We start from the raw sequence: 72,089 nt of genomic DNA on the forward strand, positions 1-72,089 counted from the left end.
CAATAGCTACAAGACACTCTGGGTTCAGAAATCTGGATGCTGGACTTGAAAACAGTTTCCTTGGTTCTGTTATTTATTCAAAAGTTCCTCACCTGGGTAATAAACAAGGTGGTGTAGAGGTGAATTCTTACCACAGCTGGTGGCCTGTATGGGGACCCAGGTCACTCAAGGCCATCTGAATGGGACCTGGATATAGATTTCATCAGTGCACAACACAAAATTGAGTGTTTGTGGGTTAAAATCCAGATGGTTAAGTGGTCTTGGTGATAAAGAGGTTTTCCCAGGACAAGCCCAGCTAGAACCCAGCAGGATGTCCAGAAATCAACCGGTGGTGAGGAGGAAGGGAGGAATGTAAGTGGCATGCCATGTGAGTGAGTCTCTTCTCTGACCAAGCTTCACTGGGAGCTTGCAGATTGGATCTGAAGGCCCCCGTTTTCACTCTGTCTCTCTTCTTCTCTCGTTTATGGCTAGCTGCACTCTCCTCCACTGCTAGAAGAAATCAGTGGGTTGCTTCCTCTAGGTGTAATTGAACTGCAGGGGGCCATTTCCTTTCTGACAGCAAGGACTGGGTCTCTCAGAGATCAAGGACCACTCTTTCAGGGTGATTTGGAACAGCATGCTGCTGCGCAGTAAGGAAAGTGAATGTCCTTTGAATTTCTCTCTCCATCTTTAATCAGAGCTTGGGTTTTGTGACCGGATTGTTGCAAGATAAATGCATGGACTTGCATTGTTTGTATTGTGGTCAGGAAAACCTACCACTTGTAAGTGTCCCTAGTGGATTCTAGGACAAAAAGGCAGGTGGGCAGACTCAGGAAACATAAAAACCCCAGGAGGAATGGGGGGGAGCACAGGGAAAGGTGATCCCCACCCAGAGGTGTAGGAAGGTCAGGTGGTAGCCGGTGCAGAAAATTTCTTGTCACCCTTCCCCCCCCATATATATATATATATATATATATATATATTCTTTTGCCTGCAGAAATGGTTTTACATTATTTCATATTTTCTTACAAAGGAATGTGGATTCTGGGTCTCGGATAACAAGTAGGCGACTGTGGACAGATACTTAAATCTACAGGATGGATTGTGTTTTGGCTTGTGTTATTTTATTTATATTTATTGTTTATTTATTTAATAAATTTTTTTTTTAAAAAAACCTGCAAAGTGGTTTAGCAAAACAAAAAACATATCATTTAATATCTTGACCCTGCTCCACTAAATTGAAATTTCAGCCTTCACGACATAGGAAAACGGCCAAGTAAACAGCCATTTTCATGGAGGAGGGTCAAGATATTAAATTATATGCATGAAATTTCATATAATCCCTAGTGTAGTAAGATAAGACCTTTGGAGGAGGCATTTTCAAAAAAGTTTTTTATGAACTGTCCTAGTAGGGCAGTAATTGTTCCTTGATCATTTGTCACCCCCCTCCATGATGGCACCTGGGGCAAGCTGCCTCCCTTCCTACGCCCCTGTCCCCACCCATATGATTGTAAGCTAAAGTACTGAAATAACATTGGCAGAACTGTGGGGCTATTAAAGCCCATTCTGGTGGACTCTCCTTCCTCAGAGGATTTTAAGCAGAGTTCGGATGACCATCTGTCACGTATCATCTAGTTGAGATTCCTACATTTCGGGAGGTTGGACTAGATGACCCTCAGGATCCCTTCCAACTCTACTTTGATGCTTTTAGAAAAAAAAACTTTTAAAGGACTTTTGTATTTTCATGATTTAGTATTTCTTGCACTGCCATTTGGTGCCCCAGGACCTTCAGCAAAGTACGCATGTTCAATATTGACAAGAGAGGGAGAAAGACACAGCTCCTGCACATATCCATAGATCAAGTCTGGACAGTGTTCCTGTGGGAGTCTGTCCTACATCTGTTTCAAGATGGAGGGATGCTCCTTGCAGAGTAGGAGCAGTGCTTTCCTGGTGTGAATGTGTCTTAACAGGAGTAAAGCAGTTTAAGATCTTCCTCTGCTTAGCCTGTTCCAATCTCCTTTTTTGCCGTCTTGTAACCAGCATCATCCCTAACAAAAAATAAGAATAAGAATAAGAATAAGAATATATTATTTATACCCCGCCCATCTGGCTGGGTTTCCCCAGCCACTCTGGGTGGCTTCCAACAAAGTATTAAAATAGAATAGTCTCTTAAACATTAAAAGCTTCCCTAAAGAGGGCTGCCTTCAGATGTCTTCTAAAAGTCTGGTGGTAGTTGTTCTCTTTGACATCTGGCGGGAGGGCGTTCCACAGGGCGGGTGCCACTACCAAGAAGGCCCTCTGCCTGGTTCCCTGTAACTTGGCTTCTCGCAGTGAGGGAACCGCCAGAAGGCCATCGGTGCTAGACCTCAGTGTCTGGGCAGAACAATGGGGGTGGAGATGCTCCTTCAGGTACACTGGACTGAGGCCATTTAGGGCTTTAAAGGTCAGCACCAACACTTTGAATTGTGCTCGGAAACGTACTGGGAGCTAATGTACTGTATTTTTTCCTCTATAAGACTCACTTTTCCCCCTCCTAAAAAGCAAGGGGAAATGTGTGTGCATCTTATGGAGTGAATGCAGGCTGCGCAGCTATCCCAGAAGCCAGAACAGCAAGAGGGATTGCTGCTTTCACTGCGCAGTGATCCCTCTTGCTGTTCTGGCTTCTGAGATTCAGAATTATTTTTTTCTTGTTTTCCTCCTCCAAAAACTAGGTGCGTCTTGTGGTCTGGTGCGTCTTATAGAGCGAAAAATATGGTAGGTCTTTAAAGACCAGTGTTATGTGGTCTCAGCAGCCACTGCCAGTCACCAGTCTAGCTACCGCATTCTGGATTAGTTGTAGTTTCCGGGTCACCTTCAAAGGTAGACCCATGTAGAGCACATTGAAGTAGTCCAAGCAGGAGATAACTAGAGCATGCAGCACTCTGGCAAGACAGTCCGCAGGCAGGTAGGGAATTGTGTACACTTGAATATATGGGGGGGGGGGATTGTGTACGTTTGAAAACGTTGCCAGCATTAAGATAAATTCAACAGTGTAAATAAGTTGTGATGGATGTAATAATGGAATACTGAATGGTTTAATTTATGTAAAATATGCAGGGATTTATGTTGTGCAAAACAAACCATGGAAAGAGAAGAAGGAAAGTCATTGATATTTTAAGGTTGTTTAAATGAATATTCTAAATTGTAAAAAAGAAAATTTCATAAAAATTATATTAAAAATGAAATAGAGACATGTTTTAAAATTATCTTTATTGTACACGCAGTTTGCTATCGATGTCATAGTTGTCCTTAAAAACAACTACTGGTTATGACTCTTTCTTCTATCAAAGACAGGGGGAAAGTCCTCTTTCATCACTAAGATGGCTGGTAATTGGAAGCTTCTGAATGGTCCACCTAATCTTCATTTTTGAGCAGGGTTCACTACTTTCCCAAAGAAAAGCATGGGTCCATCATTTGGTGCCAATATGGTGAGAAAGAATGGCTTCTCAAATGTGAGTTCAATAGGAAAGGAGAGGCGTGCAGATCTAAAACCCATCTGTACAGTGGTCACTGCTGCTGCCTCACTACCTTCTTCATGTATATCCAGGACAGCCTCATGAGTAGCCTGCACAGGAAGGAAGGAAGATATATTTTTGGAAACCATCACAGCCTGCAACATATCACAGATGAAAAGTGAAACACATTTATAATCCTCCTATCCTCATTCCAAGAATCATTTCCCAGTGCTTCCCCCACCAACAAAACACAAGCAAGGAAATAAACACACAAACACACAGAATGGAAAAAAAAACCCCAAAACAAAAATGCACACAAGCACTAAGCCACTTTGAAGCCTCGATCTGTGGAAACACTCCAGTCTTTTCATTGGAGTGCCCACCTTCAGTCCCTGCATGGTATGGGGTTTCGTTAGTTGCCTATTTGGGGGCTGAGGAGGAATACTTTGCTTCAGGACTCCTTTTTCCCCCTCTACAGAACTTCATATGTTTGGAACTAATTGGTTAGGCTGCAGTTGCATTTTATTAATTGGCTGTTAGTCAGGGCAGGAAAGACAACTCAAGAGACAGTGGGGCAGATAACCGAGGCAGTACTGGGTGAAGGGAAATCTTGGTCCATCTTGAGGACTGGAGAAATACCAACTAAAGAACAATGGCAAGAGAAGTTGATGAACTATGCAGAACTGGCAAAAATGACAGATAGACTAAGAGAAAAAGACAACAGAGACTTCGAAAAAGATTGGGAACCTTTCATATTATTTTTGCAGAAACAAAGAAAGTCAGTAGACTTGATGGCAGGATTTAAATAAACATTCACATTATTAGCATTAGAAAATGTTTAGAAGATAGTGAAATATGATGGTGTATTTCCTGTTATTTTTATGTCTTTAGGCTTGAAGTTACGTAATTAATAATTTTTTCTGTTAAGAGATAGCAAAGGGGGTGAAAATAGAAACAAACCAGAAGCGGAAGTTGGGGGAAGCCTTGGAGGGGAGGGAGGGAGGAATATATAGTAAATGTTAAGAATTTGAGATGTATGTAATGAATGAAAAAGAAAAATGAATATATTTTATTTAAAAAAAAGAAAGAAAGAAGGGAAACCTTGGTCCACCTTATGCCGTCTTTCACTGAGTCACTGAATGTGCACTTGAGGCTTGGCATGCATTTGAGGTGAGCACCAAGCCCACTGGGCCACTGGGTGCTTCTCAAGTCACATGGCCAAGGTGCTCGGAACGAGGAGGAAGAATTCCTTCCGAACCTTTGTTCCAAGGCCACAAGCGCTGCCTGTAAATATGCACAGAAGAATGGAGTGACTGGGTTCTGCCTGTCTCAAAGAACTTCCAATCTGGACTGTCTTTTGATTGGCTGCTTTATTTTGATTTTCTCCACAACACTGGGTCCCGAGTTGTCTTTCAGATGTGTTGGAACTTAGTGCAGCATTTCCCTAACCCAAGCGAAATTCTCACATGCAATGCAATTAAGTCTGTGTGCATGCAGTTGCCACCAGTAAAGGTCCCAGAATAATTCATAGACTCATAGAATGGTCGAGTTAGAAGGGGCATAAAGGGGCATCTAGGCCAACCCCCTGCAATGCAGGAATCTCAACTAAAACATCCATGACAGGTGGCCATCCAACCTCTGCTTAAGATGCTCCAAGGAAGTCCATTCCAGTATAATATCCAGATCAAAGGAGGTGCTGGACTCTCATACCTTCGAGGCTTTTAAGGAGAGGTTGGATGGCCATCAATCATGGATGCTTTGGCTGAGATTCCTGCATTGCAGGGGGTTGGACTAGATGACCCTAGGGCTCCCTTACAACTCTACAGTTCTACAATTTTACAACCCTCCTTGTTTTTATGATTGCAGGTGGTTTTCAAACTATTTTTAATGTTGTGTTTCAATGTTGTAACTCACCCTGGAACCTTAGAGTGAAGAATGGGAATTAACTAACTAACTAAATAAAATTATTCTGAATGGGTCTTCTCTGAGCAGTACTAACACTGCCTACAACCCTATGTACTTGGTTACTATGGCAAGGAGGCAAAGAGTCGCCTGATAAGGCATGATCAGGCACAGTCTTCTTGCTACAGAGACTGCAAGAGAAGGTGGAAAGGTCCAGGGGCTGATTCTTAATGCTTCGAAGTAAATTTGTCAGTTACTTTTATAAGCCTGATCTCATACCATAAAATACCCAAAGCATGATATTTACACACGTACTTTGTTAATCTTCAGGTCGCTCCTTCCAGTAATTCCAGATAGATCAGCATTGTCGCTAAACACATCAGTAATGCCCAGCCTAGACAGCACATCATTGAGATTATAGGATGCAGACATCGAGAATTTTGGAAGGGACAGACGAATTTCTTTCCTAAATGAGAATCAGAACATTAAATCATCAGCGATGAAGATTTTTATAGCACTCAGCAATAAACTGCATTTGCAGTGTCAGATCTTCATACCCTTAAAGAGAGGCATTTTACAGTTTTAAAACAGATGCCTTCATTCCATACTAACTACTACAGAGACATTTAGAATCAGCAGAGAAAAGCCTTACCCCTTTTTTAAAGATGTTCTCCATTTGGACAAAGTTTCCTCCCCCATAGCATCCTCCACTTCCTTCAGTTTGTCTTCAGCAGGCAGAATGAACCAGGCAGCAGCACCTCCTTTGTGAGGAAGTTCAACTACCCAGCATGACAGAGCTTCATCGTGGAAATATCTGTAACGCTCCGTTTTTTTCATCATGTCAACTTTCACAGTTTGTATTTTGTCAATAAAAAAATCTTGTTTATGGGTTAATTTAGGGTTAAAGGGATATTTCCAGTCATCTAAGATGAAAAAGAAGTATAATAATAATAATAATAATAATAATAATAATAATAATAATAATTTATTAATACCCCGCCCATCTGGCTGAGTTTCCCCAGCTACTCTGGGCGGCTTCCAACCGCATATTAAAAACAATACAGAGTCAGACATTAAAAATGTCCCTAAACAGGGCCGCATTCGGTTTCTTTTAAAAGTAAAATAGTTGTTTATTGCCTTGACATCTGCTGGGAGCGCATTCCACAGGGCAGGTGCCACTACCGAGAAGGCCCTCTGTCTGGTTCCCTGTAACCTCACTTCTCGCAATGAGGGAACTGCCAGAAGCCCCTGGCGCTGGACCCAAGTGTCCAGGCTGAACGATGGGGGTGGAGACAATCTTTCAGGTATACAGGACCGAGGCTGTTTAGGGGGCTTTAAAGGTCAGCACCAACATTTGAATTGTGCTCGGACACATACTGGGAGCCAATGTAGGTCTTTCAAGACTGGTGTTATGTGGTCTCAGTGGCAACTCCCAGTCACCAGTCTAGCTACCGCATTCTGGATTAGTTGTAGTTTCCAAGTCACCTTCAAGCCCCATGTAGAGTGCAGTAGTCCAAGTGGGAGATAACTAGAGCATGCACCACTCTGGCAAGACAGTCTGTGGGCAGGTAGGTTCTCAGCCTGCGTACCAGATGGAGCTGGTAAACAGCTGTCCTGGACACAGACTTAACCTGCACCTCCATGGACAGATGTGAGTCCAAAATGACTCCCAGGCTGCGCACATGGTCCTTCAGGGGCACAGTTACCCCAAGCAGGATCAGGGTGTCCTCCGCACCAGCCCGCCCCCTGTCCCCCAAGAACAGTACTTCTGTCTTGTCAGGATTCAACCTCAATTCATTAGCTGCCATCCATCCTCCCACCCCCTGCAGATGCTCACACAGGACCTTCACTGCCTTCACTGGTTCTGATTTACAAGAGAGGTAGAGCTGGGTATCATCTGCATACTGATGAACACCCAACCCAACTCAGAGGACAGACCTCTGAGGCACCCCACAAGTGAGAGCCCAGGGGTCTGAACACTCATTCCCCCTCCCCCCACTTTCTGGACCCATGTCCAGAAGAACCCAGGAGAAAGGAGTGGAACCACTGTATAACAGTATCCCCAGCTCCTAGCCCCTCAAGACGGTCCAGAAGGATGTTAGGGTTGATGGTATCAAAAGCCGCTGAGAGATCCAGCAGAACTGGATCAGAACTGGATCAGCTGCCTGCTAGAGAATGAACCTTCAACTATGGGTATGAAAGCAGTATGTTGAATCAGGAGAGTGCAGACAAAGGAGAAGGATTGCCAAGGGTAAGTCAACCTGCTATTGATGTTTCAGAAGACAGCAAGAAATGGGAGGAGCGGGGTCCCGCAGGCCAAAACGTGGACTGAGTCAAGTGGAACTGCTTCCTGTGTGGTTTAAACAATACAAAGCATTAAATATTTGTAACTTATCTTTCTTTAACATACCTTTGAAGTAGATATAGTTCACAAGAACCATGATGGTTTCTGGATCTAAGTCTTCAACTACTTTAGTAATTTTCCCATGGGTTTTCTTTCCCACGTAATTATTTATCTGCTTTGCAGCCTTTGAGGATTGTTCAAAGTTAAAGCTCTCTGTTTTGTACAAACTTTTGACATCCTCTGAAAACTTAGGAAGAATTTGGTGTGACTGTTTTATCCACATGGCATTTCCTATGTCCATCTTAGCTCCAGGACTGCTCAGCATCTGAATGAGCTGTTCAAATCCTTTATGGACCTTGCTTGTGTCAATTGATGTCAATCCAAGTCCTTCGTAAATTTGATTTTGGGTGTTGGATTTAGCACCCATGCCAATCATTGAAAACGCCATGGAGATACTGAGAGGAGAGAAGAAGATATTTTTGCCACCCTGGAGTGAAGCTACTTGTCTGGAGAATTTAAAGGCAAAGTCAGCAATGCTGGAAGCTAGCTTTTCTTGAAGTGGATCGTTATCTCCATGACCATTGTGGGCTTGAAGGACAATCAGTAACAAGGAGAAATGGATGGCGAGTTTCATTGCAATCTGAGATTTCCTAAAGACACAGACACACACAAAACACCAGCATATATTAGAAGAAGAAGAAGAAGAAGAAGAAGAAGAAGAGGAAGAGTTTGGATTTGATATCCTGACTTTCACTCTCTTTAAGGAGTCTCAAAGCGGCTAACATTCTCCTTTCCCTTCCTCCCCCACAACAAACACTCTGTGAGGTGAGTGGGGCTGAGAGACTTCAAAGAAGTGTGACTAGCCCAAGGTCACCGAACAGCTGCATGTGGAGGAGCGGAGACGTGTACCCGGTTTCCCAGGTTACGACACTACTGCTCTTAACCACTACACCACACTGGCTCTCTTTAGCACACATTAGCATTCTTCTATGGAAACCTACTCAAAGGAATTCTTTTTGTTCTAAGGTAACATTTATTGGGAATGTGTCATTCTCATTTGTTGACTGTGGCCTAGTTTTCCACAACACTAGCTCTTTTCTATAGGCTTCCTACTCTAGTTGTGCGTTCTGAGTTGTACGTTCTGCCAGGATTTGGATCCCAGCAGATATTGGGAGCTTACTGTGCCCTTATTGGTCAGAATTACTTTGATCAAATGATTCAGTAAATGGGTATTACTTATTGTCCCTTCACACATCTGCATAACTTGCTTTGACTGCCTGGGGCTTCCTCTCGCTCATCATCCTTGCCAGTGATGCTGCCCAACATCCTCAGCAGCCTTGCCTTGCATTCTCCCTTCCCCAGCACTAATGAAAGGTGTCCTAGTTTGGGGAGTGTCCTGAGCTGCTTCAGCCACTCAGGCAGGGGGTATACAGCCTCACCAGGGCCTAGTGCTCCTAGAACAGCAGCCTTTTAGAGTCAGCCACTTCTGCAAAGGGGCAGGTGGCCTGATGTTAACCTGTACGTCTCTCCATTCACACTCATTCAGCTAGCTTTCACTGCCCCTTATGGATGGTGAATTATTAACAAACTTTTCTCAGATCCTTTTTATACATACCTGGGCTTTCCCCAAAACGTCCTGTAGTGATGCTTATCACTTTGACACTCGCTCCTTTGGGCTGAGAAGTTTGCTCTTCACTCTTGCTTGTAGAGTAAGCTCTCTTCTCCTTAGGTTACCTTCCATTTATAACCCTGGCTTGCTTCTACCTGCTGCTGCAGCAGCCAATTGGGTAAGGACACCTACCTGGTTTGTATCTGATGCTGTGCCAGCCGATAAGATCACGACTTCATGGTTTGAAAAACACAAATATGGGGTGGTTCCGTAATTCAACTGCATCCACTTCCAAGGAGCTGTAGTTAAACAGTGGGATTTAGGAAAACCTAGCCCCCAGAGTATGGGGAGTTTCGCCAGCAAATTTCAAAGTGAATTATCATTGAGTATGGATTAAAGGGAGATGTCCTTCATTTCATCACTCCGGAGATTGCAAAAACCTTGAACTAAAGTGTGATTTCACTCCAGTGTAAAACCAATTGTAAAGTAGTTTGATTTCTAAAGCTTTCACGGGGAAACACATGGTGACACAAGTGGGAAAATGTGATGTGGAGGTGCTATGATGATACTCCTTAACTTAAAGAAAACAAATGAGATTATTGTGGAGTTTAGAAAATGTAAATGGAATATTCAGCAACTTATTATCGAGGGGAAGTGTGTGGAACAGGTTTCGATGTTTCGATTTCTGGGAATGGAGTTGAGAGATGACCTAACCTGGGGAGAAAACAGCAAAGACCTGATGGAGAGAGCACAGCAGAGGTTATATTTTATGAGAATCCTCTGGAAAAATAATCTCTCAAAGGACCTGTTGATGGCATTTTACCATTGTACTGTTGAGAGTGTATTAACCTATGGTCTGTGTATCCTGGAGGCATTTAAATTGGATAGGAAAATTGATTTCCAGGTGGAAAAATCAAAATTAAAAACAGAACTGCTAGAACCCAAAACTAAGATTTTGTCAAGAATGTATAACTTTCTGTTGAAAAGGAACACACAGGATGAGACAGTGAAATCTGCAATGATTAAATGGGCACAAGAAGTTGGTCATAATATAATGCTGGCTGACTGGGAACGGTTATGGACCACTGGTATGAAATTCACGGCATGTAATGCCCTAAGAGAAAATATTATGAAAATGATATACAGATGGTACATAACACCAGTCAAACTAGCAAAAATTTACCATATGCCCGATAATAAATGTTGGAAATGTAAAGAAACTGAAGGTACATTCTTTCACCTTTGGTGGACGTGCCCAAGGATTAAGACCTTCTGGGAGATGATCTATAATGAAATGAAAAAAGTGTTTAAATACACCTTTCCGAAGAAACCAGAGGCCTTTCTCCTGGGCATGGTTGGCCAACAGGTGCAAAAGAAGGATAGGACCCTTTTTATGTATGCCACAACAGCAGCAAGAATACTCTTCGCACAGTATTGGAAGACGCAAGAGGTACCCACTCTGGGAAAATGGCAGATGAATGTAATGGACTATACGGAACTGGCTGAAATGACCGGCAGAATCAGAGACCAGGGAGAAGAGACGGTGAAAGAAGATTGGAAGAAATTTAAAGATTATTTACAGAAATATTATAAGATTAATGAATGTTAGAATGACATCAGATTGAATGTAAAAGGTTATTAGTAAAAAGTTTAAAAATTAAAAGACTTAATATTCTAAAATATAAGAAGATTAAGTTATATTAAGGTATTAAAATTATGACAAAAATTAATTAAGACACAGGGAAGGGATTTGCTGATTAAATATATGATTTGGAATACAGTGAAGGGAGGTTTGGGGAAGTCGGTGAAATAAGTTAATGCAAGAAATTTTGTGAAGATGAAATTGTTTTTATTGTTGTTGTTTTTTTCTTCTTGACGTTTTGTGTTTTTGTAACTTTGTATTCTTTTTGTTGCTTTTTTAGTGTCTGTTTTCTTTTTGTTCTGTTTTTTGTGTTAAAACTTAATAAAAATATTTTTTTAAAAAAGAGAAACAGTTTCTATCCAAATGTGATTTTGGTTTTAAACGTCGTGTAAGGTAGCCTTTATGTGAGTATATTGTATCCAATTATGGGGTATCAGCGTTTTAGGGGCTAACCAGGTTGGGTAGCTGGGATAGCAGGCTTGTGGGTTTTTGAATGTCTGATGCAGATTTTTTCATTGTTCTGTATGGGACAATGACAGTAAAGATTATCGTATCGTATCGTATTTGAGGGTTCCACAGCTTTTCTCTCTCTCATATGAGACTCCTGAGGAATGGAAGAGGGAAATGTTTAAGGAAGAAGAGTACAGACCACTCCTGCCATTAACAATGGCCACTCTGTCTAAAAGTGATGACGATAGACCTACATGAAAATATCACAAAGTGAATTCATTTGAGCAGAACATTCTACTATCAGGTTCTTTCAGTGACAGGCAGCAATAATGTGGTTGTTTTTTTTTAGATCTTTCCTGTTCTGTTTACTGGAGGGTAAAAGCACCACCCTGATCCAGCATTTGTCAAGATGTGGCTATAACCAAACTGAAATCAGTAAGCAGGAAATACATTAAGATTTCCATCATTTCCTCCTGAAACCCAGGAGAGCCTTATTCACAGATGAACAAGCTCTTCTAAGAAATTCATGAATTATGCCAAATGTTTTTAAACATCAAGCCGACATTTTCCCTGCTCACATTTAGAATTGTGCAGAAACTGAGGTTCATTTGAAGAGCTACATTGAGAGGAAAGCAGATTTAAACAGATGTATACTAAGGTCCCAATCTACATACATATATGATGGAAGTTCTTATATTAAATATATGTTTTAAGGTACCACGTAGAAAAGGACACTTGATGTTGATTGCAACACCTAGTACCATGAGTACACATAGTACCTGAGGAATGGAAAGGGGAGCTGTTTGGGTACAATAAAATGGGAGAAAAATGGACATATTAAATTTCCCAATGCCCTCTCTTGCCTCCTCCACAGCTCTGCCAAATTTTTGCTTAATAGAGAAACAGCACTATTGCACTAGAACAGGCATATCCAACTTCAAATTGGCTGCCATCTACGCAGTATAAAAAATTGGCAGTGATCTACCCATTGTCATTGGAGGGAGGAGGAGCACGCAAAAGGTGTGTGTGTGTGTGTGTTGGAAGAAGGTGGCTAACTGGACATGGGAGGGGGGAGTTTAAGGGGTGGGGAAGGAGGCAAAAGTTCTTGCTCTGAGGAGCCAGTCAGCTTCTCTCTCTCCCTCCCCAGAGCCTTGCGGAGCCAGGCAGAGGCCCAGGCCAGGTAGATAATGTGGCCCACCTTTTTTTTTTTTTTACCCTGGGGTAACTGAAGTCTTATAAGTATATAAATAATTTTCACATAAGTTATGCTGACAAATAATTTTATTCCAAGGCTTGAACCATATCTGCATATAAAGACAAAATGGAAAACATAGATAAATATGCTGACCGAGGCCCCCTTTGGAATTGGAGGCCCAGCCCAAGTGGCCCATATGCCCCCCCTGTCTGGGCCTGCCCCTCCCCAAGCCAGCCCTTTCTCTCTCTCCCACTAAAGCAGTTCTCTGTATCCCCCAAGCCATCCCCCCACTCCCCTTAAGCAGCTCTCTCCCCCGCCAGCCAGCCCCCCCCCCACAAAGCAACTCTCTCTCTCTCTCTCTCTCTCTCTCTCTCCCAAGCCACCCTTTCTCTCTCCCCACCTCCCTGTCAAAGGGAGCTGCACAGCTGATCCAGATCTGGATCCCTCGCCCCTCCATTCTCCCACCACCACCAAAGGGAGCCTGCACTCCCTGCCTCCCTCCCTCCCTCCTCTTCCTCCCCGTCAAAGGGAGCCACATAGACGATGTGGATCCAATAGTGCCTAACCTCCCTCCTTCCCTCCTTGTCAAAGGGGGTCGTGTAGCTGATCCTGATCCCTCCTTCCCTCCCTGTCGAAAGGAGCCTTCCCACGCTGCTTCTCCTCGCGCCTCCCTCTGTCTCTGGCAGCCCATTCCCCAATCGGGAAAGCCACACTAAGCCCACATCCCCTCTTCCAGCAGCACTGTGCAAAAATTTGGCAGTGCTGTGGAGGAGGCAAGTGAGCGCATTGGGAAATTTAATATGTCCATTTTCTCCCATTTTATTGTACTCAAACAGCTCCCCTTTCCATTCCTCAGGTACTACCGTCTTTCCCCGAAAGTAGAACATCCCCCGGAAATAAGACCTACTTCCAGTTTTGCCTTTCGCTGTAATATAAGGCATCCCCCTGAAAATAAGAACTCTCTGATATTAGGGCCTCCCCCGAACATAAGGCCTCCCCGAAATATAAGGCGCCTGAAGCTACCATAAGGCATCTGACTCCTCTGGACCGAAGCAGTGGGCGCCGCTGCACAGCTCACTGATTGGCCGCAGTGCAGCCAGAGCTGTTCAGGCAGTGCGAGGTCTCTTTAAATCAGAGAGCCCGCACTGCCACTAGGACAAGCTGCCGCCTGTTGCTCGCTCTGCCCTGACCGAGACTGGCTGACTCACAATTAGACAATAAATGTGTACCGTATTCTTCTTCATGGAAAAATAAGACATCCCCGGAAAATAAGACCTAGCGCATCTTTAGGAGCAAAAATTAGTATAAGACACTGTCTTATTGTCGGGGAAACAGGGTATGTGTACTCATGGTACTATGTGTTGCAAACAACATTAAGTGTCCTGTTCTACATAGTAAATTAAAACATATATTTCATATAAGAACACCCCTCACATATGTATGTAGATTGAGACCCTAGTATACATCTGTTTACATCTGTTTTCCTCTCAATGTAGCTCTTCATATGAACCTCAGCTTCTGCACAATTCTAGAGCCAGTGTTAGTGGTTAAGAGCGGTAGTCTCGTAATCTGGTGAACCGGGTTCACTTCCCTGCTCCTCCACATGCAGCTTCTGGGTGACCTTGGGTTAGTCACACTTCTTGAAGTCTCTCAGCCCCTCTCACCTCACAGAGTGTATGTTGTGGGGGAGGAAGGGAAAGGAGAATGTTAGCTACTTTGAGACTCCTTCAGGTAATGATAAAGCAGGATATCCAATCCAAACTCTTCTTCTAAATGTTAGCAGGGAAAATGTCGGCTTGATATTTAAAAACATTTGGCATAATTCATGAATTTCTTAGAAGAGCTTGACAAAGGAAAAACTGTGAAAGTTGACATGATGGAAAAAACTGAGCATTACAGATATTTCCACGATGAAGCTCTGTCATGCTGGGTAGTTGAACTTCCTCACAAAGGAGGTGCTGCTGCCTGGTTCATTCTGCCTGCTGAAGGCAAACTGAAGGAAGTGGAGGGTGCTATGGGGGAGGAAACTTTGTCCAAATGGAGAACATCTTTAAAAAGGGGGTAAGGCTTTTCTCTGCTGTTTCTAAATGCCTCTGTAGTAGTTAGTATGGAATGAAGGCATCTGTTTTAAAACTGTAAAATGCCTCCCTTTAAGGGTATGAAGATCTGACACTGCAAATGCAGTTTGTTGCTGAGTGTTATAAAACTCTTCATCGCTGATGGTTTAATGTTCTGATTCTCGTTTAGGGAAGAAATTCGTCTGTCCCTTCCAAAATTCTCGATGTCTGCATCCTATAATCTCAACGATGTGCTGTCTAGGCTGGGCATTACTGATGTGTTTAGCGACAATGCTGATCTATCTGGAATTACTGGAAGGAGCGACCTGAAGATTAACAAAGTACGTGTGTAAATATCATGCTTTGGGTATTTTATGGTATGAGATCAGGCTTTTAAAAGTAACTGACAAATTTACTTCGAAGCATTCAGAATCAGCCCCTGGACCTTTCCACCTTCTCTTGCAGTCTCTGTAGCAAGAAGACTGTGCCTGATCATTCCTTATCAGGAGACTCTTTGCCTCCTTGCCATAGTAACCAAGTACATAGGGTTGTAGGCCATGTTAGTACCACTCAGAGATGACCCATTCAGAATAATTTTATTTATTTAGTTAGTTAGTTAGTTCCCATTCTTCACTCTAAGGTGCCAGGGTGAGTTACAACATTGAAACACAACATTAAAAATAGTTTGAAAACTACCTGCAATCATAAAAACAAGGAGGGTCGTAGAATTGTAGAACTGTAGGGTTGTAAGGGAGCCCTAGGGTCATCTAGTCCAACCCCCTGCAATGCAGGAATCTCAGCCAAAGCATCCATGATTGATGGCCATCCAACCTCTGCTTAAAAGCCTCGAAGGTATGAGAGTCCAGCACCTCCTTTGATCTGGATATTATACTGGAATGGACTTCCTTGGAGCATCTTAAGCAGAGGTTGGATGGCCACCTGTCATGGATGTTTTAGTTGAGATTCCTGCATTGCAGGGGGTTGGCCTAGATGCCCCTTTATGCCCCTTCTAACTCTACCATTCTATGAGTCTATGAATTATTCTGGGACCTTTACTGGTGGCAACTGCATGCACACAGACTTAATTGCATTGCATGTGAGAATTTCGCTTGGGTTAGGGAAATGCTGCACTAAGTTCCAACACATCTGAAAGACAACTCGGGACCCAGTGTTGTGGAGAAAATAAAAATAAAGCAGCTAATCAAAAGACAGTCCAGACTGGAAGTTCTTTGAGACAGGCAGAACCCACTCACTCCATTCTTCTGTGCATATTTACAGGCAGTGCTTGTGGCCTTGGAACAAAGGTTCGGAAGGAATTCTTCCTCCTCGTTCCGAGCACCTTGGCCATGTGACTTGAGAAGCACCCAGTGGCCCAGTGGACTTGGTGCTCACCTCACATGCATGCCAAGCCTCAAGTACACATCCAGTGACTCAATGAAAGATGGCATAAGGTGGACCAAGGTTTCCCTTCTTTTTTTAAAAAAAAAAAAAATTAAATTATTTTTTCTTTTTCATTCATTACATACATCTCAAATTCTTAACATTTACTATATATTCCTCCCTCCCTCCCCTCCAAGGCTTCCCCCAACTTCCGCTTCTGGTTTGTTTCTATTTTCACCCCCTTTGCTATCTCTTAACAGAAAAAACTATTAATTACGTAACTTCAAGCCTAAAGACATAAAAATAACAGGAAATACACCATCATATTTCACTATCTTCTAAACATTTTCTAATGCTAATAATGTGAATGCTTATTTAAATCCTGCCATCAAGTCTACTGACTTTCTTTGTTTCTGCAAAAATAATATGAAAGGTTCCCAATCTTTTTCGAAGTCTCTGTTGTCTTTTTCTCTTAGTCTATCTGTCATTTTTGCCAGTTCTGCATAGTTCATCAACTTCTCTTGCCATTGTTCTTTAGTTGGTATTTCTCCAGTCCTCAAGATGGATCAAGATTTCCCTTCACCCAGTACTGCCTCGGTTATCTGCCCCACTGTCTCTTGAGTTTTCTTTCCTGCCCTGACTAACAGCCAATTAATAAAATGCAACTGCAGCCTAACCAATTAGTCCCAAACATATGAAGTTCTGTAGAGGGGGGAAAAGGAGTCCTGAAGCCAAATATTCCTCCTGAGCTCCCAAATAGGCAACTAACTAAACCCCATACCATGCAGGGACGGAAGGTGGGCACTCCAATGAAAAGACTGGAGTGTTTCCACAGATCGAGGCTTCAAATCGGCTTAGTGCTTGTGTGCATTTTTGTTTTGGGTGTTTTTTTCACTCTGTGTGTTTGTGTGTTTATTTCCTTGTTTGTGTTTTGATGGTGGGGGAAGCACTGGGAAATGATTCTTGGAATGAGGATAGGAGGATTATAAATGTGTTTCACTTTTCATCTGTGATATGTTGCAGGCTGTGATGGTTTCCAAAAATATATCTTCCTTCCTTCCTGTGCAGGCTACTCACGAGGCTGTCCTGGATATACATGAAGAAGGTAGTGAGGCAGCAGCAGTGACCACTATACAGATGGGTTTTAGATCTGCACGCCTCTCCTTTCCTATTGAACTCACATTTGAGAAGCCATTCTTTCTCACCATATTGGCACCAAATGATGGACCCATGCTTTTCTTTGGGAAAGTAGTGAACCCTGCTCAAAAATGAACATTAGGTGGACCATTCAGAAGCTTCCAATTACCAGCCATCTTAGTGATGAAAGAGGACTTTCCCCCTGTCTTTGATAGAAGAAAGCGTCATAACCAGTAGTTGTTTTTAAGGACAACTATGACACCGACAGCAAACTGTGTGTACAATAAAGATAATTTTAAAACATGTCTCTATTTCATTTTTAATATAATTTTTATGAAATTTTATTTTTTACAATTTAGAATATTCATTTAAACAACTGCAGAAACTGAGGTTCATTTGAAGAGCTACATTGAGAGGAAAACAGATGTAAACAGATGTATACTAAGGTCCCAATCTACATACATATATGATGGAAGTTCTTATATTAAATATATGTTTTAATGCACCACGTAGAAAAGGACACTTGATGTTGATTGCAACACCTAGTACCATGAGTACACCTAGTACCTGAGGAATGGAAAGGGGAGCTGTTTGAGTACAATAAAATGGGAGAAAAATGGACATATTAAATTTCCCAATGCCCTCTCTTGCCTCCTCCACAGCTCTGCCAAATTGTTGCTTAATAGAGAAACAGCACTATTGCACTAGAACAGGCATATCCAACTTCAAATTGGCTGCCATCTACGCAGTATAAAAAATTGGCAGTGATCTACCCATTGTCATTGGAGGGAAGAGGAGCACGCAAAAGGTGTGTGTGTGTGGAAGGAGGTGGCTAACTGGACATGGGAGGGGGGAGTTTAAGGGGTGGGGAAGGAGGCAAAAGTTCTTGCTCTGAGGAGCCAGTCAGCTTCTCTCTCTCCCTCCCCAGAGCCTTGCGGAGCCAGGCAGAGGCCCAGGCCAGGTAGATAATGTGGCCCACCTTTTTTACCCTGGGGTAATAAAGCAGCCAATCAAAAGACTGTCCAGATTGGAAGTTCTTTGAGACAGGCAGAACCCAGTCACTCCATTCTTCTGTGCATATTTACAGGCAGTGCTTGTGGCCTTGGAACAAAGGTTCGGAAGGAATTCTTCCTCCTCGTTCCGAGCACCTTGGCCATGTGACTTGAGAAGCACCCAGTGCCCCAGTGGGCTTGGTGCTCACCTCACACGCATGCCAAGCCTCAAGTACACATCCAGTGACTCAATGAAAGATGGCATAAGGTGGACCAAGGTTTCCCTTCTTTCTTTCTTTTTAAAAAAAATATATATTCATTTTTCTTTTTCATTCATTACATACATCTCAAATTCTTAACATTTACTATATATTCCTCCCTCCCTCCCCTCCAAGGCTTTCCCCAACTTCCGCTTCTGGTTTGTCTCTATTTTCACCCCCTTTGCTATCTCTTAACAGAAAAAATTATTAATTACGTAACTTCAAGCCTAAAGACATAAAAATAACAGGAAATACACCATCATATTTCCCTATCTTCTAAACATTTTCTAATGCTAATAATGTGAATGCTTATTTAAATCCTGCCATCAAGTCTACTGACTTTCTTTGTTTCTGCAAATATAATATGAATGGTTCCCAATCTTTTTCGAAGTCTCTGTTGTCTTTTTCTCTTAGTCTATCTGTCATTTTTGCCAGTTCTGCATAGTTCATCAACTTCTCTTGCCATTGTTCTTTAGTTGGTATTTCTCCAGTCCTCAAGATGAACCAAGATTTCCCTTCACCCAGTACAGTTACATACGCTTCAGGTTACAGACACTGCTAACCCAGAAATAGTGCTTCAGGTTAAGAACTTTGCTTCAGGATAAGAACAGAAATCATGCTCTGGCGGCGCAGCGGCAGCAGGAGGCCCCATTGGCTAAAGTGGTGCATCAGGTTAAGAACAGTTTCAAGTTAAGAACAGACTTCTGGAACAAATTAAGTACTTAACCTGAGGTACCACTGTACTGCCTCGGTTATCTACCCCACTGTCTCTTGAGTTGTCTTTCCTGCCCTGACTAACAGCCAATTAATAAAATGCAACTGCAGCCAATTAGTCCCAAACATATGAAGTTCTGTAGAGGGGGGAAAAGGAGTCCTGAAGCCAAATATTCCTCCTCAGCTCCCAAATAGGCAACTAACTAAACCTCATACCATGCAGGAACGGAAGGTGGGCACTCCAATGAAAAGACTGGATTCTGGGCATGGCAAATTCACCCCCACTCAAGTGAGGGAGCAGCATTCCTTTGGTTGTTCTGAGGAATCATCAACAAATATACTGAAGCTACTTGTTTAATTTTGCTTGTAAATGTATAAAAGCATAGACAACATGCCAAGGTAAACTGGATTTAGCACCGCAGCTTGAAACACCACTTTAGAATAATATGGAACAACAGGAAAGAAATAAAGAATAGGGTTATAAATTTGAACACACTTGGCACCTATCCATGCACTTCCTGGTCATTGTTTGTATCAATCCCATACTCTGAGTAAACCCATTGAAATTAATGTACCTAAGTTTGTTGTTGGCAAACCTTGCCAACAAAGGTCCGTATAGTTAAAGCCATGGTTTTCCCAGGAGTGATGTATAGAAGTGAGAGCTGGACCATACAGAAGGCTAATCGCCAAAGAATTGATGCTTTTGAACTATGGTGCTGGAGGAGACTCTTGAGAGTCCCATGGACTGCAAGAAGATCAAACCACTCCATTCTGAAGGAAATCAGCCCAGAGTGCTCACTGGAAGGACAGATCCTGAAGCTGAGGCTCCAATACTTTAGCCACCTCATGAGAAGAGAAGACTCCCTGGAAAAGACCCTGATGTTGGGAAAGATTGAGGGCACAAGAAGAAGGGCACGACAGAGGACAAGATGGTTGGACAGTGTTCTCGAAGCTACAAACATGAGTCTGACCAAACTGCGGGAGGCAGTGGAAGACAGAAGTGCCTGGCGTGCTCTGGTTCATGGGGTCACAAAGAGTCGGACACAACTAAACGACTAAACAACAACAATATGCCAATCACTTAGTTAACTGTCCAGCTTAATCTCTTTACTGCAAAATAAATCCAATCAGATAGCAGATTACTTTTAGTTTAACAGATGAATGGGCACACTTCTGCAGATGCATGCACACTAAAGCTCATACCAATAACAAACTTAGTTGGTCTCTAAGGTGCTACTGGAAGGAATTATTTTAGTTAATTCTACATTACATCTCCTCCCTCCAATTACTTGCAGGCTGTACTATATAAATTCTACTATAGAAATAAATCATATGGCTGGTTATTGATAGACCTCAGAAAGAATTAATGTGTAAAACATTTGGCTGTTGAATAGTTTGTTTATCTATCCCTCTGTGTTTCAACAGGTAGATCTCCTGATGCTGAGCCTAACACAGGGTTTCCCAAACTTGTGTCCCCAGCTGTTGTTGGACTACAACTTCCATGATCTCTGACCATTCGTCCTGCTAGCTAGGAATGATGGGAGTTGTAGTCCAACAACAGCTTGAGGCCCTGGTCTAAGGGTAACAGGGGATCTCTTCTTCTCTTTGTGTAGTCTTTGGCATTAACTGTAGATATCCATGATTTCTAATGAATTCTCCTCAATTGGTCTTGATGGCATAGGAACTGGGTGACAAGTACTTCTTCACATTGGTTTGAGTCTTCCATCTTTTTTCATTGTCCAATTTTGCCCGAACAGGGTCTCCTGGATTGAAGTCAGATAGTGCACTAGCAGAATAGTGATTATTATAAAAGTATATGTAGGATTCTTTAGTCCTTCTGTCCCACTCTTGCAACTTTCCTTATATTAAGCCATGTTGGTGCGAATTTAATTTCAAGGCAGAAACAGTTGTCCTAAGTTGTGTGCTCATCAAGAGTTCTGCTGGGCTATAGCCTGTAGTCCCTAGTTTAGGATAGTGTGGATATTGTGGGCTGGAAGTAATGTGTTCAAAGTCATACTCTGGAACTGCTCAAAATCTGCAGCTGTAAACTGAGAACCAATGTTTGTCACAAGCTGTGTAGGAATCCTAAAGCATGCATGGAATTTCCCTTTTCCACAGCAGTCACACAATAGGTAGAAATCTTGTTCTGTACTAATCTTGGATCCTAGAACAATAGGCAAGTAGGATCCTAGAATGCAACAACTGATTGACTTGCAGGAAAAGACCAATCAGGCTCCAGGAAGAAGTTAATCAGCCTGTTAGGCTGGTAGGATCATAGAATGCAACAACTGATTGGCCTGCAGGAAAAGACCAATCAGGCTCCAGGAGGGAAGCAGAATTGGCCAATCAAACGGTACTCATGGTGTAAATAATGTATATAAAAACCTGAGGTTTGGGGGGCAATTCATCACTGTTTTACAAGCTGCAATAAAGAGCATGAAATCACTACAGGACTCCGAGGATATTTTAAATCTGCATGGAACAATCCACCATGACCTCAAAGTTTTGTTCCTGGTATTTGAGCCCTCACGATGAACCTTTTAAGACCCAGCCCAGGCCCTTGATGGATCTCACGGGATCCTTATGAAAGGTAGCACCCCACAAGACCTCCTGCGAATCTACCGGGAGGAGTTTAACTCTGCCTCCACCCCTGTTATCCAGGCTCCACATCTCTGGGGAATGATGCCCCATGTGCAGGTAATGCCAGGATTGAGGTTTGTAATATGAGCTGTACAGTATTATGGGCTCAACTGCTTCAATGCCCAATTGACAAAAGCAGACAGGTTGGTTCTAAGAAAAGATTGTGAGTGTCTCCCTTCCAGTAAGGGAGATGGTGAAGTGTTAAAACAGGCACAGTGAAGTCTCTACAGTATGTGGAAATTTCAAGAGTATAAAGGGGAACAGCTGGAATAAAGTTTTTGCTACAATTTCCAGCTGCTGGCTAGGATGTTTTATGTCAGTACCACAGCCAGTACTTTGAGTGTCATTACAGTCAAACTTTGGTTGCCAAACGTAATTTGTTCTAGAAACCCGTTCAGCTTCCATAACATTTGACAACCGAAGCGTGGCTTCCGATTGGTTGGTTGGTCCTTCATTCAAGCGGAGGCCACATCAGACATTCGGCTTCCGAAAAACGTTCGAAAACCTGAGCATTTACGTCCAGATTTTCGGTGTTCAGGAGCCGAAACGTTCGAAAACAGAGCCATTCGGGCCATTCCCCTCTTTATCTAAAAACCTTCATTTTTAACATGTTGACATTTGCGTAGGATTTTGCACTCTGCTAAGTTCTTTTTCGGGGCAGGAAACATGTCACACATTTGAAATGAGGCACATGAATTTCACCTACTTCCAAGAAGCAGTGTTTTACAAGCAACTTTATTTTACATTTAGTTTGTAGTCAGTGGCATAATCATCCTATAAAATCAACTGCTGGTTTTGATATTGGGCTGATTCCACAGCGTCTGTAGAACAAGGGGGGGGGCTCTTTTGTCACTAAGAAAGCTGGCCATTGGAAGCCTCAGAATGGTCCCCTTATGTTCATGGATGAGCTGGGTTTACTGTTTTCCCCATGAAAAGCATGGGCCCATCAACTGATGCCATTAAGAAAAAAAAGTATGGCCTGTCAAAGACCAAACTAACGGGAGGGGGCCCAGGAGCAGCTCCAACCATAGAGCTCATAAAGGTGGCGGCGGCTGCCTCGGTGCCCCTTTCATTTATATCCAGAAGAGCCTTGTGAGAAGCCTGCACAGGAGGGAAAATAGGTATTTTACTGGAAACCATCACAGCCTCCAACACATCACAGATGAAACGGAAGACACATGTATACTCCCCCTATCCTCATTCAAAGGATGGTCTCCCAGTACTTCTCCAATCACTGTTCTTCCCCATGGGTACGGGATGTATGTGTGTTGGATATAGGAATACAATGCTGAGCTAAAGCAACCTGATGTAGGTTTGTGGTGGAGAGACATGAGTGACACATTGCGCTCAATGGAATAAAGGCAGGATATAACAAATTTTCCACTTTATTTGAAGTGGCCCAGATGTTCGTCTCAGTGGGTAAAGGGACCCCTGACCATTAGGTTCAGTCGCAGACGACTCTGGGGTTGCGGCGCTCATCTCGCTTTATTGGCCAAGGGAGCTGGCATACAGCATACATGGGGCCACATGACCAGAGCAGCGCACAGAAACGCCGTTTACCTTCCTGCCAGAGTGGTACCTATTTATCTACTTGCACTTCATGCTTTCAAACTGCTAGGTTGGCAGGAGCTGGGACCGAGCAACAGGAGCTCACCCAGTCGTGGGGATTCGAACCGCCGACCTGATCAGCAAGCTCTAGGCTCTGTGGTTTAACCCACAGCGCCACCCGCATCCCATCTGGGTGGGTACCAGGAATGATTAATGCTTCATTGGAAGGAGAAAAGGTACCATCTGCCTTGAAGGAAGGGATAGTACACTCTTTCCTTAAGACAATCTCCCTGCACCCAGAAGTGTTAAACCACTATTGTCCAGTGGCAAATATCTCCTTTCTACTCTATTCCGAACTTAAAAATGGAAAGCCTAAAGCTGATGGTCAACAAAATAGATTTAAAGACTCTCTCAAGGCAAATCTAAAAAAATGCAGTATAAACACCGACAATTGGGAAACACTGGCCTATGAACGCCCCAATTGGAGAACAGCCTTTACCAAAGGTGTCATGGGCTTTGAAGACACTCAAACTCAGGACGCAAGGGAGAAACATGCTAAGAGTTGATCTTGTGCTAAGTTGATCACCGTGATCAACTCCCACCCAGAAACCTATGTCCCCACCTGTATATGCCGATCCAGAACTGGCCTCCACAGTCACATATGGACTCACCATTAATACCATGTTCTTGGGAGACAATCTTACTCGGCTACGAGTGATCACCAAAGAAGAAGAAGATCCCCTTTCTGGACAAGTACTTTAGAGATGGTGGTGGTCAAGTTTCAGGCATCCTTGGAGGAAGCTAATTACTTGGAGCAATTCCTGTCTGGCTTCAGGCCATGTCATGGCACTGAAACTGATTTGGTTGCCCTTGTTGTTGATATTTATCAAGAGAGAGATGGGATGGGGAATGTGACACTGCTCAGTCTCCTTGATCTCTTGGCAGCTTTTGATACTGTTGACCACAGTATCCTTCTGAGGCATTTCAAGGAGTTTGGGGTTGGGGCACTGCAGTTCAATCCTTGTCTCCAGAGCCTAGTGGGTGGTCCCCTAGATTGGATGGATGGGAGGTTGCCTGCTCTTGATGGGGTAACACCCCCTTTGAAGGAGTGGGTATGCAGTTTGGGGGCATTTCTGGATCCATTGCTGTCCCTTGAGGCTCAGGTGGCCTCAGTGGTATGGAGTGCCTTCCATCACCTACTTAATCTTGTAAAAAGTCCAATCACATACCATGAAATACCCAAACTGACCACATTTACATACGTACTTTGTCAATCTTCAACTTGCCACCTCCAGTAATTCCAGTCAGGTCAGCGCTGGGAGTAAAGACTTCGGAAATGCCCAGCCCAGGCAACAAATCTTTGAGATCGTAGGATGTAGCCATTGATAATTTGGGGATGGACAGAAAAAATTGCGTTCTGAACAAGAATCAAAACATTAAAAGTTAGGCGATAAGAAACTTTGTTTAGAAATATGCAGCATTTATGGCTTCAGGTCTACATATACGGGTACTTAAAGGGAAGCATTTTGCAGTTTGTTTTCGGGTGTATCCAGAGGCGTCGTGTGGGGAGGGCCAGGGACTGAAGCCCCAGGCGCATGATTTGGCAGGGGCGTGAACCAGATGTCAGCTTGCAGGCACCTCTACCCTGCCTGACACTGGAGGGTCTTGCTGCCATGCTGCAAGTCTTCTCGCTGAATGGTAGCATGGGGGGGGGGCCTGGCCCTGTGTGGGCAAGTGGGCAGGTGGTGCAACGTGGCCCCATGAACCCTCCACACCCCATACCCACTCAGTGGTGGCAGCATCAAGGGTTGGGCTGGTGTGCTGGGTTTCACACCCAGCCCCTGGTCCCACATGCATGCAAACAAAACATGCAACACCACTGAGTATATCAGTTCTGATTGTGTTCTGTGTTTCTTTGCTGCTGTCAAGAGTGGGAGGAGAATAGCTTACTAAATCCCACAGGAATACGATGAGCATATACTGCTAACCAAATTAATCTTGTACTTGGAGAGCAGAGCACAAAGTTCTAAGCTTCATTGCAGGTAAGAGAATCTTACAAGCGTCTTTTCCTGCTGACCCAGTGAAGGAAAATAGGATGGCGATGAGTGTTCATGACTCCTACAGCATCTTGAAACATTAGGTAGGCAAATCCTAGCACTAGAGGGAGGGTCCTTATCATTCCCACAATAGCCCCTAACTGGCCCCAAGAAACCTCTCTCTCTTTTTTTGGCCTCTTTCATACTACTGGGAGTCATTTGTTTGTAGTGGCAATGCTTAATTGCTTTAATTGGCTGTTAGTCTGGGCTGGAAAGGAAAGGAGTAAATAACTGAGGCAGTATTGGGTTAAGGGCAACCTTTGGTCACCTTATTCAGACTTGTACTGGGTCACTGGAAATGAACTTTAGGCTTGGCATACACATTTGGGGGCAAGGGGGGCAGGTCCAGTAGGGCTACTCTGCACTTGTCAAGCTCACCAGGGAACTTAGAGAAAGAAGGAAGTATCCCTTCCAATTATTTTATCTACATCACTGAGTATCACCTGTAAAGATGCCCTGCTGTCAGGAGTGACACGATTTTAGGGAACTTGTCTTCATACACCACATTTTGCTTAGGCTAAGTATAATTTGTTTTGCAGGTCCTCTAAAGGGTCATATTAAATAAACATAATTGTTTTCACCACAGTTAGTTTCTTGGCTCTTCTGTTGATGTGTTGGCAGAGTCCTTTGCACACATGTCCTCCTTGATTTAAAAACATATGCCTTTATTCCATGCATTAATAAATACTAATTACTACAGGGACATATAGAAACAGCAGAGAAAAGGCTTACCCTGTTTCTAAAGATTTTCTCCATTTGGACAAAGTTTCCCCTTTCAAACCATGCTCAACTTTCTTCAGTTTGCCTTTGTCTGGCAGAATGAACCAGGCAACAGCACCTCCTTTGTAAGGAAGTTCAATGACCCAGCAGGAAAGATGTTCATCACGTACATGTCTGAAATAGTCAGTTTTCTTCATCATGTTGACTTTCACAGTTGTCTTGTCATCAACAAAAAAATCTCCTTTTTTGGTATATTGAGGAATGAATGGATTTTCCCACTCATCTTAGAAAAAAGGAAGAGTTAGTTGCCTATTTGAGAATTAACCTTCAGCTATGTGTATGAAAGCAGTGTGTTGAATCAGGAGAGTGCAGACAAAGGAGAAAGATTGCCACAGGTAAGTCAACATGCTATTGGTGTTTCAGAACATGCCCAATCACCTTCTAAATCCAGCCCGCAGATGGTCAGCGTAGTTTTTACATGAGTAGAATGTTTCTTTTTATTTAAAACGCATCTCTGGGTTATTTGTGTGGCCTGCCTGGTGTTTTTACATGAGTAGAATGTGTGCTTTTATTTAAAATGCATCTCTGGATTATTTGTGGGGCATAGGAATTTGTTCATTCCCCCCCCCTTCAAAATATAGTCCAGCCCCCCACAAGGTCTGAGGAACAGTGGACCGGCCTCCTGCTGAAAAAGTTTGCTGACCCCTGTTTCAGAAGATAGCAAGGGAGAGAAGAAATGGGAATAGTGGGGTCTCATGAGCCCAAATGTGGACTGAGTCAAGGGGAGCTGCTTCCTGTCTGGTAGATAAAAATCCAGGGGCAGGGACCTTGGTGCCCTCTGGATGTTGCTCGAGTTCACCACCATCAGTGTCAGCCAGTGTGCCCAATGGTTAGGGATGGTGGAAGATGTAGCCCAAAAACATTTGGAAGCCTGCAGGTTAGCCATCTCAGCCTCATCCCGTGTCCTTTTCTAATGCTGCATTGAATGCTACATATTTTGGGACGTTCAACAGTTTTCAAGCCACCCCTTAGCAACTGGTAACTTGGCAGGCAATGATGACAAAGTTATGTGCTTTAGTTAGCAAAGCTTCCTTTGTTTTGAAGGTATACTCCTTGCAACCCAGCCAGATGGGTGGGGAAAAATAATAATAATAATAACAACAACAACAACAACAACAACAACAACAACAACAACAACAACAACAACAATGGAACAATTCGTAGCCTTAAATATTGATTACTTATCTTTCTTCAACATACCTTTGAAGTAGATATAGTTCACAAGAACCATCATGGTGTTTGGATCTAAGCCTCTTACTACTTCGCGTATTTTTCCTTTAGTGTTGGCCTTCACAAAATCATTTATCTGCTTTTCAGCCACTACATTGTCTTTGAAGTTAACAGCAAAGATCTCAGATTTGTAGAAACTTTGGAGATCCTTATTGTACCTAGTGGCTATTTTGATGCCCTTAGCTAGGTACAAGCCGTTCCCCATGTTCACCACGCCTTGACGATTTGAACTGGTCAGCACCTTGAGGAACTCTTGAAATCCTTTATGTATCATGCTTGCGTCAATTTTCTCCAATCCAAGTCCTTTGTAGATTTGCTTTTGGGTGTTTGATTTAGCACCCATGCCAATCATTGAAAATGCCATGGAGATACTCATAGGAGAGAAGAAGATATTTTTGCCACCCTGGAGTGAAGCTACTTGTCTGGAGAATTTAAAAGCAAAGTCATCAATGCTGGAAACAAGCGTTTCTTGAACTGAACCTTTACCTCCATAACCATTGTGGACTTGAAGGACAATCAGTAACAAGGAGAGGAGGATGGTTGGTTTCATTGCAATTTGAGATTCACTAAAAAGAAAACATAAACACCACCATACAGAATGTATTAGCAGTCTCCTATGGAAATATACTCGAATAATTCATTTTGGTCAAAAGCAAAATTTACTGGGAATGAGTCATCCTCATGTGTTGCTTGTGGCATAGTTCTACAGAACTATGTAGCAGAAATACATACAGGTCCCACAATGCATTCCCTCGAAATCATTTGTTAGGTGAGTGTTTGCATATAACAAGTTGACAGTTTTCATTATTTCCTTTGGGAACTTTTCTAATCAGGGATTTGTCCAATCCCGCTCTCCATTCTCCCCAAGGTTTCTTCCTGAAATGATTGCTACCAGATAGCAAAGAACAAAGAAGTAAGGAACCGGGGAAAATTTACCTGTTTAGATATCTGAATCTGCATAGTGCATAGCAAGGTTTGGGCATAATTCCTTATGCTTGGATAAGTGAATTTTCACATATGGAGCAGGCAGATAGTGGTAACCACATGTAATTTACTTTGTATACAGAAGGATATATGAATCTCTATCATATATGCCTTTCAGAATTTATAATAATTTGGAGCCAAATTCAAATTTCTTAACTACTTCCACTAAATAATTTGGTTCTACACAATTAAGTGCTTTAAAAAATTCCAAGTGAGAGACTTGCTAAAGTGTTTTTGTTATGTACTAAGCTTGGATCCTAGAAAAATAGGCAAGTAGGATCCTAGAATGCAACAACTGATTGGCCTGCAGGAAAAGATCAACCAGGCTCCAGGAGGGAAGCAGAATCAGGACTCATTGTGTAAATGATGTATATTAAACCCTGAGATTTGGGGAGCAATTCAATCACTGTTTTACAAGCTGCAATAAAAAGCATGAAGTCACTACAGGACTCCGAGTATATTTCAGTTTTATTTTTGATTTGCTTTTAGTAAAAACTAAAATGAAGAATGTTTGATGATTTTCTTATTGGATCAGTCATTCTTTGCCCTGGAACAAAATCAGTTTGTTCTAGGTATATATAGCTGCCAATAAACGTTTTTAATCCATCGACCAGAATGGCCATAAAGATGTTATAGTCTAGATTTAACAAAGAAATCAGTTGGTATGAGTCAAAATTAGTGGGGCCCATGTAGGGTGTAGAAATAGCTACTATTCTTGAATGCTTCTGGGACGCGGGTGGCGCTGTGGGTAAAAGCCTCAGCGACTAGGGCCTGCCGATCAAAAGGTCGGTGGTTCGAATCCCCACGGCGGGGTGCGCTCCCGTTGCTCGGTCCCAGCACCTGCCAACCTAGCAGTTCGAAAGCACTCTCGGGTACAAGTAGATAAATAGGGACCGCTTACTAGCGGGAAGGTAAACGGCGTTTCCGTGTGCGGCTCTGGCTCGCCAGATGCAGCTTGTCACGCTGGCCACATGACCCGGAAGTGTCTCCGGACAGTGCTGGCCCCCGGCCTCTTGAGTGAGATGGGCGCACAACCCTAGAGTCTGTCAAGACTGGCCAGTACGGGTAGGGGTACCTTTACCTTTTACCTTTGAATGCTTCTAAGTTGTTTGTTAAAACTATGTTGAATTCTCCTACTAGCTACATATGTGGTGTGTGCAATTGTACATACAGTGGAGTTCGTTTTTACCTCTTTTCCAAAAATTCCAAGTTTATGGCTCCTCCAGCTACCCTGCTAGAATCACATGAAGCACTTCCCACCCCTAGGAATCAGCTGCTGGGTTTCCAATTCTCACAGTATTTGGATCTTAGCAGACAGCGGCCTTACTGTGCCCTGATTGGTCCATTTGCATTGCTAAAATAAATAAATTGTGATGAATTAACACTTCATCAGCTGGGGTTCCCACAAGTTCATCATCCTTGCCAGTGATGTAGCCCATCATCCACAACCGGCTTGCCTTATATTCTGTCTTCCTCAAAACCAATGCAAGGAGTCCTAGTTTGGGGAGTTCCTGAGCTGCTTCAGCCACTCAGGCAGCTTCACCAGGCCCTGATGTTAAATGCCACCTTTTAGAGACAGCCACTTCTGCAAGGGGGCTGGTGGCCTGATGTTAACTTGTACCTCTCCCCACTCACACACATTCAGCTAGTTGTCTCTGCACCACGTACCTCCTCCTGCTTTTCCCTGCACTTTCATTGTCTAGTTCTACTTTCATTGTCTGGTTCTACTGATGATTTAGAAAATCATCAACATTTTCACCCAGTCCTTTTTGGATGGTGTATTATGAACAATTACTTTTCAGATCCTTTTTATACATACCTAGGTCCCCCCCTCAAACGTCCAGTAGTGACGCTTATTACTTTGACACTTGCTCCTTTGGGCTGAGATGTTTGCTCTTCCCTCTTGCTTGTAGAGTAAGCTCTCTTCTCCTTAGGTTACCTTCCATTTATAACCCTGGCTTGCTTCTACCTGCTGCTGCAGCAGCCAATTGGGTAAGGACACCTACCTGGTTTGTATCTGATGCTGCGCCAGCCGATAAGATCACGACTTCATGGTTTGAAGAACACTAATATGTGGTGGCCAAGCTACTGAACTGCATCCAGTTCTAGTGAGCTGTAGTTTAATAGTGGGACTTATGACAGCTCTGCCCCCAGAGTATGGGGAGTTTTGTCAGTGGAGTGTAGAGTGGATTGTTGTTGTTGGTATCCATATGTCTCGTGAGACAATGGAGTGTGCCTCAGGGGGCAAAGTCAAACCGCTGTGTTAGCAGCACTGAAGTGACTTCCCTGGGGTGCAAGCATGATTAAAGGGAGGATGTGCTTAGTTACATACATACATATATGGGCGCGAGTGGCACTGTGGTTTAAACCACTGAGCCTCTTGGGCTTGCTGATTGGACGGTTGGCAGTTCAAATCCACACAACGGGGTGAGATTCCATTGCTCTGTTTTAGCTCCTGCCAAGCTAGCAGCTCCTGCCAACCTAGCTAGGTTCCACTACGTGGGGGTGGAGGAAGGTGGTGTGGTGTGTGGCGGCCACCCCGGGTATCACCACTGAAGGGGTGACAGAATGGCAGGCGGCCCTCACCTCTGGGCCTGCAACGCGCCCGAGCCACACGTCTCTCCTTGGAGTGATGTGGTGGCTTGGGCGCCAGCAGGCTCCATGCTGCCCCAAACAGTCAGCCCACCTGTAGGGTGGCTGTAGGGTGGCTGAGTGGGAGGAGGCAGGCAGACTCCTTGGAGGCCCTCCGGAGCATCGTGCCCTGGCTGGCCCCACCCCCACTGGTGACTGGCCCCGCCCCTGGGCACAGGGCGCACACGCCACCCCAGGCACCCAATCGGCTTGCTCCACTACTGCAGCTGCAGCAGGAAGGTAAATAGAATTTATGTGTGCTCTGGCACTCATCCCAGTGTTCCATTACTCCAGAAGTGGTTTAGTCAGGATGGCCACATGACCACAGCTTGTCTGTGGACAAGCAGCAGCTCCCTCAGCCTGAAAGCGGGATAAGTGCCGCACCCCATAGTCACCTTTGACTGGACTTAATCGTGCAGGGGTCCTTTACCTTTACCTACCTACCTACCTACCTACATGCATAGTTGTATTTGTATCCCACCTTTGCACAGTTCAAACCATGCTTAAAGCGGCTTACCATAGCCCTTCTGTTAATGCAATGCTTTCAACTTTCAGTTCAGTATAAAACCAATTGTAAACTAGCTTGAGTTCTAAAGCTTCCATAGGAAATTCTTTAAATTGGACCTTATATGGTACTTTATGTTCAAATATCAAAGAACCTGCCAGCCTAAGATCAGAACTTTCTTGAAAAGAAAAAAAACTGTTGATTTCTATGTGGCCAAAGTCATTCCTGTATATAATATGACCGATTATCAAGTGTAATATCTCAGGGGGGGAAACCAGGATCTTGTATGTTTGTCTTCCCCAATTGTAGAAGATAAGGCGAGCGTTGATTTCAGGGATGTTGTTTCACAGTTGCCATCTCTCCAGTGCTGTACATGTACACCGATGGGCTTCACTGTTAAAATTACTTTTATGTTTTCTAACAAATTCCATCTTTTTCCTCTGTGTGGATATACCGTTTGTAGGAATCAGATGGACACATGCTAATTTTGACTCCAACTAAAGATCATTTTGTAGGGAGCACGTCTGTGGGTGTCTGTTTCACCCAGGGTCAGCAAATACTCATGTATGTTACACCATTGTTCCATTAATAATGGATAAAAGTGATGACAACTATCTGAAAATATCTCAAAGTAAAATTGACTTGGGCAGAACATTCTCCTATCAGGTTGTTTCAGCAGCTGGCAGCAATAATGTTTTATTTTCCATCTTTGCTGTGCTGCTTACTGAAGGATAAGATTGCCACATTGTGCCAGCTTTTGTCAAGACGTGGCTTTAACCAAAGGAAGGTCAACGGGCAGGAAACAGAGATTTCCATCATTTCCTCCTCAAGCCCAGCAGAGCATTAGTTAAAGAGGAACAAGTTCTTCTAAAGATTTCTTTAAAAAATACTTCCAGGTTTGCTGCGTTCTGGAGGCGATTTGTTCTTCAACTAAGCTGTTCAGGAACCAAGGTACCACTGTATATGAAATAGGTATACCATAGAGTTGATTGGAGGTTACATACACACACACACACACACACACACAGAGAGAGAGAGAGAGAGAGAGAGAGAGAGAGAGAGAGAGAGAATGCACTTAATTATAAATCTTACAGGCACATCTTAATCTTCTTTAGAAACTGTATTCATTTTTTCGAATGAGCTATGGCTGCTAAAAGAAACAACCACCTGGAGCTCAGCATTGCAAATGAAAGGCAAGAAAAAGTAAGGAACAAGCAAAGCAAGAAGGGTTCTTCCTGAAATACCTATGTACCCAGAAAGCAACTGAAGAATAAGAATTTGAGTATACTCTTGTTGAAACCAGCACTGAGGGATAGGACAGGATTTGGAGATATTTATGGAAAACATACAGAGGGAAAAGAGGATGTCAAGGAAAGTGAGATTACTGCAATTGATGATATAAACTAGCAGAAAATTAGGCAGGAAGAACAATATTGGTGATAAATCATGGAATACTTTATTGCCTTGGTCAGAGTTCTTGCCACCAAAACTTGGCATTCCATGATAGGGCGTGTTGAATTTTTAATTTTCAAATTCCGAAAATGGGTGAGGGGTGCAAGATGATTTGGGAATTCAAAAGACTGGTTAAAGTAATATAGTTTTGCTTGGTAAATAACTGCTTTTTAACGTTTTTGTGGAATTAAAAAAATGTCTCCTTTAATTTTTGTGAAAAAAATGTGTGTCAAATTCCATAAAAATCATGAAAAATGATTCCCAAGTACTTGCAGTTATATTATATATTAATAATTATATTATTGTTATTCTTATATACGCTACATGCTTTATATTGAATTGCATATTACAATTACACAACTACACACACAACTAATGTTGTGCTATATCTGCATTTGCTTCTTTTACACTTTTCATCGGTGTGTTAAAAATTACTTGTCGGGCAATGCTACTACTACCACCATCCTAACCAGTAGGATTTACCAAGCTAAATGTTGTCCAGTCACAACAATAATAGCAGATTTGAATTCCTTATGCCCAAAACGTATTTTTAAGACCCCTCACTGAAGAAATTTGCAAAAAATTCCACTAGGGCATACCCTAGTGGCGCAACTGAGAACTTGTAAAGTGCTAGCAATGGATTTTTATTTTTATTTTTTTAAGATTATCTAGCCCTTTTTGATCCTATAATGAATGAGACCACAAGCTAAACATGAGTCAACAGTGTGATGCAGTGGCAAAAAAAAGCTAATGCTATTCTAGGCTGCATCAACAGAACTATAGTGTCCAGGACAAGAGAAGTCACAGTACTGCTTTATTCTGACCACACCGGGAATACTATGGCTAGTTCTGGGCACCACAATTTAGGAAGGGTATTGATAAGCTGGAATGGGTGCAGAGGAGGTAAACCAAGCCTCATGAGGAACGATTGAAGTAACTATGTTTAGCCTGGGAAAGAGGAGATATCATAGTCATATTCAAATCTCTAAAGCAGGGGTCAGCCAACTTTTTCAGCAGGGGGCCGGTCCACTGTCCCTCAGACCTTGTGGAGGGCTGCTCTATATTTTGAGGGGGGAAATGCACCACAAATAACCCAGTGATGCATTTCCCGGGAAAATCAGAGGCTCACTATGTCGGGTTCCTATTGGAAGACCGGACAAACGCTAGAACATTAGCAGTGGCAAAGTTTTTATCGGTGCTTGCAAGAACCAATGATCCCTATCTTTAAGTCTGAACAAAATGCTTGTTTAACCTGGAGGTAGGCTGTCTGAATTGTGCATTGCTTTGTAATGATTTGTTGGGTCTCTGGACCGTAATAAAGATTGATGATGATGATTTTAAATAAAAGCATACATTCTACTCATGTAAAAACACCAGGCAGGCCCCACAAATAACCCAGAGATGCATCTTAAATAAAAGGACACATTCTACTCATGTAAAAACATGCTGATTCCCGGACTGTCTGGGGGCCAGATTTAAAAGGTGATTGGGCCAGATTTAGCCCCCAGGCCTTAGTTTGCCTACCCATGCTCTAAAGGGCTGTTATATGGAAGATGGTGCAAGTGTGGTGTAGTGGTTAAGAGTGGTAGACTCGTAATCTGGTGAGCTGGGTTCGCATCTCCGCTCCTCCACATGCAGCTGCTGGGTGACCTTGGGCCAGTCACACTTCTCTGAGTGTTTCTTGTGGGGGAGGAAGGGAAGGGAGAATGTTAGCTGCTTTCAGACTCCTTCGGGTACTGATAAAGCGGGATATCAAATCCAAACTCTTCAAGCATGTTTTCTCCTGCCCGGGAGGGTTGGACTCGATTCAATGGATTCGACTTACAAGAGAGGAGATTCTGACTAAACATCAGGAAGAACTTTCTGACAGTAAGAGCTGTGGTGGTGGGGTTTATGACAGCTGAGCCACCTGGGAATGGTTGACACTGTAGTGCACTGTAAGTCACAGAGCATTAGAAGGAGGATGTGGGTAGTTGCAGGCCATCTGGGAATGTAAGAACTCTATATGGAAGCCTTAGATCTAAAGCTATATTTCTTTTGGTTGCATGGAGAAAGTCTACTAGCATTTGCTTGAACATGAGTAGAACTCTCAGGGATCCCGGTTAATCAGGGTCCCCAATCACACCTCTGGAGTTTACCTGCATTCAAGTGAATGGGAGTAGAAGCCTCCCACACATCTGCAACATTTTCAAGTGACCTTTAAAACTGATAGGTGTTCCTGATCTTAACATGTGTGTTACCAAAAGCACCCAATTGCTACGTGGTTCCTGAAGATTTTGGGAGATTGGAAGTGTTGGGAGATGCTTCTGAGAAGCTGGACCTGGTATAGCCATAGTCTAACCCCCGTTTTCCCTCTCTCTAACTTTTATGAGCTTGCATTAGTTTTGACAGTAATTTCTTTGCAGTAGGGCTCTAGCTCAGTGATAGAGCATCTGCTTTGCATAAAAAAGGTCCCTGGAGGCTTTCTTATCTATAGGACAGATATGGCAGGTGCTTCTGAGAAGCAGGAAGTGGCATGACTAACTTGTCTAACTCCATTTCCCCATCTTTATCACCTTTAAGAGAGTGCATCAATAGTTCAGTGGGAGAGCACCATGACTGAGCACTTGCAGAAAAACTATGTACTCATCTCTTGATGACTTTTACTGACAATTGAAGGTGGCGGCCAGAACATAAAAGGGAAACTGGTCTGTATCCCATGACATCAATGAGCCCTACAGTCTTCCCACCACAGAGCCAGAACAACGTTGTAAACAGAGCTGTGGGCATTGTTTTATGTTTGGTATTGCCTGGAGAACCTTGACCAAGAAGGAGGTTATTTAGCAATTGCAGAAGTGTCTGTAAAGCTGCAATTGTTTCTTTGAACCTTCAGACAGGGTTATACCTCTGGACTGAGAAGCTCCATTAGTAACAATGCAGGGTCTTTGGTTCAGTTCTTACAATATGATGGGTTGGCCTGATAGCCTACCTGACCCTTCCCCAACTTCTCGCCAGGACAAAATCATTCTGAGTCGTCTTCTCAGAGGAGTTGGGGTGTGGCAAATTCATCCCCACTTGAGGTTGGGAACAACATTGTACTAGGAGATTTTTGCCTTCATTGTAAGTATCCCTCATGAAGAATAAATGAGAAAGCTATAATTCTTAATCAGTTATTAGGAAAAAGAATAATTGGGAAAGAATTCGGCCAAACCAATAACACATCCACTTGGGCCCCGCTCTAGCAACCCTAATCCATGTTTACTTTAAAGCCCTTCCTGCAAATCATTGGGATTGGAATGCACTGCTAACATAATTCACTGTGATTAAAAGCTAGACCTGTCCTGTCAAAATGAAGTGTTTCACCTGCTTCACCTGTTCCCCTCTATAGCCCTGGGCATTTCCTTAGTCAGTGGTTTTGTTTCTTAGAAAAGAAAAAGGGCAGCAATGAATTGTTGGGGGGAAATAGTCAGCTCAGTAGACTGGACACTCCCTGATCTTCCTCTACACTCCTTGTTAATTGTGCAATCTGACTCAGTAACATGAAATCACACAATTTTTCCATGCTACGCAAGGAGCCAGGGCACATTTATGTATTTGCAAGGCAGTTTATATAAATTGCTCCCAAAACAATCCTTTTTGTTTGGCTTGTTGATCAGAAAATCAAACAATAGAAGCCATTATTTAGATAATAAATAACTTGAGACAACCAGCTTCAACTTCTAAAGAACACCTCACATGTCCTTTCTCTTGATAAGGAGAGCTTCAGAAATGTTCTGTGTTCAAAGCAGATATGCTACCACTGAAATGGAGCCTTTACCCAGAGGAAAAATCAACTGTGTCCAGAGCCACTGAGCGAGTCTTAGATCACCACCTGTCGAGTTGGATGGCCCAGAGAGATTCAGGGCTGCCAAGGTGTGGATCGTCAAGCAGGAAGAAAAGCTAGTCACTTTCAGGAAAACCCAGAAAAAGGCCAAGGCATAACAAACCACCACTTTTATCTTCTGGGAGAATGTAGGCATGGGGTGTGTGTGGCAGAATGGGGTATGGGGTTCTCCTTTTCTGCCTGACCATCCTCGCTTCCAATCCACCCACCTACAACAAACACCTATGTATTTTAATCATTCATCCTTCATTCCATTTGTTTTCTCTCATTTTGTTTGTCCTAATGTCTCTTGGAGTCCCATTGTTCCCACCCCACCCCACTGCATGTGTGCGTTAGTTTCTTGCTTCTCTGTTTTAGTTTGCATGCTCAAAGTTTCATATCAGCTGTGGCACAATTTTTTATAATTTCTCTAGAGGGGAAACTAGATTGTTGGGGTCCTGTAGGGGAGCAAGGAGGGAACCAGCCAGTGGACTGATGACCTAAGCTTGGAGGGTTGTTTGTTTGCTTCTGCCCCCACCCCAATGGCTTAGCTTGAAAGAAGAAGCTATAGCTCATGGTGTGCAAGTGGAGATTAAATATATTAGACCAATTACCAGATGGCATACTTCGAGAGCCATAAAACAAAGGTGGGGAAACTTTATCTCCCAAGGGTTGAATCCCCTTTGGGGTTCTCTCAGTGGTGGAGGGCACAGGGCCAGAGACGAAAGTGGGTAGAGAAATGAATGCAAGGTTTGTCTTTGTACAGTAGGCTAGTTTGTACCCCACTTTTAACCGTGGTGTGTCTGGGGCATGGGTGAATCTCCTGCCCATCACCAGTGCTGATTGCCCAACAGGACCAGCTGGGCATGGCCCCACCCAACTCTGACAATGTGGCCAGGGATACGCATGAAGGGGGTGCCGAACTCTGCCCCCACGCTGGAGCACTATTGGGTCCTGGATGCCCAGCCGCAATGCCACCCACTGGAAAAGGTGAGCGGTCCTCTCTTTATCCTCCAACAAAGGAAGAAAAATACCTTATAAGACATATAAGGGCACATTCCAGCCAGTCCAAACCATTAAAGGTAGGTACAAAGGAGATCTGGTAGGGGGTGTGGCTTCAGAGAGAGTGTGACCTTGGGAGAGTCCCAAGAACCAAATAGAAAGGATCTCAGAGGCTTACATTCAGCCCCATGGCCTAAGGTTCATCTTCCCTGGCATAGAGGAACAGGGAATATTTGATGGCACTGCTGTCCTTCCTCTGATCTACAAACTTGTCATACAGTGACTGAGATGCTGCTGTCAAGATCATACTCCTTTCATCCAATTAATAACATGTTTTTCAAGACTGCGATCTTAGGGATGATATGCACCGCACACTGGTTAGCATGCATCTTTTGGGTTATGCGTTTTCTGCTGCAGAAAGAAACACAAAATGCTTTAATAGATTTCCATGTATCACATCAGCATTTGATTTGTTTTAGAAGGTGTGATAGTGTCAGGGAGCTGCAGGCAGCAAGGGAGGAGAGAATCAGAGGGTACAGAGAGAGGTCTCCACTGATCAGCAGTGAGTCCTCAGAGGACAGAGAAGAGAGCAGTGAGTCTGGGGAGGAAGGGGTGCTTCAGAGAGAGGGGGATCCACGTCACAGGGAAAGACGGAAGGGGCTGGGCCGTTGGCTCTGTTGGTCTCGCGGGAGAGGGAAAAGAGAAAGTAGTTAGAGCAACGCCTCGTGAGAGATGGGTCGCTTTGTTTATTCTGCATGTAATCTTGTCGGAAAGCAATAAAGAAAGGAATTTATGGCGGCTGGCCTCGAGAGTGTCTCTGCTAAGTGCAGCAACGGAGGGAGGAGGCACGCATCACAGATAGTGACAGCCCAAGCATAGTAAATTAAATCTAAGTATCTTTTCATGCATGCTATATATTTAAGTGGCACCCAACTGCCAGCGCTGCAGGAAGAGCACTAGGTGACTTCTTAGTTCTTTGTGGGATCTGCAACTTTCCCCAAGAATAAGATGGCCTCAGTAGGCTGGTCCATAATTAAGAACATGAACGGGTAATTTAGTTTCATTTCAGGTGGGAGGGACGTAGGTCCAATATCAATAAAAGTGACAGCTGCAGCTTCAGTACCATTCTCATGGACATTTAAATAAGCTTGGTGAATAGCCTGTAAAGAAAGCAAACAAACATTAGTACAGACATTGACCCAGAGTTAAGTATATGAGAGACTCCTGCTCCTTCAGAGGAATCCATTGAAAGTCTTTGTCGACTTTGTCACTTCTTACTCTCGTGATCTCTTGATCTCACCCTCCCAACCAATCATGTGTGTGTGTGTAAAGTGTCATATTCCACCTGTTATCCTGGAGGAAGAAACTGGGAAGGATTCCTTATGATCTCTCCTCTCCAAAATGATCCTTAATGATGTGTGATTCCAATGGTCTGTGTCCCATGACACCAATGAGCCCTATGCTGCTCCCAACACAGAGTCAGCGCAGCATTTTAAAGAGTTGTGGGTATTGTATAGAAGCCTGAGGAGCAGGGTGCCTGGACAGCCTTGCCTTATTAGAGATCATATCTTAGACTTGCTTCACACATGATTTTTTCATCTATTGAGATGAATTCTGGATGGAAGGAAATGTGAGCACTCTTCCACACGTGAAAAATTGCACAAGTGTATCTTAAGTTGTATTTGTTTTCATGTAGAAGACACTGTGCACATGAATTTTGCTTACAAGGGAACGATCTCCATGTGTGGTGCCACATTCAAGTACTCTAAACCTCAACTTTATCTGAACCCTCAAATATATATCTGACCCAGAAAGCAACATATCAATGTGGAGTCTTACGTTCAATTCTTACACTATGTTGAATTTTGATAAACCTACCTTAGTAACCTTCACCTCAGGCTTCCCAGTAATTCCAGAGAGGTCTGCTTGGTCTGTGAATAATTCAGTTATACCCATTCTACTTAGTATCTCTGTAAGATCATAGCGTCCACGAATCATTAACTTTGGAAGGTGAAGTTCTATTCTCCTATTGAAAGTAGAATCAGAGGCTATTAAGATTTCACTCTTAGAAAATGTTTAGATGACACAATTTGTAGACACTTTACAGTTTGGCTAGATAAAAAATGTCAAGACTAAAGTTGTAAAAATAAGCACAACAGTGTAAAAATGCTACCTAATATTCATACAGCTTTAAATTAAAAATGTGTGTTTCCTTTTGGATTAAACATTTCCCCCAACTTTTATTATGTTTCAGTCAGAGGAATGGAGTCAATATGGTGGATTTAAGCACACATAGGCCTCTGCTGGATATAACATTTTGTGTGTGACTACTGTTCCTTCTCTCAGATGCTAAGTGCATCAGTGGTGGTAGTGGGAGCAATTCTCCCTATGTGGTGCCAAAGGAGACAAACAGCCCATCTACAGCCTCAATACACAGTTGCTGTTTGCTTGAACCAGCCCACCGATCCAGAATGCAGTACAGGCTTAGATTATCACAAACAGGCTGCATAGAAATGTAGACCACTCCCCTGAGTTTTATTTCAGGGCAGGTTTTCTTTTGGTTTCACTGCCAATCCATGGGTGAATTTATTTACTTTGCAGTGTTTACTAAGGGACGAATCAGGGATAAAAATATAGGACTCTTCTTTTGATTTAGACCATTGACCCTCCTAGCCTAGTATTGTTGACGACAGGGCCAGCCTGCCCATGCAATGGGCTGAAGCATCTGCATTGGGCAGTGGCACCCAAGAGGTGGTCCCCTTGTGGGCGCTGTACCCACCCTGCCACCGACGGAGAAGAGATGGAAGCAGTGTCAGCAGCTTTCGCCAAGATCTTTTGAGAGCTAACTAGAACCCAGATAAGGAAGGTTTCGCAGAGGGTGGGGGTGGGTTTTGGTGTCAAGACAGCTGTGGGAAAGCACCTTCCCATTTTGCCTCAGGCATTGAAACAGGATGGGCCATTCCTGGTCTACCATGACTGGTTGCTGTTCTCATAGATTTCAGACAATGGCCATGAAATCCAGCCCTGCCTTGAGATGAGGCCTGAGGCTTTCTGCATGCAAGGCATGTGTTCTGTGACTCAGCTATGGTCCTTCCCATGAATAACTGATTGCAGCTAACGGGGCAGTCTGGGTAATGAAGAGGTGCCAAGAAGGTGAAAAGGACTATCATAGACAATTCAGGGGAGATGAGACTTTGGGATTAGAGAACTTTAAGGTTGGTAGTGAAGATTAATAATTGGCCAAGTAGCTACTTTTCAGTCTCTGAACTGAAGCTTAAGATGATCCACCACAAGAGGGAGGGAGGAGGTCACTAGGTGGCCTCATTAGCCCCCCCCCCCATTGTAATTCAATGTTCATGGCAGGTGTCCTCTCTTAAATGTTAATAAAGTTGTGGTCCTAGTGTGTCTTCCTACTTATACCAGGCGTGTGCACTATTTGCGTCCGCTGTACATGACATCTTTGGGTTTGTTTTCAAGCAGTACTAGCAGATGGTAACACCTGTACTCAATGAGAACTTTGAATATTAAACTCCATTAGAACCTCATTTGTGCCTATTGAATATATATTTATATAACCAGCCTAAGGTTAGTACACACACACACACACACACACACACACACACACACGGTTTTAATGCTTGCTAAATCTAATATTTTAAATGTTAAATACATTGTAATTTGTTATGATGTGCTTATTAAATACAGTTGTACCTCTGGTTACATACTTAATTTGTTCTGCAGGTCCGTTCTTAACCTAAAACTGTTCTTAACCTGAAGCACCACATTAGCTAATGGGGCCTCCAGCTGCTGCCGTGCCGCCGGAGCATGGAAGTCTTGATGATAAGTTCTAGTTATTTAGGTTGTGGTGGGTGAGCTCTTCCTCCCTGGGACTGTTCACCCAGTGAGCAGGAATGGCTATCAAAGTCCTGCTTGTTCCAGGTGTAATGCCCCCTTTAAAGGTGTGGTGATTTGTCTGCTAGAGCGCACAGACTTACTGTTGCCTCACTGATTTCATCCATTTTAGCAAGATGTCTCTGTTCAGACCATCTTCCACTTGCTTCAGTTTCCCTTGATCAGGCAGAATGAAGAATGCTATGGCACCGCTTTTGTAAGGGAGCTGCACCACCTCACAGGACAGACTTTCATCATAGTACGTCTTAAAAGTGCTGTCTTTGATCATCATGGGAACTTTCACTGTTGTTTGCTCATCCACGAAGAAGTCTTCTTCTCGAGTTTTCTGACTATTAAAAGGACTTTCCCAATAATCTAATGAGGACAAAAACAAGAGGGTACAGGCCATTCCCATAAGATCTGGTTTGGATGGGTGGGGTATAAATAAATTATTATTATTATTATTATTATTATTATTATTATTATTATTATCATCATCATCATCTCGCTAGGCTTCCAGAGACAGTGAGTCTGCAGAGTTCTGCTAGGAGATCTTGCTTCCACTCCAGCTGCCCTAAAAGTCTGGGAACTGATGGTTCCTGGTTGTTTTTCCTCATTTAATTGGCTTACAGTGTGAAATATTTCTTCTTGATGCTCCATCAAGAAACATGCACTACCTTCAAGATGATATTTGGACCTCAGTTCAATGCTTCACCTCAGTCTGAGGCTCATTGTAACCTGCTTGATTCAGCTGTCAGTCTATCTGCTTAGTCCACCTCCCCTTCATTATCTGAAGAGCAACAGTGATTGTAACTCCCCCCCCCCTTTTGCTAGAACTTGATGGAATTTGTAGGCATAACAGCCTCTCTAACGTTGATAAAGTCTACAAAGTTGCAACTAATTCCCATTAACTTTCTTATGATGGTAGTGGTAGGGAATTGAAGGGAATTTGCAGGCAAGATCACATGCAAAATTTCAAAAGGACAGATGCTGTGTTATTTCAAATTTCAAAAGGACAGATGCTGTGTTATTTCAAATTTCAAAAGGACAGATGTGTTATTTCAAGCAAAGGCTGATGTTACAATTCTGAGGTGGGCAAAAAAAATGAGTCACTTAAATATCCCCATGTGCTTTTTGGGTCTGACCTTTGCAAGTATGAGAGCGCTGCCATTTGATCAGAAACCTGCCAAATTGTGAACAAACAGGGCCAGGGTCCTTTGTGCTGCACACTTTAAATAAGACATGGAGGGACAACTAAAAGGGATCTGCTTTCCAGTTAAAACTACAGTGGTACCTCGGATTAAGTACTTAATTCGTTCCGGAGGTCCATTCTTAACCTGAAACTGTTCTTAACCTGAAGCACCACTTTAGCTAATGGGGCCTCCTGCTGCTGCTGTGCCGCCGGAGCACAATTTCTGTTCTCATCCTGAAGCAAAGTTCTTAACCTGAGGTACTATTTCGGGTTAGCGGAGTCTGTAACCTGAAGCGTATGTAACCTGAAGCGTATGTAACCCGAGGTACCATTTTTTTGCCCCAATCACAATAGAGCTCTTTCTTCCCTCACCTTTTGCTTTCCCTTCCCCCATCATTTAACCCAGGAATAATTATGTACGCAGGAAGTTAAGAGAATACACTTTTGTTATGTACTGAGTTGAATAGGATCCAACATGCAGCAGTCTGACTGGTCCTAGAACAATAGGATCCAAAATGCAGCAGTCTGATTGGTCCTAGAACAATAGGATTCAGAATGCAGCAGTCTGATTGGTCCTAGAACAATAGGATTCAGAATGCAGCAGTCTGATTGGTCCTAGAACAATGCAGCAGTATGATTGGTCCGCAGGAGCCACCCAATCCAGCTCCAGGTGGAAGTGAATCTGCAACCTTGGCCTAAAGGAGAATCCTGGAATTAGCCAATCACGTGCGACCCATTGTTTAAATAATGTATATAAAGCAGATATTGTGGGGGAACTTTCATTCCTTGCTACTATGAGCTGAATAAAGAGCATGAAATCCACACTCGACTCTGAGTATATTTCAACTTTTTAGCTGATGCTCGCAAGAAGCTTTTTTTTAAAAAAAAGAAAAGAGCCGAATCTGCAAAGCACTACAGAGTGCTTCAGGGGCCCTGCTTTGAATTATCCCACCTTGTATGCATCCTGCTTCTAGTCTGACAAGGCCCAAATCTGTCTGCCCTCATGGTTTGGTTCAGTATTCATCTGAATACAGAGGAAACCCATGGTATTTGCCTTATTCTGACCCAATAGGGAAAGCTCCGGGGTGGCGGGAGACTATTTGCTATGCTGAACGCAGTTTCTGTAGCTCTTCTTCCCAAATGAACCCATCTCATTACAAGGAGAAAGAGTGATAATGTTGAATGTTAGTTATTACCAGCAGAGCAATACCATTGGAGAAGGTCATTTTTCCTTCCCTTCCCCCCCCCCCTCAAGTTGATAGATACTGCCATTCAAATGGTGTGCATGTGCTCTGTCATGTGATCAATTTGGTGGGGCAAGACTTACCTGGGGCCCCCAGTATTTTATTCAAGTTGGCTCTCCTGCAACAGATACAACAGATTGAGCAGTATCTAGCACTAGTGCTTAAGCAGTGGACATTTTAAGTTAGTTACAACACCCTGCAATAATAATAAAATAAACTCCATCTGACTTACCTCTCATGTAAAGAAAACTTATAATAACCAATATAGCTCTTGTATCAAGATCCTTGACAATATCAGTTATTTTTCCATGAGTTTTCTCCTTTATGTAGTTATTGATTTGGTTCTCGGCTTCTGTAGCATTCTCGAAGTCAGTAGGAAGAACATCAGCCTGATAAAAATATTTGGCATCATTCAAGAACTTTTCCCGCAGCTTAAATTTCTTATTTGGGAAAAGGGTATTCCCAATGCTCCGTTGGATTTCGGCCTCAGTACTGTTTAGCTTCTGGATAAGATGACGGAAACCTCTATGAATTTCCTGCTCGCTGATATCTGTCTGGTTAAAGCAAAGTCCTGACAAAAGCTGACTCCGAGTGGTAGATTTGGCTGCCAGCACCAGCAAAGCAAAGGGCATGGAAATGAGTGCAGGAGAAACTAAAATGTTTTTCTTATGAGCCTCTGGAGCAACCTGGCGGTAGAATTTAAAGGCAAACTCAGAATTCCCTGGGGCTATCTTCTCGTAGGGTAAATTGCCTGGTTGACTGGTCTGACAGTTAGCAACAGCTAAAAGTCCAGCAAAAATCAAATACAGATTGAAATGAGGCATTGTGTTCCTCTGAAAGTAACCTGTAAAGAATGACATTTCCGTTACTAGATCCAGTGACAAAGCGTGTTCTCCAATAAATGAGAGCACGTGTTGCGGTGTGGGCCACCGGGCCAGGCCTCTTGTTGCCAGGCTGGTTAATAGTTATTGCCTGGCATTTGTGATTGGATAACCGGGTTGCTGGGGCAAATTATATGTTGCAAATTGGGTGGGTGGGATCATAGAAGGGAATTCCGTTAAAGGAATCCTGGGGCTTGCCATGATTTCGTCCAATCCCTGTCATGGGACCAGGGCCGCCCAATCCCTGTCATGGGAATCCTTGTCATAGGACCGGGCCGGCAAGCTTTCGGGGAGCTGCTGGGGAGAGTGGCGTGGGTCCAACGCTTAGCTCAGGTGACCCCCCAGTTTGACTTTCTCTTCTACTGGCTACCGATCAGACCTCGGGATGCCAGTTCTGTCCCAGGCGGGGGGACAGATAGTCATAACCAATGTCTAAACAACCACTCACTGATTTTGTATTTTAATAAAGTTGTAGCCAAAATAGTGCCCAAAAACCAAAACTAAATTACGTGTTATGTGTGAAGTTATTTGAGGGGTGGCCTGGGGACCTACACGCGCAATAATATAGTCATTGCCTGGTTTGCATATAAAGCCAATCTGTGGTTTGTTGAGCCAGAATGTGGTTTGTTTGAATGTCTGAACCTAGTGAAGACTAACCATGGTTTGTTTTGGGCAGCAAACCACAGACTGATTGCCTTACAGACCAGGACTTGCTTTAACTGTTGTTTGGCATCGTGCCTGAACTCCCCAGCCATGTTTAACCATGCTTTGTTTGCCACTACCCCAAGCTCCATACAATTGCCGACCTACAGACACATGAGACAAGAAAATAGAAAAGCAAAGAAAGTTCTGAAGAAAGAAGCCGTGGTGTCTGGATACATCGGTACGAGGCGCATCAAACATAACATCCACCCAAACAAGCCATGGATTAGTATTATGTCTGAACATAGCAAACTCTCTTGAGGTGTTTGCTTTCCAGATGGCATTCTTTATGATGATTGACCTATGGGAGTCCGTTCAATGGTGGATCCTATCTCATTGCTGGGACTAGCCTAGAATAGCATTTGGCTTTTTTGCTGCTGCATCACACCGTTGACTCATGCTAGGCTTGTGGTTTACTAAGACCCTTAGATCCTTTTCACCTGGACTACTAGTAATCCAGGCGTCCACCATCTCATATTTGTGCAGCTGGTTCTTCCTACCTAAGTGTAGAACCTCCCCGTGGTTGAGCCCAGTTCTCTAATCTGTTCATTTTGAATCCCGATTCTGTATTCTGCAGCATTAGCTCCCCCTCCCAGTTTGGTGTCATTTGCAAATTTAATTAGCATCCCCTCAACAACAAGCTGGGGACAGAACCCTGCAGACCCCACTTGTCCCTTTTTTTCCTGGATGGTAAGGAGCTGTTAGTGAGCATTCTTTGTGTTTGGTCAGTCAACCAGCTACAAATCCACCTAACAGTTATCTCATGCAGCCCACAGGTTAGGTTACCAGCTTCTCTGCACATATATATGGAGAATATAATGCAGAATATCATGGGGGACATTGTCAAAAGCCTTACTGAAATCAAGATACACTACATCCACATCATTCCCCTGATCCACCAAACTTGTAAGTTTATATTTAAAAAAAAAATGAAATGAGATTCATCTGTCATGACTTGTTTTTGAGAAACCCATGTTGGGTTTTAGTAATCACAGCATTCTTTTCTAAGTCTGTTTCATTACCTGTTCTGGGACCTTTCATGGTATCAATGCCAAGCTCACCAGTCAGTAGTTATTTGTTCAATTTGCATGATTCAAATCTCTGACTGACAAGCCAGAGCCTGGAATTTCATGCTAATAATTCAACGTTTATCTTCATTTTACCCTAAGAAAGTGATGTAGTTTGCTGGCACTGCAAATAGTGCATATTTTTCCAATTTAAAATAATATTTCTGTGATAAATTGGAGTTGTGGTCTGGCCGTCTATGGAACATTGTTTTAATCAAGAGTGAATTGGTTTAAATTCGGGCAAGTTTAATCTCAAACTGGGGTTCCATTAAAAGGCTAATTTGAAACATTGATTTGAATCACCTTGTACATATGAGAAACAGGTTAATAACTGAAAGGAATGACCTCAGTTGCAACGGGTATAATGGCACTGTGGTCTAAACCACTGAGCCTCTTGGGCTTGCCAGTCAGAAGGTCAGCGGTTCGAATCCCCAGGACAAGGTGAGCTCACGTTGCTCTGTCCCAGCTCCTGCCAACCTAGCAGTTCAAAGGCATGCAAGTACAAGTAGATAAATAGGTACCATTGCAGTGGGAAGGTACATGGTATTTCTGTGCGCTCTGGCTTCCATCACGATGTTCTGTTGCACCAGAAGCGGTTTAGTCCAGCTGGCCACATGACCCAGAAAGCTGTCTGTGCACAAACACCTGCTCACTTGGCCTGAAAGCGAGATGAGCGCCACAACCCCATAGTCACCTTTGACTGGACTTATCCATCCAGGGGTCCTTTACCTTTTTTACCTTTTTTTACCTCGTCCTTTGCATAGGATCACCTCAAACGTTTGCTCACACCCCACAAGTACACTCCTTAACATTCATCCTTGTAGCACTGGGCTAATGAAAGTATTGCTTTTGCATCCCCCTGGCCCAGAAGCACACATACCAAGTTAAGATTTAAGAAATTCGATAGGTGTTTGCCAGGACAGCAGGAAAACATTCTGGCAACAAGCACCTCACAGATTTTTTAAAAAACCATTTTAAAACATAGTATTGTATGTTACCTTCATAGATCATATGATGATCTGTTTCCCACTGTGAGAGTTCCAGCAAAGTACCCAATGTTGTACCTGAAGTTTGACAGTGATTGAGAGTGCAAGGTGGTCTTTCTCACTCAGACTTCCTGCTTCTATGTGCTCTGAATCTTGACTACTTGATACTTATATGGAAAAATCCTCAAGGAAGTCCAATGCAACCTCAGTGGTCAACAAGCCACTCCCTCAATTAAGTGTCCCAAATAACCAATCATATTCTGCAGCATCATGCTACAGCATCAGCAGCATTGCCATACATTCTCCGAATAGTTTCTTAAACAAAGGAAGGACGTCAGAGATGCCTATCAGAAGTTAGAGCTGGTCTAGCCCACTTGCCTAACTCAGTTTCCCCATCTCTCTGACCTTTATGAGATTGCAACAGTTTGGACTGTTTTCCTTTGCGGAAGGACTCCAGCTCAATGGTAGAGCATCTGCTTTGAGCACAGAAGGTTATTGAAGACCTTCTTTTTAATCAGCAGAAAAGACACGGGAGACAATCCTGAGAAGTCAGAGCCAGCACGATGAACTTGCCTGTTTCCCCACCTCTCCAGCTTTTACATGGTTGCCTCAAGTTATTTATTATCTAAATAATGGCTTCTATTGTTTGATTTTCTGATTAACAAACCAAACCAAAGGGGTTGTTTTGGGAGTGTTTCACATCATCTGCCTTGCAAATATGTTAGAATCATAGAATCATAGAGTTGGAAGAGACCACAAGGGCCATCAAGTCCAACCCCCTGCCAAGCAGGAAACACCATCAGAGCACTCCTGACATATGGTTGTCAAGCCTCTGCTTAAAGACCTCCAAAGAAGGAGACTCCACCACACTCCTTGGCAGCAAATTCCACTGTCGAACAGCTCTTACTGTCAGGAAGTTCTTCCTAATGTTTAGGTGGAATCTCTTTCTTGTAGTTTGGATCCATTGCTCCGTGTCTGCTTCTCTGGAGCAGCAGAAAACAACCTTTCTCCCTCCTCTATGTGACATCCTTTTATATATTTGAACATGGCTATCATATCACCCCTTAACCTCCTCTTCTCCAGGCTAAACATGCCCAGCTCCCTTAGCCGTTCCTCATAAGGCATCGTTTCCAGGCCTTTGACCATTTTGGTTGCCCTCCTCTGGACATGTTCCAGTTTGTCAGTGTCCTTCTTGAACTGTGGTGCCCAGAACTGGACACAGTACTCCAGGTGAGGTCTGACCAGAGCAGAATACAGTGGCACTATTACTTCCCTTGATTTAGATGCTATACTCCTATTGATGCAGCCCAGAATTGCATTGGCTTTTTTAGCTGCCGCGTCACACTGTTGGCTCATGTCAAGTTTGTGGTCAACCAAGACTCCTAGATCCTTTTCACATGTACTGCTCTCAAGCCAGGTGTCACCCATCTTGTATTTGTGCCTCTCATTTTTTTTGCCCAAGTGCAATACTTTACATTTCTCCCTGTTAAAGTTCATCTTGTTTGTTTTGGCCCAGTTCTCTAATCTGTCAAGGTCGTTTTGAAGTGTGATCCTGTCCTCTGGGGTGTTAGCAACCCCTTCCAGTTTGGTGTCATCTGCAAATTTGATCAGGATGCCCTTGAGTCCATCATCCAAGTCTTTGATAAAGACCGGGCCCAAGACAGAACCCTGTGGCACCCCACTGGTCACTCTTCTCCAGGATGAAGAGGAACCATTGATGACCACCCTTTGGGTCCGGTTAGTCAGCCAGTTACAAATCCACTGAGTGGTAGCATAGTCAAGACCGCATTAGTTATTCTGGGCTGTGTTTCCTCTGCTGAATCATTTGCTCCAAATTCTTCAGGTCGGGCATTGTTTTCTTTATCGGAGAAAACTGAGGCAAAGAAGGCATTGAGGAGTTCAGCCCTTTCTGTGTCCCCTGTTTGCATTTCACCATCTTCTCCTCTGAGTGACCCCACTGTTTCTTTGTTCTTCCTTTTGCTGCGGACATACCCATAAAAGCCCTTTTTGTTGCTTTTAACCTCTCTAGCAAGCCTGAGTTCATTCTGTGTTTTAGCTTTTCTGACTTTGTGTCTACACGTGCTGGCTATTTGTTTGAATTCCTCTTTGGTGGTTTCCCCTCTTTTCCATTTTTTGTACACGTCCTTTTTTAATCTTAACTCAGTTAAAAGTTCTTTAGATAGCCACCTTGGCTTCTTTAGGCACCTTCTATGTTTCCGTCTCATTGGTATTGCCTGAAGTTGTGCTTTTACTATCTCCCTCTTAACAAACTCCCAGCCATCATGAACTCCCTTTCCTTTTAGTATTACTGTCCATGGGATCTCACCCAGCACTTCCCTAAGTTTTATGAAGTCGGCTTTCTTAAAGTCAAGAAATTGAGTCCTAGCATGCTTGGCTGCGGGATGCGGGTGGCGCTGTGGGTAAAAGCCTCAGCGCCTAGGGCTTGCTGATCAAAAGGTCGGCGGTTCGAATCCCCACGGCGGGGTGTGCTCCCGTTGTTCGGTCCCAGCACCTGCCAACCTAGCAGTTCGAAAGCACTCCTGGGTGCAAGTAGATAAATAGGGACCGCTTACTAGCGGGAAGGTAAACGGCGTTTCCGTGTGCGGCTCTGGCTTGCCAGAGCAGCGATGTCATGCTGGCCACGTGACCCGGAAGTGTCTTCGGACGGCGCTGGCCCCCGGCCTCTTGAGTGAGGTGGGCGCACAACCCTAGAGTCTGTCAAGACTGGCCCGAAAGGGCAGGGGTACCTTTACCTTTTTATGCTTGGCTGCTCCTTTCTGCTGTATAGTAAACTTCAGAAGAGCATGATCACTTGCGGCTAATGATCCTTCCACTTCTACCCCACTAACCAGGTCATCAACATTGGTTAGGACCTGATCTAAAATGGCTGTTCCTCTTGTTGCTTCTCCCACTTTCTGGACAATCAAGTTGTCTGCAAGGCCAGTGAGGAATCTGTTTGACCTTATGCTCTTGGCTGAGTTTGACATCCAACAAATATCCGGGTAATTGGAGTCCCCCATTACTGCTATCTCCCTTCCTTTTGCATGCTTGGCCATCTGTTCCAGGAAGGCATCATCTATGTCCTCCGTTTGGCTTGGGGATCTATAGTAAACTCCCACAATGAGGTCTCTGTTATTCTTCTCTCCCTTAATTTTGACCCAAATGCTCTCACTTTGGCTTTGAGGTTCTAAATCTTGGATCTCTTCACAGGTATACACATCCCTGACATATAATGCCACTCCTCCTCCTTTCTTGTCTGGTCTGTTTCTCTGAAATAGATTGTATCCCTCCATTATTACATTCCAATCGTGGGACTTATCCCACCAGGTTTCAGTGATGCCTATTATGTCATATTTAGTTTGCTGTACCAAGAGCTCAAGCTCATCTTGTTTATTTCCCATGCTTTGTGCATTAGTGTACAGACACTGAAGTCCATTAATCATTCCCCCGTGTCTCTTATTTAAGGATTTTTTCCTCCCACCACTAGGTCTGCATGCTGTTTGCTCCATTTGGTCTATGACATTTGGATGATCATCTTCATCAATTGATAGACTCCTACCTTCAGGAGCACTGTCTCCCTCCCCCACATTAGTCAGTTTAAAGCCCTCCTGATGAGGTTTCTGAGATTTTTGGCAAAAACATTCCTCCCAACCGTTGTGAGGTGCAGCCCATCGCTTGCCAGAAGTCCATCTTCAAGAAACTGCAGTCCGTGATCTAAGAATCCAAACCATTCCTGTTTACACCATTTGCGAAGCCAGCTGTTCACTTCCACTATTTTTCCCTCTCTCCCTGGGCCACGTCGTTCAACTGGGAGGACAGATGAGATGACAATTTGTGCATTTAATTGCTTCAATTTCCTGCCCAGAGCCTCGTAGTCTCTTTTGATCTTCTGGAGGATATTGCTTGCAGTGTCATTGGTTCCCACATGAACCAAGAGGAAGGGGTATTTGTCAGGGAGTTTTATGATTCCTTGCAGTCGTTCAGTTACATCTTGGATCTTAGCCCCAGGGAGACAGCACACCTCCCGAGACATCTTGTCAGGCCCACAGATCACTGCTTCTGTTCCCCTCATTAGGGAATCCCCTATCACCACTACACGCCTCCTCTTAGGTTTGGTCGGGGTTCTTCCGTGAGCTGTCCGTACCAAGGTCACCTGCACATTCCCTGAGGACTGACTTTGCTGCTCGTCTTCATATACCTGATCGACTGTAATGAGGGAGAGATCCTTAAATGGAGTGTGTTCTTGTCTTCCATGCTAGGGGAGAGGTGCACAATGTACAATAGCTCCTTGCGTAACAAAGCAAATTGAGGAGGTTCAAGGTCGTCATTCATGTTAATAAGTCAGCTCACATGGTATATATTGGCTCTTCAGCTACCAGCTGATCCAAATGCTCATGCTAAATTAACCTTGTGAGATAATCCAGATCGGAAGACCAGGAGGTTGAAATGGGTGGAATGTGGCATATATGCATTAGATCAGTTGATAAGCTCAGATGGATAATTTTAATCACTTCCTGTTCTGCAGCTAAGATATCAATTAACCATGAATGAAAAATGACAATATTTTCAATTACAACATCTGTCAGTGTATTTTTATGGCCTATCTTCTTTGAGTGCTTCAGCATTTCCTATACTGCTGGAGAGAATTACTGGATTTTTACAGAAAATTCAACCTATAACCACTGTTTATAAATACTGAATGCATAGTTAAAGAAATTTGGAACAGGGAATCAGAGAATAGTATACAGCATAAACAATAGAAAAGTGCTTTTGAAGCTGTACAGAATATTTCCCTGAACATGAAGTTGATTATGCGAAAATTAATATTTAGAATATATGGGACTCCACAAACTTTGTACAGGAACGCACTGTCTAATATAGATAGATATATGAGGTCTGTCAGACCACTCTTCTTCCCAGACTGAGAGGGGAAATGGTGAAAAACAGGTTATTTATTGGGACAGAGTGACTTTTGCAGCTGTTGTTAAAGCTGCAAAACAACAAAGCAAGGGACACAGCAATGAAGAAAATTCTGGAACAACAATAGGAAATCAGCTCTGCCCAAGGCCTGCTGGATAACAGCAACAATTAGGGGAAACAAAGACATAACATCTTATAAGGACAGGAAGAAACACCACGGATAGAACAATTGCCACACACAGGAATTACAAGGATATAGTTTGAGTTCCTTACTTGTAGCTTTATAAATCACTGAATATGCTAATACGAATAGAAGTTATTAATACTGCAGTTGTTGTATAAGGGATTGTTATTATGACTGGAATGTAATAGAAATTAATAAGATTTTGGAATGCAGAAATAAAGCAAATAATCAGTTCATCCAATCTAGCATGCAGGGGGCCACTTTATCTAAATTATAAAATTCGGTATTTGAATTATTGGTATTAATAATTATTGTAACTTAACCTTTAAGGTCACAAATAAAAGTATTTCAAGGGCAGGTCTGTCCAAGGTGCTTTCAACAGGCCATCCTATGCAGTATTGATGACCTGAGATATGGGACTGCTTGCACTTTCCCATCCTAAATGGTTGTGTGTAGGATGAGGAAGAGGTCACAGACACTTAATCAAGTGGAAGAAAACTTGTTTCTAAACAGAGAAGATTAAAATAAGCAACATCACCACCTAATGATAATATGCTATAACAGTTTAGCTGGGAGCATTTTTGTTTGTTTGCAAAGTAAGATTTTTATTTTAACGTACCAAATTATGTACCAAATATTATGATGTAGCAAGTATTAGGGGGGTTATTGGGTTGTTTTTGTTTTTATTTTGAGCATGTATTTTGTGTATCATATTGTGATCTTATCTTGAGAACCACCTTGAGACCTGAGGATATAGGGCGGTATACAAATGTATTTTATTAATTAATTAATTAATTCTGGTTCACACATACGGTTTCATCCATCCCATATATGCATGAATAAACAACAGTACGACTAATATTCACTATTATAAATACAAATGAATGATACATCACCGTCAGCATCATCATTTGTGTACTGTCCTTCATCCCTAAATCACAAGGTTGTTTACAAGAGAAAAAATACAAAATGAGAACACAGCATACATAATAAGAGTGGCTGGGGCAAACCAGTCAAATGGGTGGCATATAAATATCTCGCCTGGCACCTACAGATATGTAATGAAGGCGCCAGGTGAGCATCCCTGGGGAGAGCATTCCACAAATAAGGAACCACTTCACAAAAGACCTGTTCTCATGTTACCGCCCTCCAGACCCGCTGTGGAGGACATGCACAAGAAAGGACTTCAGAGGATTATTGCAGGGTCTGTTAATCTGGGGACAAGTAGTCCTTAAAGTATTGTGGCCCTGAGATGCTGCAATCCTGAGTCTACATGCAGTTGTTGTACACACATGCACACTTATTGTACATGTGCATTATTTGCAACCAGTTCTCCTGCACAGGGTGCTGGGAGCCAAGGGGGCACTTACCCACCACATTCCCAAAGCCTAGTAAGTGCTGGGCTTTGGGAAGGAGTTGTGAGGGCTCTGACAGGGTCCTAGGTTCCTCCTGCCTCCTTCCCAAAGCTTAGCACTTGCACAGTTTGGAGAAGGAGGTGGGACTCTAGGGCTCTGCCAGAGCCTTGCATTGCATCAAGTTTTGTCAACTCATAATTCATAAGAAGAGTCTGCTGGATGAGGCCAATGGTCCATCTAGTCCAGATTGGGCAGGGGCTTTGGGACTCTCCCCAGGTAATGACCCTTGCTTTCCTGATTGGAGAACAGTGTTGGATGTTCTCTCTGTGTGAGAATCATTTGTTCCAGAAACAAGAGAAGAAGTTTCAAGAAGAAGCAGAAGGCTGAGACTGTTTTGTCTATGCTATTATTATTATTATTATTATTATTATTATTATTATTATTTAATATTAATACCCTGCCCATCTGTCTGGGCTTCTCCAGCCACTCTGGGTGGCTTCCAACAAAATATTAAAATACCGTAATACACTAAAAGCTTCCCTAAACAGGGCTGCCTTCAGATGTCTTCTAAAAGTCTGGTAGTTAGAATCATAGAGTTGGAAGAGACCACAAGGGCCATCGAGTCCAACCCCCTGCCAAGCAGGAAACACCATCAGAGCACTCCTGACATATGGTTGTCAAGCCTCTGCTTAAAGACCTCCAAAGAAGAAGACTCTACCACCGTCCTTGGCAGCAAAGTTGTCTCTTGCTTGCACCTTGTGGTGGGAGAAACAGAGAGGGGGTTTTGGACTCTTGTTGGACTCAAAGCATGACATGACCATGGCAGTGGTGAATGTCTGTATATATTTGCTACCAATATGCTTTTATGCCTGTCAAGTAAACCTCTACACTTGACTGAATCTTTGTGGCGTCCATGAATGTTTATTGCCTACTGGTGTACCTTCAACCCCGAAGACGCTTCCAAGGAAGGAGCTGTGTTGAGATGTAACTCTGCTGAGTATGGATACTGGGGGACACACACATCCATCTAAATGATCCATCAGAGGTTGATGGATTGATCCAACAAACAGAAAGTTGTAGGCATGTAAAAACTAGGCTGCTGTGCAAATATAATATTTACATTCATTGCCGAATCTTTGCCTCTGACCCTGCCCATCACGAGACTTGCCCTGTCCCAGGATGCCCAGAAGGGAAAGCTGACCTTGGTTTGGAAAATGTTCCCCTCCCCTGCACTAGGGATTCATCCATTTGGGCAGTCAATATATATGAATAGGGTGATAGAATGAGTCTGAAGCTACCACATCACAAGGTACTGTTCCCAAATTTGCAGGTAATGCTGATTTGTTGGCCTTTTGCCCTTCCTTTCCTCCCCAAGTAACCCAGTAGTGCAGCTGAACTGGAGATACAATAAGCAAGTCAATTCAGTGCTGATCAAACCAATGAGTTTATTGAGTACATGCTGATTAACAGTCTGGTGATCTTGGTCTACAGCTACTTCTCTGTAGGATTGAAGATCTTCGCCATGAAGAGGATACTGTTAGTAGGTTCATCAACAACCATGGTTATAAAAGGCTCGTTGAACTTAATGATAGTAGGCATAGACATTGGCACCATGTCCATAGAAGAGGCTGCTGCTGCTTCTGTTCCTCTCTCATCTATCATCATCATAGCCTTATGAAGGGCCTGTGCAAAGGAAAGATTGGGGGGGGGGGGAGAGATAATGTCATGCTGCCAATGGATGGATAAAATGCAAATGTGTTTTCTTGGACTAGGGGTGGCTCACAGTTTTTTAAGATTGAGGGAAGCGTTCTCATATGCCCAAACTTCCAAGAGCCAGAAGCCCCACACTCTTGAACACACACCCTCATATGAGCACACACAGAAGACACACACAAACACCATTTTTCCTGATGATGAGAGAGCGAGTGATTTGCATCAACATTGGGTTGTCCACACCAGCCATGAGTCTACTTCTTTTCTTTCTTCTTCTTTGCCACTGCCACCCAAATTGGTGGGGGTTTGGGAGGGGGAAAGAATCAACTTGAGTGGCACTAGGGTTGTCTTTGTTATCTATTACATTTGTCAGCTGCTTTAGACCAAAGAAAACAAATGCTCAAAGCAACTTATCAAGAAAAACCAGGTCACTTTGTATGCTTCCTGACACAGGGTTGGATTCTGAGTTTGCAAAAGGGGTCTGTCTGCAAAAGGGCCAGTTTTCACAAGTTTCCTTGTCTCCATGCAAGTCCCTTCCAATTTCCTGTGAAAATTCACCAGCATTTTAGTACTTCTCCCCAGGGAAGTTACGTTATGAAATTGTGACACCAGAGGGCACCCAGGAACTGGCAATAGGAAAAGTGTGTTTTGATGAACAAAACAAGGTAATGAACATTTTTAATCTACCAGTATGCCATGTGACATTTTAGAACGATATATCTAATATTGTTCTAATAACGTTAAAAAGGTCAGTGCAGATCCAGCTGAAAGACTATGTCCCTAAACAGACTTAGCAGAGATCAAGCCCACAGTGGGCTAAGTATGTATAAGATTGCCCTGCCAGGTACACATATAAATTCCTTGGTATCCAAGGAATTGGAATTTACTGCGCAAGGTAGCTGGAACTTTGTCCATTATCTACATCCCATAGTTGTCTTAAAGTGGTGGAACAGGTCATTCTATTTTTTTTCCAGAATCTCTAGAAACTTTTGAGTTCTTTGAGAGGCCCCGAGTTCTTTGTCCTGGGGCTAACTAACAGAAAATGTTTACCACCCTCACCAAATGACAATACCTGGATTTTTTGAAGGACACCATGATGCTGAAACAAGTTAGCCTGGTGATATGCAGATGCAGAAATTCAAGCCTTCACAGCTTCTACCATATTCATTCTCTATCCTACACACACACACACACACACAAATAAAAGCCCCAACTTACTCCCGAGAGCCTGTGCTGAGGCTGCCCTGTAATTCCAGACAGGTCTGCTCTGTCAGTGAATACATCAACCACACCCATGGTGTACATTATGTCTTTCAGGTTAAGCTCTCCACTCGCCAAGCATCTTGGAAGATACACATCTACAGAGCTATTCAAGAATAAAACAAGGGAGAAAGACAAAGAAGAATTTATTAATCATACGAGAAAATACCATGCATATTAGGCTGTGTATATTATACAGCAGAATGAAGTGGTAAAATGGGCTTAGATGGATGGCTATCTCTCTATAATGTACCACTACATGTAAAAATCCTTGCAAAGAGAGATCCAGGCTAAGGACTGAGCTAGAAATTTTTCCCTGCCAGGCTAGCTTTCTATTTTCAAGGAGGGACAATTGCATGGGGGAGTGTTCAAAAGTGGTACCCTCACCTGTATTCCAAAGTGAAACCATCCATGTTACCTCCTTATTCTCGTGTGCAAACCCAGGCTGCATTCACATGGCAGTTTATTCCATTTCCCCAACATTTCCCTGCCTGTTAATTTCTGTGTTTGATTTCAGCTTTCATGCAATGTAAAAAAACCACTTTCAGAAATCTGGCTGAAGTTTAAGGCTCATTCTGCATTATTTGGAAATGTTTATCTTCTGGAAGCATGTAACCTGAAAATGAGTGCGATATCTGCACTATATTCTGCTATATTCCCAGAAGACAGCTTCCTAATCTCCATGTGTAGAGGCAGGATACCTGAACACCAAATGCCAGGAAGGGCTGCTTAACAAAGAGTGTGCACCAGCAACAAAGGTACAATTTGGACCCTGATCTGTACTTTGTCACAAAGGCCACCTCAGTCTGAAGTGCCCCAAAGGCTGTCTGATTTTGCTTTATGTCCAACACTGGGGGAGGGGGAGGAATGGGACCACAAATTTTCCATCCTTGCCATCAGCTTTCTTAAAGGTAAAGGGACCCCTGACCATTAGGTCCAGTCGTGACTGACTCTGGGGTTGCGGTGCTCATCTCGCTTTATTGGCTAAGGGAGCCGGCGTACAGCTTCCGGGTCATGTGGCCAGCATGACTAAGCCGCTTCTGGCAAACCAGAGCAGCGCACAGAAACACCGTTTACCTTCCCACCGGAGCGGTACCTATTTATCTACTTGCACTTAGTCGTGCTTTCGAACTGCTAGGTTAGCAGGACCCTTTGATTGGCAAGTCCTAGGCTCTGTGGTTTAACCCACAGCACCACCTGCGTCCCATTGAGTGTCCAACATCTTGAGTCCCAAAACACTGAAAGATGCACATCTTCCAGGCTGTGTACCTGCACAAAATCATGTGACCTGTGTGAGATCACATAACCCAAAAGACACTTTTCCAGGGCAAGATCTGCCATGCTCTCATACAATAAAACAGGATGTCCCAGTTTTTTCTGGGACACTTGTGGGGTGTTGTATGTCCACCCGCTGCATGCATTTGCTGAAGTAAAACAAGGATGGGGAACTTGTAGACCTCCAGAAGTTGCTCAGCTACAACTCCCTTCATCCTTAGCCATTGGCCAGGATGGCTGGGACTGATGGGAACTAGAGTCCAGCAACATTCAGAGGGCCTCAGGTTCCCCACTGCTGAAGTAAGGCCTTTCCTTCAAAAGCTCACCACACAATTGTTCTTATATATCTGAACCTGAGCTGCCTGACACCAGAGTCAAAAGTTGAAAGCTGTTACCTCCGTGTGAGTATTCTCTTCCAAGTCCGCAAAGCTCCACACGACAAGCTGTTAGCCACCCTCTCCATCTGCCCCTTGTCGGGTAGGATAAAATAGGAAGCGGCATGTCCTTCATAAGGCAGCTTCAAAATGGTGCACAGTCGCTCGTTGTCATAGCCGGTTTCAAACATACCCATCTGAAACATCATTGGCACTTTCACAACCGTGTAAGGATCCACGTAGAAGTTCTGCTCTGTCGTGTACTTTGGGTCAAATGGCTTCTTCCATTTGGCTTAAGGAAAAGAAGAAAGGGATTTATTTTTTTAAAGTGCCATAGATACTTGTTACTCATTGGAACAATTCTACTCTTGCATAGACCTGTTTGCATGCAAGAAGCGCAGGTACTTTAGGACACTCAACATTTCTTGACCTTGGCTAGATCTTTAGTCCACGGGATTTTTGTCTTCTATCTCTTTACCTTTCATTTCTCCAAGTTGTATCCAATGTTAGTCCTACTGAGTAGAGTCCCTGAAAATAATAGACATGACTAGTTTGGTTCATTAATTTCAATGGGGCTAAGGAAAATGGCGTTGGCTACAACCCTTACTCTAGAGCTGTCCTTTCGCTTTTCTTTTGGCTTTCAAAAATATTTCTGCTTTTCTCCCTCTCACACTTTCTCTTTCACCATCTCTGAAATATACTTATAGTACATGATGTAATTTATCACAACCTGGATCATAGAATAATTGAATCACAGAATTGTACAGCTGGAAGAGACCCGAAGGAACATGTAGTCTAATCCCCTGCAATGCAGGAATCTCAGCTAAAGCATCCATGGCAGGTGGCCACCCAACCTCTGCTTAAAGACCTCCAAGGAAATGAAGATCACAACCTCCCAAGGGAGCCCATTCCACTGTCAAACTGCTCTTACTGTCAGAAAGCTTTTCCCGATGTTTAATCGGATTCTCCTATGTTAGCTGACATGGTTAAAAGAAACAAAAAAGTTTGCACGTGGGCCCACATGGCTGTGAGTGGCATCTGCTAAACAATCACAGATATCATAAACTGAGGTGTGTATACTGAGTTCACTTTTGAAAAAATCAGTTCAGGGGGCGGGAACGTAAACACCAATGTGTACCCTTTTATAACACTATTTATCAAATAAATTATTATGGTACCCACTTAATTTTTTAATAAAACTGAGTTGCCTGTTAAGACCTCTGCTCCTTGCATTATCTCAAAATACAAAGTCAACAAGCGGCTTAAATCCAGAGACAACGGAACTGTATCATTTCAGGCTGCAGTTAGGAGGGGGTTCTATGAATGAATGCTCCTCTACACGCACACAGACAGACACCTCTGATTTAAGCAGATGTTGGATGGTTATCTGACAGAGATACTGTAGTTGTATCCTGCACTGTAGGCTCCTAACAAAAAATAGTAAAAGCACATGTATTACTCAGGGGTTGGACTCGATGACCTTTAAATTACCTTTCAGCTCATTATATCCTATGGATGTCATGGTGGTTTGACTGCCTTGGTTTTGTATTGATTAGCTGTTTGTCCAACCTAAATTTAACAGTTCTAAAACCTCACCAATGAATAACACCCTGATATCTTTTCATGGTTGTATATGGTTGAATACAACTTCAGTATTTGGCTAAAATTCATATATGGAAACATATTTAATTATTTGTTCCACTTTTTCATCTAAATCAGAGGTTGCTGTATTCCCCACCCCCCCTTCTGTCATTGTGCCTAATTTAAATACTTTTACTAAGTGCTCTTTAAATACTTTTACTAACTTCAGTGAACACACTAAGGAATCCCTGGCATTTTATTGGCCTTGGAAGTGCAGGGCATAAGAAAGACAGAAAGACATACAGAATGAGAGGAAGGAAGGAAGGAAGGAAGGAAGGAAGGAAGGAAGGAAGGAAGGAAGGAAGGAAGGAAGGGGTTAGAACATTTAATTAAGTTCTGAACTGAATTGAGGCTGCCTTGCACAGTCGTAATTACTGAGGTCACCTAATAACAGATCCATTGCATAGAATCACTATGGAGCAGGAATTTGTTGCCTGACCAAAATTCTCTTCCTCACAAACAAAAGCAAACATCAGTACACAGGATGAAGTTCTACTTAGGAACTCTGTGGGAAGTGACAAGAATCTAGGATTAGCCATAAGGTGAGGAAAGGAGATCACAGGGCAGGCCCATTAGCTTGTCTTACCTTTCATGTAAATATAGCTAACCAGTAGTATTTCAGTAATTGGGTCAACTCCATCGACGAGCTTAGAAATCTTCCCATGGGTTTTCGTTTTCACATATTGATTGATGTGCTCCTCAGTTACTGCTGTGTCCTTAAAATTTTCCATATAGATCTCTCCTCCATAAATGTTCCTGAGCTCCCTTAGGAACTGAGGTTGTGGATGCAACTCATTTTGCACAAACAGACAATTCCCCATTTCCATTTGGAGGCCTGAACCCCCGTTGCTTAATGAGTAGATGAGGTTGTGGAAGCCTTCATGTATCATCCTCTCCTGAATCTCTGATGGCTTGAAGTCAAGTCCTCTAAGGATCTGGTCTAAGGTGTTGGCCCTAGCGCCCAAAGACAGCATCGCAAAAGCTGTGGAGATACACATGGGAGAGAAGACGATGTTCTTCTTGAAGGGACTGCCTCGGTTGCCTCCATTAGAAGAAACCTGCCTGAAGAACTTGAATGCAAAGTCTGAATTGCTGTTGACCAGGACCTGGTTTGGAGTCTGTGTTCTTCCTCCATTGGGTTGGTTTTGGCGGTTCAAATCTTGGGGGTTGCTATCATAGTTGTCACACCTGTTCATGTAACTGCTGGGATTCACAGAATTTGGTAGGTTAAGATTGTTAGCCAGGATCCCAGCAATTAAAAAGAAAAGGAGGGAAATCGCCATTTTCCCCCTTTTAAAAAAAGAGAGAGGGGAGGTAGAAAGAAAAAAAAAATACATTAGCTCAATTAACTCATTATTTTCAGCTCCCCCCCCAAAAAAAAAAAACTAGTGTGCTATTTGCACCATTGGCTGTAAACCATGGTTACCCTGATTCATGCAGGGGCAGAGGTAGTAGCATCCTTTTGGTGGCACTGCCCTTGTTGTTGTTAGAAGAAGAAGAGGAGGAGGAGGAGGAGGAGTTCGGATTTGATATCCCGGTTTATCACTACTTGAAGGAGTCTCAATGCAACTAACATTCTCCTTTCCCTTCCTTCCCCACAACAAACACTCTGTGAGGTGAGTGGGGCTGAGAGACTTCAGAGAAGTGTGACTAGCCCAAGGTCACCCAGCAGCTGCATGTGGAGGAGCAGGGAAGCGAACCCGGTTCACCAGATTACAAGTTTACCACTCTTAACCACTACACCACACTGGTTAGGATAGAGATGAAGGAAGGAGGTGGCAAGGTTAGGGGCACTTCCCCTGAGCTGCCCCAATTTCACCACTGCCACCTCATCCCACCCCAATGAATGCAGCACCCCCACCTTCATTATATTTCAGTAGATGGAATATTGAGTTCCATTATAGAAGACTTGCAGGCTCTTCCCTATTGAACTTTGAAGTCCACTTACAGGAACATTAGAGCATGAGAAGAGCCTGCTGGATCAGTCCAGTGACTCATCTAGTCCACCATCCTATTCTCACAGTGGCCAACCAGATGCCTATGGGGAATCCTCAAGCAGGACCCAGGCACAAGAGCCTTCTCCTTGCCCCTGCAGTTTTCAGCCAACCAAATTCTACTATGGTCTATTAATCATTGCAACATTTTTTACACAGCATTGTGCGTGCATAGTTTGCCACAGCTTCCAGTTCCTTTGCATTCCCCTTCCCCCTTACACTTAATAAAAATTACTGGAAAACATCAACCGTGATATGATTTTATGAATACCTACATCGTGAAGGAGCTCATGTATACACCAGCAAGCAATGGCATTAAGATTTATCATTTGTTTTCGTTTTGTTATTTTGCAGTGTATTATCAACCTTCATGTGCACAGCTATAAACGAGAGGGGTCAGGGTTGGGGAGACAGGTGTAAATTAACTGAAGGAACTGAAAGCTGCAGCAAGCAGCCCTTGCTCCAGTTTTGGAATAAAGTTTAGAAAATTTTCTAGTTAAACCTGAATCCAGGACGAGTGACACACAGGGAGAGACAACCCTGGAACAATAAAACAAAGGAATGGAATTGGAGTGGGATTGGATACTCCCCCTGTTTCAAACATTTATTTAATACATTATTAAATAATATATTATTACGAATCAGGCTCTTGTTCCATGTTGCAGATAAAAGTAGAAGAGCCCAGTGGTATACCATTTGTTTGGCATGCAGAAGGTTCTAGATTCCATCCCTGGTATCTCCAGGTACTGGTGGAAATATCTACAGTCTGAAGCCAGTACTCAGCTAGATGAGTAAGTCATCTGACTATGTTCACAGAAGCTGTTACCTCTACTTTCCTTGCTAAGGCAGGAGTAGAATTGTTGACCATAATGCTATACCAGCTTCAACCAGTGGATGCCACTACAGGATGTCTAAGCATAAACTATCTCAATGAGTTCTTGTAAGACTCAAATGAGATAAGCTTGTATTGGCCATGCTGAGCCACTAGAAAGGATTGTGACAGGAGACCAGTGGACCATATATGTATGGTCAACTTGGGGGAGGAGGGTGAAGATCCTAGAATCATAGAGCTGGAAGGAACCCCCCGAGAGCCAGTGTGGTGTAGTGGTTGAGAGCGGTAGTCTTGTAATCTGGGGAACCGGGTTCGCGTCTCCTCTCCTCCACATGCAGCTGCTGGGTGACCTTGGGCCAGTCACACTTCCTTGAAGTCTCTCAGCCCCACTCACCTCACAGAGTGTTTGTTGTGGGGGAGGAAGCGAAAGGAGAATGTTAGCCGCTTTGAGACTCCTTAAAGGGAGTGAAAGGCAGGGTATCAAATCCAAACTCTTCTTCTTCTTCAAGGTCCAACCCCTTGCAATACAGGAATCTCAGCTAAAGCATCCATGAAGTTGTCCTGTCTGTACAAGGACTACTGCTGAAGGGCTCTCACTGGAAAACGTTCCCACATGCGGAATAAAGTGCGCCTTATTCTGCAGTCTCCCCAGTACAAAGATATTTTGACAAGCTCACCAGGTGATTTGTTTTATTGCTTAATGCCTCATACAGTTAAACTCTCATTCAAACTTCAGAAATGTTAATTGCTTTTACGCAGCCACCCAAGACAATCTGGTGTAGTAGTTAGGATACCAGACTAGGAGTGGTGAAGCCCATGTTTAAATCTCACTGGGTGATCTTTGAGCAGCTGCTATTTCTGCTCTAGCCTACCTCATATAGTGACTGTGAAGATAAAATGGGTGCAGAGGGGGAAATCTTGAGCTCCTTAGATGAAAGGCTTTACAATAAATGCACAAAAAATCCCACTAATTGTACTTTAGTTTTGCGACGATGTAGTTGGTTTGATCAGTGGCATAGCATGAGGGGGCCCCCAGGGGCAGTTGCCCCAGTGCAAAATTGCTAGGGGGAGCAAAATTTCAGTACCCAGTCCTGCTTCAATACAGCTGTGCACTTCCATCGCTGAACTTTGTTGAAAATGGCTTCTCCATGTGAACCAGGAAGTGACCTCTCCAGACAACGGAATGACTCTTCTTTTCTTATCTCTGTGGCTACGATCTCCTGGGTTACATGGGCACTGTTAAGACAGTTGAATGCGCATGCGCGCTCCATCCGTTTCCCTCCCTTCCATGGCCCTGGGAGCTGGCAACCCACGGTACGCTACTTCCATGTGACTCAGGTGCTGGAGAAACGTAATTACTCTCCTACCCTGCTTCTGGGTTTCTCATTTGTATCTGGTTGGCTATTGCAAGAAGCAGGACTTTGGACTAGAAGAAGAATAAGTGTTTGGATTTGATATCCCGCTTTATCACTACCCTACCCTAAGGAGTCTCAAAGAGGCTAACAATCTCCTTTCCCTTCCTCCCCCACAACAAACACTCTGCGAGGTGAGTGAGGCTGAGAGACTTCAGAGAAGAGTGACTAGCTGTATGTGGAGGACCGGGGACGCGAACCCAGCTCACCAGATTACGAGTCCAGCGCTCTTAACCATTACACCACACTGGAACTAGACATGTTTCAGGCTGCAGTCCTAACCCCATTTACTTTGGAGTAATCCCATCTAATTCAGTGGGCTTTACTTCTGAGTAAACATAGATTGGCAGCCTTTGTCTGATTCAAAGGTCTATTCTGGTGTTCTTTGTGCCTTTAATAGCACCCTCCACACGGCCCCAGGTGCTGGCCATCCACGCTACGCCGCTGGGTTCCATCACTCTTTTTTATTTCAATGTATCAGAAGGCCTATCAATTTCATTCTTCATCTCTCCACTTTTCTTTTTAGTTTCTTATTATTTCTTGGTAACTTACCTTGTACAATACTTCCAATAAAAATTTATGATAGGATCTTCCTCGCAAAAGGATATTCTTCCACACTAGCTCATAAGAACTTTATGAAATTTACCAGCAAGCCCGCATTTCAATTAAGTAGGTTCATGAATTTCAGATATCCGGCACCGTGTCTAATAATATATTTATCACAAATCCGAATTTACTAAGAGAATTTTACTTACAGTTCAATCAATATTGTCCTGCCACTCTCTCTGTGTCTTCACCACCGCTCCTTCTTCTTTGATCCCTTTGGACGCTGGAGAAAGCAAAGCATCCTTTGGCACTGGCAAACTAGTTTATCTGACTCATAGGCACAAAGGGAACTAGTTTTACTAGATGCCGAATTGACATGTGACTTTATAATGATACAGGTAAGAATGTCTGTCTCCTTGATATTTGGGAACTGGTTTTCATCAAACTGAATCCCTTTGTGAATGCATAAATAAATAATCAATCCACACCTCAATTGTCATGATCTTCCAACTCATTATAAACAAAAGGAACAATTTTGAAAATGGCAATTAAGCCCAAGCAGTATGGATTAATTTGGCAATGACAAGCACTATCTAGAAGGCAACAGCCCCATATATCTAATTATATCCCTGTGCACTTGATATTTTTTGAAATGGGAATCACATTCTTCAAAATTGGTGAAAAAAATATTTGGGGTATAACATTTGAGAAATGGACCATACTCGTATGCACAACACTGATTCATGTGATGAAGATTTCAAAACTATCTGTTCATGCTTGGTTGATGTAAAAGGATGAGCTTCAGTGTGTGAACAGGTGAAAAGCATAGCATTGTAAACAGGACTATAAAAAGTTGCATCACTTGGTGAGAGACATGTTATTGAACCAACTGGAAACTGTGACCACGGGGCTATCAAGCTCAATAAATATGTATGTCACTGGCGCCAACAAACGTTTTGTTGTGGGTGCTCAGCACCCACCTCAGGGCCTCTGACATGACTTCCAGGGCCTCACAAAGCACCAGAAGTCGCATTGGAGGCTCCACGAGGCCTCGGACGCCACCTCAGAGGTCTCGTGATGCCTTTTGATGCAACTTCCAGTGCTTTGAGAGGACTTGAAAGTCACATCCCAAGACCTTGTGGGGCCTCCAACATGACTTCTGGGGCTCCCAGGCACTGCTATGGTGCATTGCGTGTGCTGCTGGGCACCCATAATCTGGTGCCCAAGTCAGGGTCCCTGATGTATGTGGACAACTACCAAGGAATTCCAATGTATTTGAATTTGAAAGAGGGCACTACCATTAGAAAGGGGGTGGGAAGCAGTGTAGCATTCTGTTCCCACAGTAGCCAACCAGATCGCTTTGGAAAGCCCAGAAGCAGGACATGGTAAAGCATGAGACTCTTAATCCAAGAGCTATGAGTTCGAGCCCCAGATTGGGCAAAACATTGCTGCATTGCAGTTGGTTGGACTATATGACCCCTGTGATCCCTTGCAGCTCTACAGTTCTTTGAATCCATGAACACTAGAGCACTCTCCTGCTTGTGTTCCTTAGTAACTGGTACTCAGAGGCAAGCTGCCTCTGATACTGAAGGTCATAGAGCCATCCAGGCCATCAGTATATCGTCATAGAGAATTCCATATGTGCTGGGTTCCTGTTGTCTGTCCTGAATCTCCCAACATGCGACTCGATTCTAGTACAGTGGTACCTCGGGTTAAGTACTTAAATCATTCCGGAGGTCCGTTCTTAACCTGAAACTATTCTTAACCTGAAGCACCACTTTAGCTAATGGGGGCCTCCTGCTGCTGCCGCACTGCCGGAGAACGGTTTCTGTTCTCATCCTGAAGCAAAGTTCTTAACCTGAGGTACTATTTCTGGGTTAGCGGAGTCTGTAACCTAAAGTGTCTGTAACCTGAAGTGTATGTAACCCAAGGTACCACTGTATTTAGTGTAAAAAACCTTCTCTATCGACTTTCTTTGCACCGTGAACATAACTTACCATCTGCCTCTTTACTCATCCTTTCTCTAAAAATCCCAAAGGAGGGGTTCCCTATGAGGGAATGTTGTAGCATTTGGGGAGTAAGAGACAACGTGATGGAAGTGTACAAAAGATTCCTGCGTTGCAGGGGGGTTGGACAAGGCAACCCTCGTGATCTCTTCCAATTCCATAATTCCTTGATTCTATGAAAATTTCCACCTCCGACTAAGAGCAAGAGGATTAAAGCTTGTCTGGTTCTGCTTTACAAGCAACTTCCCTGCAGAGAAGGTTATTGCAAAGAAGAACCCTGCAGAGCCCACTTTTAGTCCTGTAGCTTTGATTCAATCTCGAGGGGTGCTATTTCACAAGGGTCTTCCTTGAATGAAACACCCTGGTGATACAGATCCCAGCAGCTTTCCTGCCTAATGCCCTGCTCTCTGAAAATCCCAGATCACTCTGGCATCCTGACCCAGCCCAGAGTGATCCACCACAGCCCATGTCCAGATCTCTTTGAATCGGTTCAGTTGGGTTTTCTACTGATTATGGCTCACAGCCCTAATATATTACCCAGTGGTGTAGCATGGGAAGGGGCACAGGGAGGCTGCCCCAGGGACAAAATTGTTAGGGGTGTAAAATTTCAACACCCAGTGCTGCCACAACACAGCTGCGTGCTTCCGTCGCTGGGCTCCATTGATAACGGCTTCTCCATGAGAACCAGGAAGTGACCTCTCCAGACGATGAAACTGCTTCTTTCCTTATCTCTATGGCTGCAATCTCCTGGGTGACACAGATGCCGTTAGGCAGTTGAATGTGCCATTTTCCAACCTCCACGTGGCCCTGGTAGTTGGCAAGCCATGCTACGCCACTGATATTACCTTTAGAATGAGTAAGGTGCTGGGGAAACACAATTGCTCTCATGGAATCATAGAACTGTAGAGTTGGAAGGGTCCACAAGGGTAATCTAGTCCAACCCCATGAGATGCAGGACACGTTTGCCCAACATGGGGCTCAAACCCACAACCTTGAGATTAAGAGTCTCATGTTCTACCAACTGAGCTATCCCAGAGCCTGCTTATGGGTTTCTCATTCATATCTGGTTCGCCATTGCAGGAAACAGGTCCCTTGACTAGATATATTTTAGGCTGCAATCCTAACCCCATTTACTTTGGAGTAATCCCAACAAATTCAGTAGGCTTTACAATTCAATAGACATAGTTAGATTGGCAGCCTTTGTCTGATTCAGCAGGGGTCTTCTGGCATTCTTTGTGCCTTTAATAGCAGCTTGATCTGCTGGAACTATCAAGTGGAGCTTTCCCAAATGCTATTCCCTGATAACTGCGGCAGATCAGGCTGCTGTTCAAGAAACAGCAAAGCCCTTTGAAAAGTTGACCGTGCACCTTAGTGAGTCCCTCTGCATAATATGGATGAGAAGAAGAAAATGCACTGAAGGGTTTTAATGCTTATGCTCACTGGTTAAATATAGGAACACAGGAAGCTGCATTATGCCATTGGTGCATCTAGCTCAGTAATGTCCACACAGACTGGCAGCAGATCTCCCAGGTGCCTCTCCCCTCCCTACCTGGAAATGCCGGACTTTTTGCATGCAAAGCAGATGCTCTACCACTGAGCTTCCCAATATGCTTGTCAAATGGTGCTAACAACATAGTTCATATTTGTTGGTCCTTGCCAACACACTCTTTGCAATGGGAATCATTAGGGGCTTATATTCCTGCTAACTGGTGCGGATCCACAGTTTTAGAAGCCTTTGGAAAGAAGTTTTTTTTTTTAATGTGGTTAGCTATGAGCTATGGGTTCTAAACAGCAGGTTTTAAACTGCCAGATGACAGAGGGCTGGAATTGAAGTTTCCAAAGGCAGAAGTCGAGATGCTATGACAGGTGGCGCTGGACCACAGCACACAACTGCAGGAACCCTGGAAAATAGGATTTTGTTTCATGAAATACAAAGCCCTTCCTTAAAGCGTGCCAAACCCAGGCATGGACCAAGTATGCACATGTTTGCAAAGGGAATCTCATCATATGCCTTCCCACTGAAACCACAACATCTCCTCAAAGCTCTAATTAAAGAAGGAGGCAACACCCTCTGGCAAGCCGACTCGCACTAAGCCGGAACTGTGATTGCTTGATGGCCAAAAGAGATGCCAAGTCTATTGATAGCACCGCAAAGTGCTTGTCGTCTGATGTAAGATGTACAGTACCCTTACGGCATTCAGTGGTCTCTGTGTTATTTTCAAGATAAAATGTCTGTTCTTTTTTAGTGAAGTACATTTGACGAGATTCTTTATTTATTTAGTGCATTTCCATCCCACTTTCTTATCTGAGGAGCTCAAGGTGGCATACATTGTCTTCCCCATCCTCACTTATCTCCCACAGCAACCCTGTGAGGTAGTTTAGGCTGGGAGAAGGCAATGGCTGGCCCAAGGTCACCCAGTGAGCTTTATGGCCAAGTTTGTTTTTAACCACCTTCCAAATATATTTTCCTTAATAAGCTGCTACAGAGTGGACTGGGTTGGGTAGGGGAACAGAGTTCAGCCCCCGGAGTGATGGTGGTAATCTCTCTGGAGCTCTGCCCAGGAGGCAGAGACCTCTTCACTCCCAAGCTCATGAGGGCTCTTCATTTCCACCAGCAGCATCAATGTTCAGCCAGTAGCGGCAAGTGAGAAAAGTGCTGCAGAGTGCAATGGGATGGGGAAAATAGCAGAAAAACTCTCTGCAGAAGCAGACAAACAACAGCTCCCTCAGCCTTTAAAGCGAGATGAGCGCCGTAACCCCAGAGTCGTTCGCAACTGGATTTAATTGTCAGGGGTCACTTTACCTTTAGTCATAGTCATTTAGTGCACATGGCACTTTACAGAGTAAGATAAGCAAAAAAAGAAAGGTCCCTGCCCCAAGGAGATTACAATCTAAGGGGAATAAGGGAAAGCAAGAACTGAGGATATTATTTATTTTATTACATTATATTTGCATTAAACCTGCCTTCCAGGTATTTTCCAGACCTGCTTAGCTTCATCAAGATGGCAGCTTCATGCGCCTCCAGCTCATACCCTGGGTAAGAAGAGATCAATGCGAGCGAATGCATTTCCACATTAGGAAATTGAGATATTGCAAACATTATTCAAAATATCACTTTCTGTATGGGTAGAAATGGTTGCACTGAAAATTATATCTGGGCTGTGCAAATTCCTTTTAATACTGTGGAATTCTTGTGCTCTGTTTGCAGTAGATTGAATTTCATTGTGAAACTTTGAAAATGTCTATAAAAAACTTAATTATATAAAAAAGAATAGCGTTACAGATGTGAATTTCTTGAGTGCAATCCTGGGATCAGGGGACCTCAACATATATGTACATATGTATTACAGACTACCAGGGTTCCCGGATGCATAGCCTTCTTTTGGACTGGGCTGGAGCAATAGTGTAAGCAGTACACTAGGATTGGTTTGGCAAGGACAACTGCCTGAAATGCTAAGGCACTATAGACAGTATTGAGCTAGATGGACCAATGTTGTTGTTGTTTAGTCATGTCCGACTCTTCGTGACCCGATGGACCAGAGCACGCCAGGCACTCCTGTCTTCCACTGCCTCCCACAGTTTGGTCAAACTCATGCTGGTAGCTTCGAGAACACTGTCCAACCATCTTGTCCTCTGTCGTCCCCTTCTCCTTGTGCCCTCCATCTTACCCAACATCAGGGTCTTTTCCAGGGAGTCTTCTCTTCTCGTGAGGTGGCCAAGGTATTGGAGCCTCAGCTTCACGATCTGTCCTTCCAGTGAGCACTCAGGGCTGATTTCCTTAAGAATAGATAGGTTTGATCTTCTTGCAGTCCATGGGACTCTCAAGAGTCTCCTCCAGCACCATAATTCAAAAGCGTCAATTCTTCGGCGATCAGCCTTCTTTATGGTCCAGCCCTCACTTCCATACATCACTACTGGGAAAACCATAGCTTTAACTAAATGGACCTTTGTTGGCGATGTGATGTCTGTGCTTTGGTCTGAGTCAACATAAAGCAGTTTCCTATGTTCCTGTGCAATGAACGAAGAAGGGCAAGGATTAAGCAGATACACAGATTGAGCAGCACTTGTCCGGATACCTTGTTCACATCCTCAAGCTGCAGAAACTGAACAAACAATATGGGACCAGATGGAGCTCTGGGCATTTCCATAGACAGGCCTGATATGATTGCTGCATTCAAGTTACAGTGGATGCAAGGGATTTTACCCTCCATCTGTCTTCCAAGCATGCCACAGCAGGCCTCTGTGGGTTTCTTAACATCACCAGATGTGCCAAATTTCAGTAGGCTGCAAATTACCCAGAAAAGCTGCCCTAGGTAGCACAGTGAAATTGCAATGGTGTCAGAAAAGAATTATTGATTTGCCAACATCACAGCCACTGAGTAGGCTTGAGAGTGAGTTCTCAGGAGAGTTGAAACTCATCCAGCGTAAATCCTGCCATTTCATTTCTAACTCTCTTCCTACTTGCTTCCTTCTCCCCAGAATACCAAAGAGCTTATTGGGCTCTGCTCAGTAGAAGAGGGCACTTAGGAGAAATTATGTCAACCAGAGAGACCAAAGCTTCAACAGGAGCACCAGCCATGACAACCAGAAACTCCTCAAGGAGTTTCAACTCAACTCCTTAACTGTCTGTAATCCTGTGGATTTTATGAACTCCCTGGGCCAGATTATCCTAACTGGTTCCCCCACCCCTGCAGAAGGGAATGGCTGCGGTGATCATAATGATCCATGACCTGATCATGGATGAGATCAA

The 72,089-nt window shown here is 43.5% G+C and overlaps 4 protein-coding genes across 4 annotated transcripts; all 4 read right to left on the reverse strand.

The window, feature by feature from the left end:
* Positions 1-5,678: 5,678 nt before the first annotated feature.
* Positions 5,679-8,353, reverse strand: LOC310683037 (serine protease inhibitor A3M-like; the record flags this gene model as incomplete). Its single annotated transcript, XM_083452553.1, has 3 exons — positions 5,679-5,841; positions 6,028-6,253; positions 7,786-8,353. 3 exons carry the CDS (start codon positions 8,351-8,353, stop codon positions 5,679-5,681), a joined length of 957 nt encoding a protein of 318 aa, XP_083308679.1.
* A 6,183-nt stretch (positions 8,354-14,536) lies between these two features.
* On the reverse strand, positions 14,537-27,999 carry LOC310683121 (serine protease inhibitor A3M-like; the record flags this gene model as incomplete). Its single annotated transcript, XM_083452672.1, has 4 exons — positions 14,537-14,608; positions 24,610-24,760; positions 26,172-26,442; positions 27,420-27,999. 4 exons carry the CDS (start codon positions 27,997-27,999, stop codon positions 14,537-14,539), a joined length of 1,074 nt encoding a protein of 357 aa, XP_083308798.1.
* A 10,833-nt stretch (positions 28,000-38,832) lies between these two features.
* Positions 38,833-44,823, reverse strand: LOC310683175 (alpha-1-antiproteinase 2-like; the record flags this gene model as incomplete). Its single annotated transcript, XM_083452823.1, has 4 exons — positions 38,833-39,024; positions 39,743-39,890; positions 41,860-42,130; positions 44,424-44,823. 4 exons carry the CDS (start codon positions 44,821-44,823, stop codon positions 38,833-38,835), a joined length of 1,011 nt encoding a protein of 336 aa, XP_083308949.1.
* Positions 44,824-55,711: 10,888 nt separating this feature from the next.
* LOC310676474 (alpha-1-antitrypsin-like) lies at positions 55,712-65,699 on the reverse strand. Its single transcript, XM_083438413.1, has 5 exons — positions 65,543-65,699; positions 61,136-61,839; positions 58,930-59,200; positions 57,218-57,365; positions 55,712-55,969 (listed from the first exon to the last, which is right to left on the reverse strand). Exons 2-5 carry the CDS (start codon positions 61,830-61,832, stop codon positions 55,778-55,780), a joined length of 1,308 nt encoding a protein of 435 aa, XP_083294539.1. The 5' UTR covers positions 61,833-61,839; positions 65,543-65,699; the 3' UTR covers positions 55,712-55,777.
* Positions 65,700-72,089: the final 6,390 nt, after the last annotated feature.

This window comes from Podarcis tiliguerta, assembly GCF_965153285.1.
Source record: "Podarcis tiliguerta genome assembly, chromosome: 1".
Taxonomy (NCBI): Eukaryota; Metazoa; Chordata; class Lepidosauria; order Squamata; family Lacertidae; genus Podarcis; species Podarcis tiliguerta.

Excerpts from the sequence above, each read along its gene's own strand:
- LOC310676474 (XM_083438413.1), bottom strand. The coding sequence starts at position 61,832 with ATGGCGATTTCCCTCCTTTTCTTTTTAATTGCTGGGATCCTGGCTAAC. Across the intron at positions 57,366-58,929 it reads AAGAGAATACTCACACGGAG|CTCTGTAGATGTGTATCTTC; the intron begins GTAACAGCTTTC and ends ATTCTTGAATAG. Across the intron at positions 55,970-57,217 it reads CTCAGCACAGGCTCTCGGGA|GCCCTTCATAAGGCTATGAT; the intron begins GTAAGTTGGGGC and ends TCCTTTGCACAG.